At 39.5% G+C, this 72089-nt stretch overlaps 1 long non-coding RNA gene and 1 other non-coding gene across 2 annotated transcripts; both read left to right on the top strand.

Moving 5' to 3' along the window:
- The first annotated feature begins 15409 nt into the window (after positions 1 to 15409).
- Positions 15410 to 47360, top strand: LOC134535800 (uncharacterized). The gene is made up of 2 exons (XR_010075709.1): positions 15410 to 15445; positions 47030 to 47360. It is a non-coding gene; the product is annotated as an uncharacterized LOC134535800 (long non-coding RNA).
- A 20066-nt stretch (positions 47361 to 67426) lies between these two features.
- Positions 67427 to 67498, top strand: Trnah-gug (transfer RNA histidin (anticodon GUG)). The gene has a single exon. It is a non-coding gene; the product is annotated as a tRNA-His (tRNA).
- Positions 67499 to 72089: the final 4591 nt, after the last annotated feature.

Raw genomic sequence — 72089 nt, 5'->3', positions numbered from 1 at the left:
GTTAACGCAAACTATTCATAGTTTTAGAGATACTGATTTTTTTTAAGGATTAAAATAAAACACCCCATTTTCATCAGGAACTTCGTAATACAAAATAGCCAGTGTTTTACTGCAGTATATGCATGTGCTTATGCTGTTCCATATACCAACCATCTTAATCAGTTTAGTAGTATTTATGTGATCAGTTACAAACATCCAAAAATGAAAACATCCAATCTTTCACAGTTGTAGTTTAGTAAACTAACACTTGTGAATACATACACAATCTATCTTAAATTATTAATATTTCATACTTAAAATAAAATTCACATCACTTTATTAATTCTAAATTAGTACTTATATCTATGTGAATGAGATTGTTACGTTAAATATTTTTTCACGTCATGATGTGGTTTTCATACGATAAATCCAACATGGAAAATTCACCATTTTGTGTGTGTTTTAAAACATAAATAAAGTAAAACGAGTGTATAAAAAGTCATCAATTTTTATACAATACCTTGCAATGTGATGATCATTCCTACAAAGGAACTCTAAATCGAGCACCGGAATCAATTTTGTTCTGGTATGGTGTAGATATAGAATCGTATTATTTTTTTCAAGCTGCAAATTTCTCGTTACAGCCCTGCTCCACACTTTAAATGAGGTGTGTACTCGTTTTACGTATTTTCAATACAACACCTATCATAAGCGACCACACTCCACATCGCATTATAGAAGGCCTGGCTGAGATGTGTCAGGGAAAAATGAAGTTCATTGAAGACTGCATCGATAACGGGTGTTTCTCGACTTCAAACCCCGAAACCTCAAGACAAACAGAGCGCTATATGATTACACACTCAAAACAATTTGATTTGTTCCATCTCCGGATTGAGATGAAATTTGAAATATTATTACTTACTTGTTTTGTTAATGTTTACAAGTGAAATCAGATTACATATTTTTGATTACTATTGTAATCGCTGTTCAAATTCTTTACAGAAAATACTTAATATACATTTAAAAATTTTCCCTCATCGGTAATGCCAAAAAATTAAAATAATATCATAAGTGTCTTGGGGCCATAAGGTAGTTAAACCAATGAACATTTGTATTCTTTCATAAAGAACATCTGTCAAGTTATAGAGTTTCCCATGCAAGTTTTCTCTGTACTGTCATGAAACCTATAGGGAATATATATATATATATATATATATATATATATATATATATAAATATATGTATATATAAAAAAAATATTTTTGAAAATTTACAAAACTTTCTTCATTTAAAATTTAGAAAATTTTTACTGTGTTCTACAGGACACAACTTTGTCGTGCTACAGGAAGACTCTACTGTTTGGAGGTGGTGATACAAGGCGGTGCTTAATTGTATTGTGAGTAGGTAGAAGGAAATCCATTCATGGCATAAAACATTCTGTGGTGTTAAAGGTTTTGTTTACAGAAACTGTTTGAGTTCCACAATGACTAGCATTAAAGAATAAGTATCATTCTAAGCACTACAGCGTTTCAATAACTATACTGTTTTACCACAACCCACCAATGTGAAACTTCTTAAAAATGACAGTATTCGAATGTCTTTTGGCCAAGCAAGCTGCATCAAATGTATTCGTGTTACGATTCACACTCTTTCTATCACAATATTATATTTACGCCTTGGCGCTATCATCAATTTATTTCACACCATTGCTCTTACCTCTATACTTGATTTGTGTCTCCTTTTCACAAATGCGTAAAGGCTTTTGCTTTTCCTTTACAAACGACAACCTCAGTGACTGAAATATTTATTCTTCTAACGCTACATGGACCAGCATTATTATCATTATTGCCTCACACAATATTAGAATAGCTCATATCGATATGAGCCACTTGTTCAAGAGCATGGTAGTCCAATCACCAACCTGGAGCAAATATATATGTGCTTCACCTATACACTTCCATTTTATTGCTAAATAGAACACAAATAAGCATGTAAAATTACAGATATTTGCACATTTGATCATTTACATGAAAACAACTGTAATGACTATCACTACAAATTAAGTTTCACTGTAAGATTGAGTAGTATGTGAATGGCGGTCCGAGCGTAGGGTTCAGGGTGTGGTGCCTGTGGTGCCGACCGCCATCTGGGATTGTGACGTCACAGCGGCCATCTTGGACTCAAAAATTCCTCAAAATTCCTCCAAAATGACTCAAAATGACTCAAAAATTCCCGTTTCGAGGAAACCTTTCTCGTTTTCTTCCTCAAAAATTAAAAATATTAGGATTTCGAAAAACCTCTAAAGTCATTTTGCCTTAGAAAGAACACAATGTCCATATAGAGGGTTAAGCATCCATGTCTACAGCCTCCGATAAGCCTCTGTAGTCACCATGGATTATGTCATTATGGCATATGACATCACCGTTGCAATTTCAGTTATGGCCGCCGTCTTGAAATTTTTTATTTATTATCAGATTTTAAATAAAAAAAATTAAAATATATAAAAAAATTCAATTAATAAAATATTTAAAAAAAATTGGACTTCGGAGTCCTTGGTTCGAACCCAGTGAGGGTAAAAAAAATAAAAATGGCGACCGATCCTTCCTTCATGGTGGCTGGTGGCAGACTGGCCCCCCACCACTTATGTCAAGCTATATATCGTCATCTAGTATGACATCATGTCCGCTATCTTGAAAATCCGTAATTTTAATACTAGAGATTCGGGAAAAAATCCAAAATTCATTAAATAAATTTGTAATCAATGTAGGCCTACTAATTGATTAGATCGATTCCTGTCCTTGGTTCGAAACCGAAAACAACAAAAAATAAAAATCATCAGATCCCTCCTCCACCAGTACCAAGGTACCTATATATCGTCAGCTGGTATGATGTCATGTCCGCCATCTTGTCTTCGTCCGCTGTAGACCACCATCTTGTTTTCGTCTGCTAGAGTGTGCTGGTGCCATGTTAGTTTAATTTTTGGTTCACCATACTTTTGACCTCGACTGTTGACATTGAACTTTGACCTTGACCTTTGACCTTGACCTTGAAATTTGATCTTGACCTTGAAATTTGACCTTGAACTTGAAATTTGACCTTGACCTTGAAATTTGACTTTGACCTTGAAATTTGACTTTGACCTTGAAGACCATCATGGATCCGTCATTTTGTGTTCAGTACATGATACCAGGAGCTACCACCTGCTAGAGGACATTGCCGCCATCTTGTTTTCGTCTGCTGGAGGACACCATCTTGTGTGTGTACTCGTCTTATAGAGTGCATTACCATCATGCATGCTCGCAGCTCACACCGAGTGGACCGCCTCGGGACTGACTGCTCCTCCTGGTTAGTTACTGGTTCAGGATCACGGTCACGTGGATATGTCCGGCAACTTCGGGTCTTTTGCCTTGGCGTGTCACGTCCGCTTAGGCCCTGCCACACTGTCAAATATTTGCCTCCAATGTATCTGGCAATAGAGTTGGAGGGGTTTGTAGTGTCGTCGCGGTTGACAGACTCAGTCCCTGTAGTTCCGACACTCCGGTACGCCGACCACTGCACCGGTCACGTGGCTGGTTGTACTCTTCGGCACGGCACTTGGGCTGGAACCTACTCTGCACACAAAGCTGCGTCCCTCGACTCGGGGGGTCGAACCAGCGCTCTCATAATCACCAAGCCATGGTTCGAGGGTGTATCGGCGGGAGGGAGAGAGGGAAGGGGGCGCTGTTTGCTCGGCGTGACGTCACCCCGACCACCCCCGCTCTGCCGGTACGATCGTGTTTGGTCATTTTAAATCTGGTGATGTTTGCCAGACCTCCCCCTCTACTCCCGCCCGCCCCATCCCCTAAGGCCAATCCATCCCCACGCCCTCATTGCTGGTTCTAGATTGCCCTGGCCTTTATTGGGGCGGCTGGGGGTGGATAATAAACCTGCCGGGATGCAACTCAACCCCCTCGGCCGCGAGCACAAGGGGTGGCGGAGAGCAGGCCTACAAACACTGCGACACGAATGTCCCTCGCGGCGCTGACGTCAGCTAGCAAGAACCTATTGGCATTTGTCTTTCAATTTCAAGTGTTTTGCCACAATTTTGGCTCTTTCTGGGCTTGTTACGTTCTCGCAGTAGCGTAGCAAAGAATTTGCTTCAGGAAGGGTACAACCAATGCGAACCATAACAAAGGTAACACGACGTTTGTACATATTATCGATTCTCTAATGAGCTCTTGGAAGAAGATATATATTTATTCGTGAATATTGTTCATACATTAAACAATTATTAACCATGACGAATATTTCCTGTGTCTTTTCGGCCAAGTGCATTTTGGTCTACTGCCCTTCGGTTAAATGACTTTCACCCTATTGCCTTTCGGCTTAGTGATTTTCGGCCACCCTGGAACAAATTCAGTCAAGAGTTATATAACTTAGCGAATGTGTTTGCATAATGTTTTTTTTTCGTGTGTTATAAATACACCGAAAATACAATGATATTGGTTTTACTTTTAAAACAAACATCATTAATCTCGTCTATTGAATAAATGCACTTTCAGGTAGCATTATGTTTTCCGTGGAAAACTTAATGATGGGAGGTATCAAGGTACTATTTAACATTAATTTTTGTAACTTACATGGTGACACTCTCACATACGTTGTGTGTAGTGGTGATGACTTCATCCAAGATGGCCACTATTGCATTATAAAGAGTCTGCCTTATCTTGGTCGCTATCCAAACAATTTTTAATGTTGATACCTGGTTGGAAAGATATTTTTAAGAGCCAATAGAAATGTCCAAAGCATGTATTGCGAGAAACCAATCCTTTGGTTCATACCAGGAATTAGGCTAGAAAGTAATTCGTTTAGCCCGATTTTTAATTATTATTATTTTTGCATTTGGACAAATTGCGGTGTCATGTTGCAATATTTCGGAATCGTAATTAATGGTGAAAGTAATATTTTTGCTATTTATCATTGTGTGTATAATTTAGTTAATATAATAACTTCTTTTTCAACATGAAATATGTCGTTGAAAAATATCAGTAATAATGGGAATTGTTCTACAAGTTCGGAAGCCACCATCATAAAAGAACGAAACAATGCTGTCTCTGTGTGCCATATCAAAGGGAAAAAAAGGAAACTGATTCACTTGTCAAGGAATAAAAATCCTCCGAAAACATTTCTATTAGCCATCGCCAAACTATGTAAGTTCAGAGACATGTTGTGAATATAAGAACAGACTTCATTTGGTTATAGTTTGTTTAATGTTATCTTTGGTATTTTCTATGTGGTGCTTCGCTAGTGTTTTGTCTCGTATGTTTTACATTAGTCGTTCGCGTGAGTGTGCACAGTAAATGTTGTAGTGAAATAGTTTTGTTTTTCGATCCTACAAATCACAACATGTTATGGACCCAGGGACAAAATGATTATGAAGGGACCGTGATTTCAAGGTATGCTGTTGAAGGTTTAAGTGATTTCGTATTGATGACGTTAGTGATGTAGAAGTAATTAACAGGCTTACATAACATAAAGGAGGCCCAAAATGGCAACAAGACAAGCACACGGCACATTACCAAAGATTAAGAAGCTGATTGGCCGAGAAAATTACAACACATGGCAGTTTGCCATCAGTACCTACTCACCTCGAACTTGGAGAACTATGGCAGTGTATTTCTGGCGAAGAAGAGAATGCCAAGAAGGTTACATGTACTCGGGCAGAGAAAATTTTACCTATTTGTCCGGTGAACTATCTGCATGCCCAAGACAGTACTACAGCAAAGGAGACAGGGTACAAGTTAAAGAGTGTTTTTCAGGATTCAGGATTGAAGATATTAAGGAAGAATATTTTCTTATAAATATTTATAAAAATTATATTTTGATTTTACTGACACGAAGAATGGAATTACTAATAACACAGATAACAACAAAATTGTAAACCTGCACTTCTGTTGACGAGTATGTCAATGCTTTTTTAAGCACAACACACAAACTTCATGGCATCAATTTTGTGGTATCTGAGGAATGAAATGGAACATTAAAGCTAGCCGGATTGCTAGACGAATATAAATGATTATAGGCCTGGAAAGTTCAGGAATGTATATTATGGGTGATAAATATTAAAACAAAACTGCTTCAAGTCGTTCAGGTTACCACAAACAATCGTTTGATGCCTGACCAGATGTTGGACCTCTATAGCACTAGAGAAAAAAAAGGTTTTAAGAAGGGTCCCAGATACTATGATTGCAATAAGTTTATCCAAATAGCGCAAAATTGCCCATAACAAGATGAACGAGTAATAAACTTAGAAATGTAGGAGACAGATCAAAGAAAAAAGGGCACAGTGCATTTCTGAATGTTCTTTCAACGGGAAATGCTGATACTGAGGAATGGTATATAGATTATGTGGCAACGGAACACTTCACTAAAAAACTCAATTGGCTATTGGACGATCACGAAAATGATCAAGTTGTAATGGCCGATAACAACCGATTGTCAGATAGCTGCAAGGAAGATGTATTTCTAAAATTATTCGTAACTGGAAAGACTGACACCATTAATGCAAATAAAGTATTATATGTGCCTAATCGTTCCACCAATCTGCTCTCAGTTAGTATAATTGTCAAGAATGGCCACACTGATTTTAAATGCAAAGGGTGTAGCCTATACAACACTACCAGGTAACTGGTAGCAACTGCCTCCTTAGTTAACAACATGTAAAGGTTGGATCGTCCTGAAGAGAAGGCCAATTGTGCTTTGATGTCTGATATTTCTAGTGGTGCGTTGTGGCACAGAAGACTTGGCCACTTGAATCAATGGGGCATAAGGCAATTAAGGAATGGCTCAGCAACTGGTCTAAAATTTTCCATGTTTGAAAGGTACGCAGCACAGACTTCCATTCTATCATCTGGGGTCTAGGGCACATGAACCACTTCACTTAGTGTACTCGGATATTTTTGGCCCATGGAGGAACAATCGATTGGATGATCACGCTACATCTTCACGCTCATCGATGATTACCTACTCTAGGAAGGTATTTATTTACTTTTTCAAATTTAAGAATGATGCAAATAAAACATTTGAGGTTTTTTGGTTGCTTGTTGAGAGACAAACAAGGTGGCGTTTCAAGACATTGTGTACCGACATTGGTGGTTAATACGTGAACACTATCTTGCTGGCAACCTTTAGGGATCTGGTCATTCAGCACCAGATCACTTGCCCCTACACACCTGAAAAGAATTGAGTAGCCGAGAGACTAAATCGCACCCCTGTGAAGAAGGCACCATGCCTTCTCATTGAGGGTGGGTTTGATTATACATGCTGGGCTCAAGCAGTAAATACAGCAGCTTACTTACACAATCGCTCACCATCCAGGGTACTGAATGGACAAACATCAGAGGAAGCTTGGAGTGGTCGAAAACCAGTCTTGAGACATCTGCGAGTTTTTGGGTGTAAGGGTTTTTGCACACATTCCAAAGCAAAGCGTAGATGGTTTATCGAAAAAGCGTAGAATGCATTTTGTAGGAAACTGTGAAAATTCCAAAGTATATCGGTTAATCAAGCAAGAGACTACGACAGATATCCATAATCGCGATGTAGTATTAATTGAAGATGAAATATCTCAGAATAGATCTATGAGAAATGAGTGTGAAATCCCTAAATCATCCACATCTTTACAATTGATGGAGGATGTTTTCACCCAAGTTGCAACAGAGATGACAATGTTGACCATGAAACACAAAGCTGAGGTTGACTCTCCTGATCCTCAAACCCTGGAGGAAGCAATGCAATGCTCAGAAAGCTAACATTGGAAACTTACTATGCAAGAGGAGCTTAATTCGCTAAGATAGATTAATGTATGGGAGCTAACAAGTTTGCCAGCCGATGGAAAGCATATTGACTGCAAATGGGTGTTCAAAACTAATAGAAATGCAGAAGGAGGAATTGAACACTACAAAGCAAAAGGTTGTGCCCAAAAAGGGGAAACTGACTATGCAGAGACATTTGCCCTAGTAAGACATGGGTCAATAAAATTGGTTTTAGCTTTGGCTGCGAAGTATGATTTGGATATTGATTACACGGATGTAGTAATGGCCTTTCTATATGGTGACTTATTGGGACATATTTATGACTCAACCAAAACGCTACGAATAAACATGAAATAAAAATAAGGTTTGTAAACTTTCAAAGGAAATATATGGCCGCAAACAAGGAAGTAGAGCATGGAAACAGAAGTTAAATCGAGCGACCTGGAAGAAATCGACCTATCTCGTTCACAGACGGACAAATGTTTGTACTTCAGAATAGAAAATGAAAATGTTATCATTGTAGCAGTTTATATCGATAATCTACTCATTGATTACAAGAGTCAGATGAAGGATTACATTAAAATTAAATTAATGAATCGCTTTAAGATGAAGAACTTAGGAGATATGAAGTCTATTCTTGGAATGAGAGTTACAAGGGATTGAGCAGCAGGCAATACATCCAGATACTCTTTTTGGGAGAAAGTCCTTAGGACAGCGTAAAATTATACATTTCTGTCCATTACATAGTATATATATATATATATATATATATATATATATATATATATATATATGAGAATTCTGTTTATTTTCTTGAACGCAGACAGTTTTATATGTAGTTTCTGGTTCTTTAAGCTCATTTTTTTCTATTTTTTTTACATAAAAGACTAAACATAAACAATAAAAGCTTACTTATAGAATTGTGATTCTGTTTTATTAAGTGTGCCAACTTTTATATGTCACACAATATTCTTTATGAAACTAAGTTTTACACTGTGAAACTTTAACTTCTAACTAATAACACGTAGCTTGTATGTAGGCGTATAGTTTTATGAAATATGGCCCAAGGCGTGTCGAGTATTCCGTTATACTATGATTAGAGTCCTTCAAGTTTAAAAAACATATGCAGTCTAGACTGTCACCAAATAGTAACGATAATTTGGCAGTTATATACCAATGAGCACTCACTCTAAAGAGGCTGTATTGCATTCAGGCCAGTTGAGTCCTACCTGAAGAGAGATGAATCATCCGTTAGAAAAATCGACCTCAAATTAACGAAGAACGCTAGTTACAAATTATACAATGATCTTCGTCAATTTACGGTTATCTTCGGTAAATTAACGGGTACTGATTTCACCATCCTAGAACAAGAATCCACGAAAAAAAAAAAAATCAAATATCAGGAAGTCAACAGCAAGACCGCATTTCTTATTCACACTTGCCTGTTTGCCCTGATAACAAAGGAATACAGAACTTGGAAGTCAGAATTCAGAGTAGTGTTTTTTTTCTTTACGAAGATTCGGTTATCTGGAATGAAGAGAAAAAAAAGGTAAATCCTTCGTTGAAAGGGCCGCAAATAGACTGTATCTTCTGTGAACGCGGTTGATAGGCGAAGCAAGGCACCGGACGGCGGGAGAGCCGAAATCCGCGCAATTACCCGGGTCCCCTGGTTAAGGGGGGGGGGGATGGGGGAGTGTTAGTGGGTTAAGGGGGAGGGTCGGTGGTCAATATTTGCTTGCACTCCATGAGACTGGCTGGACACGCGAGGCGCCGGCCTGGAGAGTCGCCGCCGCAGCACGGTGCCCCAAAGCTGGGCGCCAACGAACACATGGGGTGTGGCCGCTAGAAAACCCGCGTAGTTAACAAATGCCAACATCAAAACTTAAGTTTTAAACATAAAGAAAACATAAATTCCTAATTGCAAAACAGTGTTACGAAAAGGGGGGGGGGAAACTTCTCTTTTTAGGATAGCCCAAATCTATAACAGTTTTATTTGCTACTAATATTTACATTACAATAAAAATCTCCACACTTAAAATTTCAGTTCACAGTCGCTAAGTATCTGTCAAGTACACAGTTTACATTTCTCACTGGAGCTAGGCTCAACAGTGGTTCCTTCCCTTACCACGGACCTGTCCACACACTCGCAGTTCACTCAAACTCGTCTGTTCGAATTCCCGCGGAAGCCGGCGTCTCCGCTTTTTTTATACGCCGTTGGCCTTATTTCTGGAACAGGCTGGAGAGGTTGGACCGCGTTCTCGTCATCCTGCGCCGACCCGACGCTCGAAGCATCCAGAACAACGGCGCGCCATTCACGCCACTCCACGCGGCGGCCTCGGTAAGGCGTGTGGGAGATGGTGGACTGTGCGCGGGGAGCCGGGGGGGGGGGGTAGTGGGGCCCATGTAATCCGGCAAGGCACGCATGGCACGCACTACATGAGCCGGCCGTGCGTCACCACAACACACCTGGGGGCCACTGGCCCAGATGATTCACCAGCAGGAACCTGGCTCGCACCGCGGGCCTGGACCCAGCACGCTTTGTAACAATGTTATATTTTGGAAGAATATGTGACAGAGTTGAATTATTTTGGTAGCAATGAAATAAGCATAGCTGCCATGTACACATGTGCAGACGTGTGCACGTATGTATTTTTTGTAGCTGAAAGTGAAGTTATGATTTTCAACACTCATGCTTTGAGACTTTGCAGTGAAACAAAATATAAAACACTTTAACGTTGTGTTTTGGTTTTTCCGTATTGGAAAATAGATAATCTGAAAGATTTATGGGAAAAAAATCAAAGCAGCCAACATTTTCTTTCGAAAACGTAAATACTTTTAGTTTGTTATGTTGACGATAAATACCGCAGAGTTTGCTGTAAGAGGTACGTATCTAAAACATTGTGTGCTGTATGATCGCTACGACACGGTTCATCATCACTTCCGTTGCAGTTTTACGCCATTAGTTTCCTATGAGATCAAATTCTGCAGTTGTTCCATTTTATAAGCTTTTCATACATTTTTTTATAGTTGAAACATTCGTCACGAAATAAATTTTCCCGCGATCTCAGGAAACTGATCATATTTAAAAAATTTTGCTTAATTAATTTCAACCACAAAGATTACTTGCTAGAATGTTTATCTTTTAGGTTTACACAGCTGATTACAAATTATCCTGGGATCTTCGAAAATTTACTGTTATCTTTGTAAATTTATGGGCACTAATTTCATTTTCCTTGAAAAAGAAGGTACAAGTACAGCAAAAAAAAAAAAAAAAAAAAAACTTGTTAAGTCAACAGCAAGACAAACTTTCTTACTTGAACTTACCTGCTTGCTTTGTTTACAACAGAACACATAACAGGGAAGTCCGAATCCTGAGAAGTTTTTACGAAGATTCAGTTATCTGGAATTAAGAATAAATCTTAGTTTATTTAAGGTAAATTCTTCGTTGGAAAGTCCTTAAATTTACTGTATTTTCTTACAGTGTTGCGTGATCCTGTAATATTGGGAGACACTTGCGAAATTCTCTTTATTATTCGGGTACAAACTGTAGTAAGGAACTGGAAAAATTCGAGCATTCAGGTCACAGTCCTCTGTATACTCGGGCAAGTACCACAAATTCGTTGGTCGCTGACTTGTTTGCAGTCTCAACTGGGTTGTCTGCAATTGTATAATTCTTTCGTTGAATGTTGCTTATTGGCCCAGAGCCCTCAATTTAAACAGTGGGCCAATAACCTTAAGTAGCTTAAAGGTATGTGTGCATTGGAATTTTAGCCTATCGCGAAATAATTCCGCGCATTTTTCCGGTCTCTAATGATTGGTCTTTTTACGAGTTACATGTTTATCCTTTTTCCCCCTTTTTTTATTACTGGCTTAGGGCGTATTAAGAGCACTTTATACCAACAATCAACGTGTGCTTCACGTCTGCTACCCCATAAATACGTTAGAATATTGAGTCGCGAAATCCGACTCATCACGAATTTACAAAGCTGTCAAGCTGACATGCACCACGTGACTTTAATCTTGCGATTTCTTTCCTATGTTTCAAATAATTCTTCCTGCGTTTTAATCTAACACATAATCTTATTTTAGAGAATTTTCAATCTAACTCCTATTAATTCTGCTGCAATGCATTTAAGTGTAATATCTTGTCAATTTCATAACCCGACGATGAATATCCTAAATAGCTTCTGTGTACTAAGAGATAAAAGTTAAAGATTGCTACGCTATGACGTCAGTAAATACTCACATATTCACTGTACAAAAACAAAAAATACCAAGATTTTACAGTGTTATAAATTGAATTTAATATGCCAAATGCTTTAGTGATAAAATAATATATTCAAAAATACCTTTCTTAGAAAATATTTTTATATTAAAATAATTAAACAATATTATACGAATGGCTCATTATCAAAATTAAAAAAGTGAATAAAATCACGTACGTTTTTAATATTTTAAATGTTTCAAAACATTCTAAGGAAACTTTTCTAGTTCATTATTTTATTGAGCTAACCATTTTTTTTACTTTTGAGATTAACTACTTATGCATACCAATTTATGTTGAAGATCTTTTCTTTTGGCAGAAATATTAATTTTTTTAGTGCCCTGAATATTTTTTTATGTAGAAGTAGTTTACTGAATAAACCAGTCTAACACGTGTATAATAAAGAAACATTTAAGTTCTAAAGAATTTAACCAAAAATTCAAACCATTTAATGATAAATATTTTCAAAAAGTATGTGTTAAATAAAAAAGTTACATTTTATCATTTAGGTTTATTTTTTCTGACAATAACGGTACCTAGGCTACTTATTTGTGTAATGAAGGAAGTTCATTGTGTTGTTAGATGGATGATTTCAGTGATTTATCAGCCAGTTTATTAGCCAGTGTTACTTTTGAACTAGAAGTTACTGACACAGGTAATATCTTCAGATTTTAAAACTAACAATACAGTTCTCATATTTTACCTCCAGAGGATTATTAAAACATTTTTATCGTGTAGCGCCTCATTTAAATATCTTGGAAAACTGTTTGTATTCACTGCAGGCTAGACTAAATTGTCATATACATACCAGAGTCAATTCTGTGTATTGGTTGGACGATAACAAGATAAGAGGTTTCTGGTCTTTGATGTGATTGGGTGTCCATTTACTTTTCTTGTTTACTGCTAGAGACCGGAGAAATTCGTGATTTCAATGACCTACATGTAGGATGGACTCCATGTCACTTTTAAAACTGCAAGGCAGAACTTTGTACATTGTCTAATTTTACAAACTCTCTCTGCGTTGTAGGTTTACAAGTAAATCGTAGGTAACTGAAATTTCAGGTATTTTCCTTGTGAAAGTATAACATTTCTATTACAGTGTATGCATTAGAGAAAATTACATCTGCTCATTGGCTACTGACTCGTGACACCTGCTAGCTGGGATGCTGTTGATTCGGTACTCCTTGGTTGAAGGTTTTTCATTGGCTCAGAGTCCTTCAGATAAACTGTGGGCCAATCAGTGATGCGGTAAAAAGGCAAACGTATTTGGAATTCAGCCCATCGTCAAATAAATCTGCGAATACTTTAGGTATATATTTATATTTGTTACTGGCTGAGTCTTTCACCGCGAGTCAAGCGAACTGCGGTACAATCATTGAAGTAAAGCAGATGTGTATGTAGAGTTTATTCAACTTCGCTGACGGACGAGATCACAATACTTCGTGGCTCTGTCCATTAGGGTTGATCTCTGGTTTATGCGCGCACCGATCTCGGGGCAAAGAAGTTATTGAGGTCGTGAAGGAAACCAGGAGAATCCCTTCAGAAGCGACTGAGGTCCCAACTCGCAGAGGGGAGGTTCGTCGGCGGCGGGGAAGGGGCGAAGCAATCAGGTGTGGCAACTTACCTGCCCGAAACTTGCGCGCCGTGAAGGAGGCCGTGGGGTCTAATGTGCTGGGCAAATGTTGACTTCCTGCGGGCGCCCTCTCGCGCCTTCTTCCCGCGGGTCTGTTTGTTTCTGGTCGCCCGCCGAGGACCGCTCTCCCTGCAGCGAGGCCCGTCGGAGGGCGCGTGAGAAAACTCCCCGATCACCCCTGCTGGTCCTCCCGTCTGCCTCACCTCCGGCGCAGGCCATGCCTTCCTCAACTCAGCGGACATGCCGCTTCTATTCTGGGCTCAGCTTACTTCTAGCGGCATGCATTCTCCACGAAATTCTCTGATACCTCATTAGTAGGAGCAGGCATTTTTCGCGAAAAGATCTGAACGTCTACTAGACTTCAACAAGGTATACCCGCACCAGCGGTTTCTTCCTTGTGATTGGCGGCTGCCTGCGAAAGAATTCGTTGCCTTATTTGACCGAGCCACTCAGGACGCGTTTACTTCCGCACTGAGTCACTGTGATTGGTGTTGTTACACTCAATATGTACCTGGGAGAAACTCGCCCAATCACGAAACACAGACGATGCCATAGTGTTTTAACTTTCATCTAGTCTCGAAATCTTTTCGCGAAATCTGTATGGCCCTACTCATTAGTAGACGCATGCATATTTCGCGAAAATATTCCGAGACTAGTTGAAAGTTAAAAAACCGTAGCATCATCTGTGTTTCGTGATTGGGTAGTTCCTTTCCGATTTATTTATGTCGATCGTTTCATAACCAATCACAGTAATTCAGTGGGCAATCAAACGCGTCTTGTGTGGCTGGGTTAAATATGGCAACGACTTCTCTCGCAGACGGCCGCCAATCACAAGAAAGAAACCATTGGTGCGGGCATACCGTGTTCCAGACTAATAGGCGTTCAGATTTATTCGCGAAAAGCACATGGCCCTACTCATTAGTAAGGACTGGAAACAAATCGTGGTTTCACTTACCTCTAGGATATACTACACAAACCTCTATGTACCCGTGCAAATTACACCTGTTCATTGGCTACTAACTCGCGACACCTGTTAACTAGGATGCTTGTGATTCGATTCTTGTTTCGTTAGCGGGCTTTCCATTGGCCCAGAGTCCTTCGGATGATCTGTGGCCTAATCACTGAATCAGCGTGAAGGTAAATGAGATTGTATTCTAGCCTATCGCGTAATGAATCTGCTAATATTTCCGGTCTCTACTCATTAGTAAAGACCTGAAAAATTCGCGGGCTCTGGGCCAATGGAAGACTCTTGGGCAATGAGAAACCCTCGACCAAAGAAGTATCCAAAAACAGACAACCCAGTTGAGACTGCTCACAAGTCAGCAACCATACCAACTGGTTTTATTTGCACGAGGGTACAGAGGACTGTGTAGTCTACCCTGAAGGTCATTGAATCGGCGTCATTTTCCATTCCATACTAATCGGCACTACATGATTCACTTACTTCTCTAATTGTTGGACCTCGTTGGCACACGGTCTTTGAGGGGAGTTTACAAATAACTGCGTACAAAACGTGATTACAGGAGAGAGTATGAAGATTTCGCATTGCAGCTTGCGACCAACTGGATCGACCTAGAGTGGACCCAGAAACAGAAATGTTTTAAGGATCACCCGCGCTCACGTCTGCAGAGCGTGTTCCAAAGAGTCGCTCGTCACATGAAAGACACGGCGCCGTCGAGCCTACAGATGCCGCGCCAGGGACCTTATCAGCGCGGTCGATAAGACGCCTGCATTCCCGGCACGCCGACACGCTGGGTGGGGTCAGCTGCGCTCCGAACCGTGAGTATGCTACACACGCGCGAAGCATCACGAGGAGGCGTATAAGGGGACGCACCACAACGCCGAAATACCACAACGCCGAAATACCACAACGCCGAACGTACAATACCGCCGAAAACCATAACGGTGAATGCCAAATTGACTACAACGCCGACCGCTAGAAAACTGCTGCGTACCACAACGCCGAAAAATGTCATTGCAGGATTGCCAAAATGGTTAGGTTAGGTAAGGTAAGGTAAGGTTAGGTTAGGTTAGGCTAGGTTAGGCTAGTCTACATAGGTTAGGTTAGGTTGTGGTACATTTTTCGGCGTTACTGTATTTCGGCGTTGTGGTACACAGCAGTTTTCTAGCTGTCGGCGTTACGGTCAATTTGGCATTTGGCGTTATGGTATTCGGCGTTATTGTACGTTCGGCGTTGTGGTATTTCGGCGATGTGGTAACGACCCGGTGTATAAGGAAACTGGGTTGCCTTCATTTCGTATACATAGATAGAAACACGTAAATTACGCGGATTCATCTGTTGTTAGGCTGTAATTAACAGTCCTATGCATACTCTCTACCATTATATGTAGGAGCAGGCATTTTTTCGCGAATAAACCTGAACGCTTATTAGACTGCAACAAGTTGTACTCACACCAGCGGTTTATTACTTGTGATTGACGGACGCCTGCGAGAGAAGTCGTTGCCTTATTTGACCGAGCCACTCAGGATGTGTTTGCTTCCACACTGACTCACTGTGACTGGTGTTGTAACAATCGATATTGACCTGAAAGAAACTCCACCCAATCGCGAGACACAGACGATACTACAGTGTTTTAACTTTCAGCTAGTCTCGGAATCTTTTCTCGCGAAATATGCATTATCCTACTTAAATGCTTCTGTATTGGTTGATTTCTTGCTATAATACCTCCTCTTTTTTTGAGCGGTCCACATGATTTGGGCGCTGTACTGATTTTTGGTAGCTCACTGATATGCAGTCACAGAGGGGAGTGCATAAATTATCATTACTAGAAATACATAAACTTCGTGCATTCATTTTGGTTGCATAATAAAACGCAAATCGTAATACTGTTTCACTGTTTCTCATGATTGCTTCGCAGTTATTTGTACACTCCCCCTCTACGACTGTGAGCCAACGAATCCCACCTTGGATAGAAGTAAGCGATTCAGGTGGAATAACGATTAACAATAACTAGAGACCTGCAAAATTCGCGGATTCATTGACCTCTAGGATAGACTCCACACTCCTTTAAATACTCGCGGAAATGACACCTGTTCATTGACTACTGACGCGTGAGACGTCTCAACTAGGTTGTCCGTAATTCGGCAATTTCTTGGTTTAGTGTTACCCATTGGCTCACAGTTCCCAGGATAAAATGTGGTCCAATCGCAGAAGCGGTACGAAGGTATAGTTGTTTTGATGCTACCCCATCGCGAAATGAATCCGCGAATTTTGCATGTCTCTAATCAATAAGCAATAACATAAAGGTTCTCAATTATAAATCAGCCAATGGATAAGCTAACGCTGGAAGAGCAAACATAAGGCTTTGAATTTCAGCCTGACGCGAATTGAATTCACGTAATTTTTGGCTTTCTAATCATGACTAAATAGTCAAAGAAATGCAAAGGAATAAATATTTGCAATCTCCCTTGTGACTAAAATAATCCGCTAAATTTCCGGGTCTCTACATAAAGGTTTTTATTATTATTTATATTAGTGTTTTGATAAGACGACATAAAATATAAATACCAAACTGTAAAATAATCCAGCAATCATCAGATATTATTTTACTATTGCTAGTAAAAATAAATTTATTTAGTAGTAGGCTACGTAGAAAATATCACGGGAAAGTTTGAACGTAGAAAATATCACGGGAAAGTTGGACCTTTTATTAAGTTTCGATAAGCTTTGTTCATACTTGAAAAAATCCTTCATTTATAGGTGAACATCTGCAAAATTTACGTTTTTATTTGTAGACAGGCTAGACTGTATACTTACCATTTATTAATGGGTTGTGGGCATTTGACACGCACCCATAAAAACAAGAAGATAACATGGTAAAATGTCGTAGCAACCAATTAACAATATCAATGTGTGCATTTACTTGTTTTTGTACAAGAGTTTGGAGTTTAGCAAGGCATAAGAGAATAACGTCAATTTTACAGTTATCCATACTTACTGGCACTGATCGATGCAGGAACACGCATTTGGCCAACAAACGTTGGAATTTTGAATTAAAATTTGTTCAGTGATTAGTGCTCAATAAATGCTTATAGATATGTGTTGTTCTGAACATAATTCGTGGTATATCATATAAAAATTTATATAATTCTAGTAGTTCTGTGAACAGTAGAACTTGGGTCAAAAAAAAATCTAGCATCTTCTCTTCATCGCCGTCTTTGAAGGTTTTAGTAGTGTTGTCATTCATTATGACGTCAACATAGTTATCTGTAACACCGACGTAAGTAGTCTCTTGAGAAGGTATATAAATTATTGGTCCCCACACAAACACGAATCTATAATTACAATTTTAATTCAATTAATATACAAAATTGCACATCCATACTGTAAACTAATATTACTGAATCTATTTACAAAACAAATAGGTACAATAAATAAATTATAATTAATTTAAAATCACTTTAACTGCACCTACATTTTAAAGAAAAGTTCCGTGTACTTATGTTTGCGCGTTGGAAGTTATAATTACTGGCCGTGATGAAATACGAACTTTAATTTAACATGTAAATAATTAATAGAAATAAAATAATAAAAGGACGGAGTGATATTATAAATTCGGTTGGTAAAGTATAAATTCAATAAAACAAATAAATATAATACAAATACTAAGTATTCAATATTAATATAAATACGTGTATAAATTTAAGTAATTTAGTAAAATGATAAAGATGAATGTTAATTAATAGTGAAAATCAATAAATATGCTCTGTATGTATGTCATGATTAATTAATTAATTTATTTATTAAATAATAATTTATTTAATTTATAATGCAAATATGTTATACATAAGAGGACATAACATGACTTATTAAATACACTTTAAAAATATAAACACATAGGCCTACTATATTACTAATAATAACAATAAATAATTCAATTTTATGGACCAATAATCAATATCAATCACTCAAGTGTAAGATTAAAAAACCCATATATAATATTTATTTGGATGTAGCTTTTTTTGTGCGTAGCCTTTTTTCAAACTGTAAAAATGCTGCATTTTTCACGCGCATCGTAAAAATTCGCTCTCATCATTTTTTTAAATAACGCGCCTAAAGAAGTATAACGTCAGCTTTATGACTAGTGAAAGAGTCAAGTAGGCATAACCAAGAATTAACCTCAAACAAACGCAAAGTTCCTCGTAATTTCAGATAACTATGGATCTTCGTAGAAACTACGCCGTATTTCGACTTACCGATTTGCATGTTTCGTTCCAAAAAAAGACTAACAATTTCTGTCAGTGTACGTAGATTTACGAATATAGCCGTAATTTTACGAAGATCCTTGGATAATTTCTTATCAGTGTTCTTCGTAAATTGAAGATAAAATTTTTTAGCAGTGTGCTGTGACTTGATGTAAGCTTTTGGACATACGCCATTGCTAAGCACATGAATGTGTGTAGAAGAAAACAACAAAAAACCCAAAAGACAAAAACACAATTTATTTCGAGTTAAATATTTTTGTGCTGTCATCATTCTTTTTTTTTCTTTTTTCGTTTTCTTAGTCCATTTTTCTTTGTTTTTCTTTGTTTGTTGACCATATTCCTGTTATGGAATATTATGTGGTGTTGGCAACAGCAATTTTTTGCTTAATTTGTGTTTTTGTCTTTTGGGTTTTTTGTAGTTTTCTTCTACAGACATACCTACATGTGCTTAGCAATGGCGTAAGTCCAAAAGCTTACATCAAGTCATGCACTCCCATTGCACAAATATTTCAAAGATAATGGTGTGCTCTGCGGTTAAATTGAACACAGATTACAAGCGGTCTGTCATTGTTATAAATAGGAACCGGGAAAATTCGCAGTTTCAATTACCTCTAGGACAGACTCCACAGCACACTGCATATTGTTCATTGACTGCAGACTGGTGAGATGTCTCAACTGAAGCCTGTGGTTCGGCGCTGTTTTGGTTGAGGGTGTCTCACTGGCCAAGAGTTTTCTCTGTCATCTGTGTGCCAATAACGGAGGTGTACGTATTGGAATTTTATCTTACCGCAAAAGGATTACGCATATTTTTTCCGGTCCCTAGTCATAGACAGTGTCTGCCGAGTTACCGACAGCGCCGTTTGTAAAGTAGTTTTTGTTTCACCCGCAGATTTAGTTTTTAACTTTACTCTTCTACCAATACAGCGAATAGGCTCTTTTCGAGGTCACGTGTCTCCTTTTATGCCGTGGCTGCTTCATGACTGTAGTCATCAGCAGGTATTCCAGCTTCGTTGCAATATTTCCAGCTCACTTAAGTTGTAAGTCGTAACTCAGTTATTCTTTTCTCTTACTCTCTTACTCTCGGCATGTCAGCAACACACTTCTTTAACATAATGTAAATATGTATAACATTTACCCTTCCTTCGCTGGTGAATTGTTAGAGTTACGTTAAGAAAATTGTGAGCGCGTCTTTCAGTGATGTGTGAACCTCCAACCTCGGAAACGAGAAAATTCGTGTGTACTCATAAAGTTATAATACGGAACTCAGACACAAAATTTAACGTAGAATTCTTTAAAATAATGCCATGCATGATTAAAATATACGAAAAGTATTCATTTTATATTTAAAGGCAGGAGGATTCCGAGATTCCACTCGGGAGCAAAGCAGAATTGAATTAAAATTGATTTTCACTTTGATGATTGAACTGTAGTTCACTTTACAAGCCCTGAATGACCCTGAGCCAATAATGATCAGGGATGAGTAGTGTTGTTCCAGTCGTGTGTAACCAGTTACAAATGACTGAAAGTCATGTGTTGTGGACCAAAAAGCACACGAAAGAGGTTTTTGTGTGTTTAGGAAAAACGATTCTAGCATACAGCGTGAGAAACAACAATATAATCGATATTCAAACCGTATTTATCAAGGCTTTAAAATGTAACTTAATCAATTTTTTTTTAAAGTAGTTTTTGACGCATAAAGAAGCCATAAACTTTAGGCTTGCTGGAATCTGTTTGCGTTATGAGCCCGACGCTAACTTCCAGAAAGCGAAAGTGAAGTTGGAGCAGAAAACCGAACAAAAGTGAGCCGACGTCTCCCCCCCTCGGAGCTTGTTAAGCCACATCCCGCCACCAAAGTTTCTCATCTTTTCCCCGCGGGCGGAAAGAGCGATGACAACTTTTACGTCCTTTTTAATGTTCTGGCGCTCCTCTCTGTTCTCCTTGGGAGCGGCAGGGGGGGGGGGGGGGTGGGGGGCGCGGGACACGAGAGAAAAGAAGATGGTTTCTGGCTCTACCGTGGGGGAGGGGCGGGGGGCTTCCTGGACCGGTGAAGAGAGGGGAGAGGCGGCGCAGAGATAACGCCGTTCTGGGAACTTTTTAAAGTGTCGTAACCCCGTTTGCCGGCGGCTGCGGGCTACAACGGCACAACCACCTGTGGGGCGGACCAGAGCACATTCCTCGTCTTCCACTGGCGTGGAGAAACCCACTGCCCACCCTGAGAACATCCGCCGTCTACTCTTGCATCCTCACAGGCTTTATTATACACCTGGATAGACCTGCGTTTTCTTTTGTTTGGCCGCAAACTGTTATTACTAGAGACCTGTATAATTCGCGGATTCCTTCGGTAATAGGCTAGAATTCAAACACATATACCTCTTAGATAATTATGCTATTGGCTTACTGTTCATCTGGACGAATCTCAACCAGTTATAAACCCTCAACCAAAGAAGGATCGATTCACAGACAAACCAGCTGAGACGACTTACAAGTCGGCAGCCAATGAACTTGCGTTATTTGCTGGAGTGTACAGGGGTATGTGCAGTCCATCCTGAAGGAAATAGAAACAGCGAATTTTGCAGGTCTCTAGTTATTACATGTTGCGAGCAGTCTCAACTGGGTTGTCTGTAACTGGATACTTCTATGGTTGAGGGTTTCTTATTGGCCCAGAGCCCTCCGGCTGAACAGTGAGCCAGTTGAGACTGCTCACAAGTCAGCAACCAATAACGAACTGGCGTTACTTGCCCGAGTGTACAGAGGAGTGTGAAGGTGAACTGCAATGTGTAGAGACCTGTGAATTTCGCGGATTTATTTCGTGTTATGCTAAAATTCAAATAATTATACCTTAGTGCTGCTTCTGTCATTGGTTCACTGTTAATCTGGAGGACTGAGGGCCAATTAGAGCCCCTCAATCATAGAAATGTCGAATCACAGGCCACCCAGTCGAGACGATTCACAAGTAAACAGCCAATGAACAGTTGGCATTTGCCCGAGTGTGTAGAAGATATTGGAGTCTATCCTGGAGATAATTAAAACCGCGAAATTCGCGGGTCTCTAACAATGTGCAATTGAATTTTAGCCTATCGCGAAATATATACGGGAATTTTTCCAATCTCTAGTCATGGGTAAAAAAACATGAAACAGTGAAAGACATATGACAAAGGAAACGGGATCCTCACATAACTTAGAAACACACTACTTTGATCAGTCATAACTTAGAACTCTTTAAAAATCTACGTTACTTAGTACTGACATAAGTTAGAACTATCACAACTTAGAAACTTCGGCACTTAGAAGATACTCCTGTTTCTTCCTTGGTTCATTCGTCGACTCTTGTTACTGCTGGTTTATATATTGATAGATCACTGTCATTAATATCGATATTTATTTAATTAATTACTATAGCCTATTTATATCTGGTACCTATTTGTGATAATTTTGAATATTATGAACTATCATAACATAGAACCGCACAACTGAGAACTGTCGTAACTTGGAAACACACAACGTGTAATCGTCGAAGCCTAGCAACACAGTGTTGATAACGCGCGCTGCTTATGGGATTGTGTCCCGTGTGTGTCTGGGCGACGACGGCGACCCCCAGCAGGCGAGGGTGCCCTCCCCCAGCGAGGGTCGGTGGCTGGCGGTGAAGAGGCCTCCGCGTCACCCGCGCGGCCCGACAGTCGCGCGCCAGCTGGGCAGCCGGAGTCAGCACGCGTGGAGTGCTCTGCTCTGCTCTGCTCTGCGCCCCGGGAGACAATCGATACTGCCTTCCCAAGGCTTGTTTCCTGCCGAGGCCCTCCATGGTACAGTCTGCGCCACGCCGTGGTGGTCTCACACCATTCATTATCAATAGGGCCATGCATATTTCGCGCAAAGATTCCGAGACTAGTTATAATTAGAGACCGGAAAAATTCGCGAGATCATTTCGCGATAGGCTAAAATACATATAGTTATACCTCAGTGCTGCCTCTGTTGTTGGCTTACAACTTACCTGGATGTCTCTGGGCCAATGGGAAACACCCGACCGAAGCTTTATCGAATCACAGGCTGCTACGTTGGGACGTTTCACAAGACAGCAGCCAATGAGTGGGTGGCATTTGACCGAGTGTACGTAGAACTATAGAGTTCATCCTGGAGGTCATTGAACCCGCGAATTTTTTCCGGTCTCTAGTTATAAGTAGGGGCAGGCATTTTTCGCGAAAAGATCTGAACACTTATTAGACTGCAACAAGGTATACCCGCACCTGTGGTTTCTTTCCTTGTGATTGGCGGCCGTCTGCGAGAGAAGTCGTTGCCTTGTTTGCACGAGCCACTAAGGACGAGTTTGCTTCCACACTGAATTAGTGTGATTGGTTGTTGTAACAATCGACATGCACCTCAAAGTAACTCACACAATCACGAAACACAGACGATGCTATAGTGTTTTAACTTCCATCTAGTCTCGAAATCTTTTCGCGAAATCTGCATGCCCCTAGTTATAAGTTAAAACACTGTAGCACCGTCTGTGTTTCGTGATTGGGTGAATTACTTTCAGGCACATGTCGATTGATACAAAACCAATCAGAGTAATTCAGTGCGAAAGCAAAACGCGTCCTGAGTGGCTCAGTCAAAAAAGGCAACTTCTCTCACTATACGGTCGCCAATCAGAAAGAAGAAACCGCTGGTGCGGGTATACATTGTTGCAGTCTAATGGGTGTTCAGAGTTATTCGCGAAAAATGCCTGCCCCTAATTATCAAACATAACACATTAGATCAACTTAATTTGAGACGAATTAAAAAAAATTAATGTACCCTGATATAAAACGAAAAAAATTAGTTTTTGAAAATTATAACTTTTTTACGTAAAAAGTGAAAATAAAATATAAAAAACTCAATTAATAATAAATATAAAATTCAAATAAAAAATCATTGCATGATTAGTCCGTTCAAATTTACTGAATTTTCTTCCAACTAATGTAGTAGGTTGTACTTTCCAGTACATTTACTTTGTTATGGCTAGGGGCAGGTATTTTTCGCGAAAAGATCTGAACACTTATTAGACTGCAACAAGGTATACCCGCACCTGTGGTTTCTTCCTTGTGATTGGTGAATGTTTGCGTAAGAAGTCGTTGCCTTGTTTGACCGAGCCACTCAGGACGAATTTACTTCCGCACTGAATCACTGTGATTGTATTGTTACAATCGATATGTACCTGGGAGAAACTCACCCAATCACGAAACACAGACTATGCTACAGTGTTTTAACTTTCATCTAGTTTTGAAATCTTTTCGCGAAAGCTGTATGCCCCTAGTTCTAACTTATCTCAATAAATTGAAAGTGACGGGCGTTATGTACCTACTCATTCTAGCGCTATGGGCAGTTCGTAAACAACTTCATAAACCAACATGTGATTCTTTAAAGCGTGATAGTTGGGTTAGGGGTACCGTTTGTAGATACTATTGTTCGAGAACTGTAAGTTTTAAGACAATTCACGTGACACGGACTGTAGCTGATAAGGGTCCTCGTCGGCTTGTCGCGGGTTCGATACCAACTGCTCGGCGTGAGTCAAATTAGCGAAAACCGAGTCGGGGATCAAAGTTACCGGAGGCCACACGCAGTAAATCTCGCTCCAATTCACCGAAATTCACTATTTGTATTTTTGCTGAATGAAAATTTTTTTATGAAGCAATATTTGAAAATTGTGACTACGAAGTTAATTTTTATGCAAAAGCTACCCAGCTGTGGATCCCCAGAAAATAATATGGTTAGCGACCATTCTGAGTCAAACAAAAAAAAATATTTAAGGTACAGACTAGAGACCTGTAAAATTCACTATTTTAAATCCCTAAAGGAAAGACTCCATGATCCTCTATGCACTCGTGCAAATTAATCTGCTGATTGATTACCGACTCGTAACACCTGTTGACTAGAATGATCGTGATTCGCTAATTCTTCTGTTAAAGATTTTTCATTGGCCCAGAGTCCTTCAGATAAACTGTGGCCCAATCACTGAAGCAAAATAATGTCAAAAGTATTTGGACTCTATTCTATCGCGAAATGAATCCGCGAATTTTACAGGTCTCTAGTACAGACCAATTATCGGATAAAGTGCATTGCAGTCTTCCGCCGCAATTGCTTGATAAACGTTCTTGGCTATCGAGGCAATGCCACGTTGCAGGGGTTGTGTGAACTCATGTTTCGCCCCTAATTGCTGGAAGCATCTTCAGCGTCGAGCCACGTCGCACTGGTGTACGTTGCACCGGCGTCGATGCTCTCCACTCGTCGATGCGACTCAACTCCGATAACAAATGTAGCTTGAACTATCACAACGTAATCTACGTTGCTTATCTGGCGATTCCTACAGCCGTGACAATTCCTTTATCAAATAATAATGACATAATAAGAACCATCTCAAGTGTATGTTATGTGCAACTGGAGACCGGAAAAAAAAATTGCCGATTCATAGAGACATGCAAAATTCGCGGATTCATTTCGCGATAGGCTAGCATAAAAACAACTATACCTTCGTACCGCTTCTGCGATTGGCCCACATTTTATCCGGGGAACTGTGAGCCAATGGGAAACACTAAACCAAGAAAGTGCCGAATTACGGACAGCCTAGTTGAGACGTCTCACGCGTCAGTAGCCAATGAACAAGTGTCATTTCCGCGAGTATTTAAAGGACTGTGGAATCTATCCTAGAGGTCAATGAATCCGCGAATATTGCAGGTCTCTACGGCGATTCATTACCCGATAGGCTAAAATTCAAATACATTACTTTTGAGCTTCTTTCGCTATTGGTTCACTGCTTACCTGGAGGGCTCTTAGCCAATGAGAAACCCTCAACCAAAGAAGTAGCCTATCCAATTGCAGACAACCCAGTTGAGACTGCTCACATGTCAGCAACCAACGAACTGGCGTTATTTGTCCGAGCGTACAGAGGACTGTGTAATATATCCTGAAGGTCAGTGAATCAGCGAATTATTCCACTCCCTATGCACAAGCGTATTTTGGTCAAACCCTATAAATACAAACATATTCCTTCCTGACAGCAGGTCACAGAACAAAACTCTAGTAGAAGCGAAAGGGCCTGGTGGAACACTGTGTCGTATCCGTGGCTTTCTCGGCGGCTTATTGGATCCGTGGCTTTACAGCGGTCTTGCGTCTGATTGGCCACTTCGCACTCCCCGGCCAGTTCGCTTTCGTGCCGTCATGTTGCCATCTTCGCAGTGCGTGCGAGCAAGGTCCGCTCCTGAACGTCTGTGTATTCTGTATCACACCTGCGTAGTTACATTATCTGTTTCCTCCTGCTCGCCATATTGATAGGGACCGGAAAAATTCGCGGATTCAATGACCTCTAGGATAGCCTCCATTATCCTCTGCATTTCTCAAGTAAACACGCGTGTTCATTGGGTACTAAATTGTGAGGCGTCTTCACTGGGTAGCTTGTGATTCGACACTTCTTTGGTCGATAGTCTCTCATTGGCCCAGAGAGCTCCAGTTAAACTGGGAGCCAATAGCATAACCAGCAGAATTGTACACATGTTTGAATTTCAGCCTATCACGAAATGAATCCCAAAATTTTTCCGGTCTCTACATATTGAATAAGACATGAGCCTATATAAGAGCAAGGATGTTGTTTTCCACGCTGGTGAGACTTGATATTTTATGTTCGGGGTTTAGAGAAATATATTCTGACAATGAACACGTATATGAAATGAAATAGGCTAATGTGTTTTTTTCTAAGCAGTTTTGATTGAATCCACAGAACATTCAAAAGTGGCCCGACAGGGATTTCTAATTGAATAAAGAAACAACTTCAAGTTAAGTTCTATGCTACTGAGTGAAACATCACAATCAATGCGTCAATGTTACGTACCACAAAATAGGCAGCTAGCGAACAATTTCTTGTATTAGGCAATTCACTTAAGCTTAAATAGTTGAGTATGCCGTATGTTTTTCTGTAGGTTGCCCACATAAGAAAAATGAAAGTTATTTTTAATTTCGGTTTGTAAAGCAACTACTTATATCGTTTCGTCACATGTTGAAGCTGATTGGTCAAACGAATAGGTCACGTGTTGGTAAGGTACTATAGACGTTTCCCACAAAAAAAATTAATAAAAAAATTGCAATTTCACTGCGTAACTGACTGTCTGCATCTATTTCAACCTTAATTTTTCTTCTATGAGCATAAAATTAAGCCCTCATCTTATTGGTTGACACTGCATCCAATATAAAGAGTCTTATCGTTACTGCTTCCTGTAAGTATCAAGACCCACTGGCAAGCATGCATAGATACCAACCCCCTCCCAGCTCTCAGGAAAGCAACAAAACAAAGGAGAATAAAAACTTAATAAATAATATATAAATAAAAATAAATATTATCAAACACAGATATAAAAATAACAATAAATATCTAGATCAATATAAAAATAAAAAGTAAATAAATAAAAACTTAGTGTTAATTTGGTGGCTACACTAACATACCACATATAATGGGTGGAATGTTGGTGGAAAAAACAATTTAGGTTTAAAAACAACACAACAAGGCTGTACAGCCGTATCAAAATCTAGCAGGTAGTTATTTTATCGTCATCTTACATACCCTAGGCAGGAGGCAAAAGTCCAGTGGACCAGGTACTGCATATCTAGAGACCTGAAAAATTCGCGGGTTCATTTCGTGATAGGCTGAAATTCAAACATGTGTATAATTCTGCTGGTTCTGCTATTGGCTCGCGGTTTAAGTGAAGCTCTCTGGGCCAATGAGAGACTATCGACCAAAGAAGCGTCAAATCACAAGCTACCCAGTGGAAACGACGCAAAATTCAGTACCCAATGAACACGCGTGTTTACTTGAGAATTGCAGAGGATAATGGAAGCTATCCTAGAGGTCATTGATTCCGCGAATTTTTCCGGTCCCTATGCATATCTAACTGCAAGGATCTCTAGGCAGCACTCAATAGAGTGCATGCCCATGGACTAAGGCTAACGAGCTAAATTTAATCTGAAGCTATTGGTCTTTGCTTGAGGAAACAAACTGTAGATACTTATTAGTAGAATGCCGAACACTCCACTCCACACCTGATCAGTGGCGGATCCAGAGGTTCACCTTGGAGGGGGCACTCTAGGATTTCAGAATAGCCATAGAAAAAATGTCTTAAAATTACTAAATTTGTATTTAATCTACTCACACTCATAACACCTAACCCCCAGATTTAATGATTCCACAAGAAATTCATTAGGGGAAAGTCCTCTAGCCCCGGACAGTTAACATTTTTCGTTTATAGTAATTTAATTAACAGGTGTTTAAATTAAGTATTATATGCCAGATATCTTCGAACAAATATTTAATAATATTACTCATTCAATAAACAAAAACTCTAATGCAATTAGTGAAAACACTGAGTTAAAATTATTGAGTTATTTTCTTATTTATCGAGATTTGCGGGTAGTGTCGGACAGTTAAAAAACTAGTCAAAAATTTGTGTACATAATTTAAGTACTTTATATATACAGGTTCATAATACATTGAATGTGTTCCGAAATCTCGGGGACACATATAAATATTATGCTAGAGCTTTTTATGCAGTATAAAGTTATAAAAACTTAGCTGTTTTAATGTAAAACCGTTTTCAAAACTGCACGACGTCATTAAAATTTAGAATAAGAGTGTATAAATAGAAGAAAATGGTGTAATAAGTCAATAATATATTTCTTGATTTAACAGAATATTCAGCGTAAAAATATACCCCCAAAAGAAAATTAGACGATGTTCTTAAGTTTATCACATCTGTCACATTTATAAAATAATGGTGCTCCTTCAACACTTGCACAGTTTTCATGGGCCCATTCCTTACACACACAGCATTGGATCCAATCTTCTTCAAAACTTTCCCCACATAATATGCAGATGGTTTCCTGTACACTTGACTGTGATGATGTTGCAAAGGCATCGAATTTGAATGATTTCTTGTACTTCAGACGCTTTCTTGTTTCCTTCTCAACTGTCTCATTGCGCTTAGCCTGCAGGGCTTCTTTAAATGGAGTTGATGTAAGAATTTCACTTCTCTGCGTCTTCCTTTTCCTACTTTGAATCCTGCGTTTGCTGGCATCTGGGAGAGGTGAGAGTTTTTCAAAAATAGTCAAAGGTTTGACTAATCCACTTGAACCTGGAGTTGGTTCCACGTTGGATGGTGCTGAACTGGACTGTGTGGCATACATTCCATTTACTTGGCTGGTCGACGGATTTTTCATTTCTGTCATTTTGGAAGGTAGAAAATCCAAATCTGAAAATACACCCGAGTTGAATGGATGGATGCCTGTACACGACAATCCTTTCAGAGCAATCTCCAGACGACTGACCTTGGTGTAGGCAGAACTTGCCAACTCTGCAATGTCGTATTCATTAATACGCAGTCTCGGGTTCTTTCTCATCCATGCGGAACATGCTTCTGCGTACGCCCCTTTAAAAGGTTTCATGAATGACCTGTCGAGAGGTTGCAGCCTATGAGTGTGTGGGGAGGTGTTGATAGCATGTGGATATGCTGCGATCTAGCATACACAATGACGTCCAGCTCCTTATGACTGCAGTGGCCGTCGAGGACGAGAAGTGTGGGACTTTGCTCCGTTGGATGTGCGTGCTTAGCAAAGTGTTTTAACCATGCTAAAAAATGTTCTGCATTCATCCAGCCATTTGGCTGAGCGACTCCGAAGCTCTTACCAGGAGCACCAATCATAAGCCTTTGATTCATTTTTTGTCGAGGAAAGATAAACATAGGTGGAATGAAGTGCCCCGTAGCACTCATGCAGAACACTAATGTTACGTTTCTACCTCTCTCCCCAGAAGTTAGTTTCCCAACTTGTCTTTTTCCTTTCACTGAAATCACTTTGCTGTTTTCATGGACAGAAGATATTCCCGTCTCATCCGCATTATAAATACGGGAAGGTGGGAAAGAATATTTATCGAACAATTGACCTAGTTTGTCATAAAATATAGTAACTTGAGGCTTATTAAAACCCACTGCTCGCATTATGCTGGTAGATTCTGCAGTTCTCAATGACAATTCTGGATGACTCTTCATGAAATCGTAGTCGAAGTTTTTCCCTGCAAGTTTTTTCTCTCTATTGAACCTATGGGGCAGATTCAAAGCAGCAGCCAAATCATACGCTAGCTTCAGGAACTCTTTTCTGGTGAGAGGCATAAGCATATCATCTAACTGTTTGATGTGAGAGATTAGTTGTTCCTCGTAACTATCTGAAAATGTCTTCTCAAACCGGCCTAATTTTGGTGAGATCTGAATTTCCCCTCCACTTTTAATTCGCATTAATCTGTCCTGTAAAGTGCTCTTTGGAACACTAAAAGTTATTGCAGCTTCTCGTACACTTAAACTATTAGCCAACACATTGTTTACAGCCAGCTTCATATCGTCTTCGGACCATTTGCCTCTTCTTTTCGCATCATTTTTGTCTTTCGACATGATTGAAATTAATATAATCTGCAAACAGAAAACATATTTCATGTCTGAACACATTAAAGGCCCGTGTAAAATTAGCATGTGGTTTCTCTTACTAGCTACAGTAAAAATAAATGCTATAATTTCTAATTATTAGTAACGTCTTCAACACGCATTTTAAATTATAATACATTCATAATTAGATTGTACCACTCCTTTAAGTAACAATTATAAACTCAATAACAAAAATATGTAACGAAAACTACTTTTCAAAACAATTAGAGACACTCTCGTAACCAACATTTGTAAATCATGCAAATTGTTGCTAATGCATACTAAACACAAATCTCATTATTGCAAAAATAATCAGGAATTTATAAACGAGCCTTAAACAAGTTACATATGTGTCTGAAAACAAAACACTTATATTTGTGTGTCTTAATACAGAAAATAGAGTACCTATGTATGTGTCCGGTACTACAGGACAAAGGGCCTGTTGGCTAATTGTGTGTCCGATACTAGAGGACATTAAGTGTCCGGTGCTACCGGATCCGCATGCGACCAAATTAATTCTCGCCATTACATAACCACTTTTAGATTTCCACTAAAAATCAATGAATATGTTATTCAGACTATAATAATTACCTGAACACAGTTTAGACACAATCCATTCAACTAATTCCGTGTAGTTCACTTTCAAATCTTAACTTGGGTAGAAACATAAACAATGATATTCACATAAACGCTCACAGTGTGGTCACAGCTCGACGAACTAACACACTCTGCCGGAACATTTGTGTACTGGAAGGAACCTTTAAGACGCACCCTGCATTATGCTGATACCTAGCGGGATTTTCGTGAACTCATGTGTCCGATGCTAGAGGCCGTCCGGTTCTAGAGGACTTTCCCCTAATTATATTAAAATATTTTATAGTTTTCAGAAACAATCATTTTTGTCGGCAATATTAATGTAGCAGACAACTGGTTTTTGGGTGGGTGGAGGGGGGGGGGGCACTTGCCCCTGGTGCTCCCCCCCCTCCTTCTGGATCCGCCACTGCACCTGATGTTTAAGATTCGCACCTACGCGCATTTCTTTCTAAACTGAGATGCGCAGGTGCTGTCTTGGGTCGCGGAACCGACGCGTGTGCGGCATGGACGACAGTATCGTCCATACAAGGACGCCAAACACGTGCTTGTGATCGTGACGAGTCACCGTCCAGCACTTGGGTGACGAGGCAGTTTTCCCTGCCGTGCGCTTGAAACACGCTTCTTCGCCAGTCGGCGAGTTGTCGCTTGATGGTTCCTCACTCAGTCGCTCAGATACTCCACAGCTGAACAAGTTAAGACTCACTTAAAAATGTTCAACTGTAATTCACAAAGGACACAGTTTTCAAATCATCTGGAGATCTACGTAAACCTTCGGATACTGAGTTTACTGAAGTAGCTTGGCTTCTGGGCTGTAGCCGTGTCCTTGGCGAATAATTCACCGACTTTTCGGTCGACATTGCCGTCGCCATCATCAGGGAGCAGTTAACTACTGACCGGACCTAGGTAACTTCTCCCTGATGATGGCGACTACAATGTTGACCGAAACGTCGGTGAATTATTCGCCAAGGACACGGCTACGACCCAGAAGTCAAGCTACTTCAGACAATGGCCTGGAAAGCCTGTGGAAATTACTTTAAACACGAACTCTTAATGCTTTATTAGCAAAACATTGACAAAAACTTATTAATTACACGTTTAATTCGTTAACCTATAAAAAACATACTTTTGTTTTCTAGAGAACACATAACTTAACAGTGAAAAAAATTTTTGTCGTACTTTTCTACAAGGTAAATCCTTGGAAACTCAGTTGAAAACGATACCATTTTCAAAACTGCAAGGTAGAGCTTTGTAAAATTGCAAATGTTACAAAGCTCTCTCTCTCTGCCTTGCAGTTTTACAAGTGATGTCGTGGTAAACTAAGTTTCCAAGGATTATCATAGTAAAAGTACAACGACTTTGCAGTGTATATTATTTTGATGTGCATTCTTTGTTGTAAAGTCCGTAATTTTTTTTTTAAATAATTTCTAACAGTAGATGCTGGAAGTGTTCCGCAGTCTTCCCTTGGCAAAGTAGACTGCAAGCTGATAGAGGTATATTTCACGTGCGTTAGCTGGTGTGCCTACCCTCTCTCGATACGTCATCATCTCCACTGTGTCAGGGATAACTGTCGTGTCGAGGGTTGCGGGTTCGATCCCACAACAGTGCAATGCCTCTCGTTTACAGGCGCCGAGTCAATACCCAGGTGGTTTGAATGTTTATTTTATTTGTTTTCCTAAGAGGGCTTGTTAACGCTCTCGATTTTTATGTGTGTAAGATAAAATGGCGTCGTTTTTACGAGATAAATTAGTAGAGACTGGAAAAATTCGCGAATTCATTTCGCGTTAGGCTAAAATACAAATAGTTATACCTCAGTGCTGCCTCTGCTATTGGCTCACAACTCACCTGGGTGACTCTGGACCAATGAGAAACGCCCGACCAAAGCTTTATCGAATCACAGGCTGCTACGTTGGGACGTCTCACAACACAGCAGCCAATGAGTGGGTGACATTTTACCGAGTGTACGTAGAACTATGGAGTTCATCCGGCAGGTCATTGAACCCGCGAATTTTTCCGGTCCCTATAAATAAGAGGAACTTAATATAGCATGGTGACACTTTGCACGTGGGCGACATGAACACAGGGAAATATGAAATTGAAGTGAGCTATACGACGAACCTCCTGGGTGCTAACTCGACCGCTGTGATCGAACCTGCGACCTTCGCCACAAGAGCGTGGTGACAGCTCCGAGGACTGGGAACTAGAAGTGTAGTGAACATGCTCACCAACACAGGAACAACGTGCTCACCAACACAGGAACAAACTGTTTTGTGGCCATTGCAAAGTACTTTGTATAGTAGGTAAGTAGGCTTCACAAAATACTACGTGATATGAGTAGATTTTACAAATATTTTGTAACATGAGTAAACTTACAAACTATTCTGTGGTACGAGTAGATTTACAAAATAATTTTAATATCAGTAGACTTCACGAAATATGTTCTAATATAAGTAGATTCAACAAAATATTTGATAATATCAGTAGAATTTATAAATTATTTTCTAATTTGAGTTGACTTCACAAAATATGTTGTAGGCCAATATGAGTATACATTACTAAATATATTGTGATATGAGTGGACTTTAAAAAATAATTTGTAATGTGAGTAGACTTCAGGAAATATTTTGTGGTGAAAGAAATTTTATTTTGTAGTTTCAAGAAATCCATTGATATAACAAAAATGTTATTTTATTACTATAGACCTGTAAAATTCGCGGATTCATTTCGCGATAGGATAGAGTCCAAATACTTTTGACATTATTTTGCTTCAGTGATTGGGCCACAGTTTATCTCAAGGACTCTGGGCCAATGAAAAATCTTTAACAGAAGAATTAGCGAAACACGATCATTCCAGTCAACAGGTGTTACGAGTCGGTAACCAATCAGCAGATGTAATTTGCACGAGTGCATAGAGGATAATGGAGTCTATCCTTTAGGGATTTGAAACCGCGAATTTCACAGGTCTCTATTAATTACTTATAACTATAAGTTACTTCGTAGACATTCAACATTTGTTTAGTTACTACCGCAAATAAAATGTAGCTTCCTGCAATGCAGATCGAAACGTCGGTGAACATTACCTATCAATTCTTGATAACTGTTCTTCGTATACTTAAGGCGATTTTTTTTAACAGTGTATTGGCCTAATGAATTCCCAGCATTTGTCTCCGAGTGTTCACTTTCAATTCTTTCTGGGAGTGCAACGAATATGTGGATTGCTGGCATAAACACTTACAATACACAAAAAACATGATTTAAAAAAGCACTTTCCGTGTAGCCCACTCAATTAGTAGAGACCTGTAAAATTCGCGATTTCAAACCACTAAAGGATAGACTCCATGATCCTCTATGCACTCGTTCAAATTACATCTGCTGATTGGTTACCGACTCGTAACACCTGTTGACTGGAATGATCGTGTTTCGCTAATTCTTCTGTTAAAGATTTTTCATTGGCCCAGAGTCCTTCAGATAAACTGTGGCCCAATCACTGAAGAAAAATAATGTCAAAAGTATTTGGACTCTATCCTATAGCGAAATGAATCCGCGAATTTTACAGGTCTCTATTAATTAGTATTCAGTGGTACTTCTTTCCTTACGGCGTTCTTTCAGGCTGGATTATGAAGGTCCCTCATAACCACTCCTTTAACCCGCCATGTGCCGCTAGGGGCCAAAGTTCCGGGCGATAACCCATGCACTGTAATGCCCTGCAAACGAAACGGAACGAGTCGCGCTTCGCGTAGCGCGCACGAGCGGACAGTGTTTGTAGAGTATTGCCCGCAGGAGAAGGGAACGCGTTCTGCAATTTCCATTCCGGACGCGGGGCGAACTGTAAACAGAGATCTACCACCCCTCCCTATCTCCCTCTATCTTTGTTTATCGCCGGCTATTTAGTTGTGTATAGCTGTCCGACGGGAGAGAGAGAGCGCGCGCGTGGGCATTTTGTTTACGCGCGGCTGGCAGGCCTGATCGCGCGCTGGCGCAAACAGCGACCTTGCGGGGCGGTGATCCACTTGTTCGTCCCCTGTTACTGCGGATTAGCCGCGCAAACAGCGCGACGCCAGCCGCCGTGGACTGTCCCACCGCCGGCAATGCGCCTCACGCGCTCTGCAAACAAAACCAGCAAGTGCCATGTGAACTACAATTCATCTTCGCTCTTTATTTACTTTACCTCTTTTTAACATTAATAGATCGGAAAAAAAAAATCCCGGACTCATTTCCCGATGGGCTAAAACTAGAGACCGGAAAAATTCGCGGTTTCAATAACCTCCAGGATAGACTCCAATATACTCTACACACTCGGGCAAATGCCACCTGTTCATTGGCTGCTGCTTGTGAGTCGTCACGACTGGGTGGCCTGTGATTCGACACTTCTATGAGTGAGGGACTCTAATTGGTCCTCAGTCCTCCAGATTAATAGTGAACCAATGACAGAAACAGCACTAAGGTATAATTATTTGAATTTTAGCATAACACGAAATGAACCCCCGAATTTTTCAGGCCTCTAGCTAAAACGCAACATACCTTTGAGCTGCTTTCGCTACTGGCTCATTGTTTACCTGGAGGTGTCTGGGCCAATGAAAAACCCTCGACCGAAGTAGTAACCAATTACAGATAGACCCAGTTGAGACTGCTCGCAAGTCGGCAACCAGCCTCGAAGAACCGCAAACCAGTATAAACGTCACAAAATTAAAATGACCAATTCACATACTTTCCGGCTGGAAGGTATGACGTGATACCAGTCAACGGACAACACACACCGCTATTACTTGCGTACAGATGTGTGAGAGGTATCTTATAGTAATCATATTCACTTTGATTATCGACTTTTTTTCTGAAACGGTGCATTGCTAGAAACCTGCAATATTCGCGGATTCATTCGGTGATAGGCTAGAATTCAAACACATATACCTCTTAGATAATTTTGCTATTGGCTTACTGTTCTGCGTGTTATCTATCACACTAGGTATGGAGATTACTGTAAATCAATGGAATTTGACTGAAACAGACAGAACGGCGAAGTTTGGCTCTTTTAGGGATAGTTTAGTAATATATAACATATGCCCCGAACGCAGGGTTTCTCGTGAGGTGTTCACTGAAAGAAATAATTGTATATTTTTACAAGGAAAATCCTTGGAAAGCCTGTTGCCAAGGATATTACTTGTAAAACTACAAGGCAGAGCTTTGTACCATGAGCGATTTTGCAAGGCTCTGCCTTGTAGTTTTGCAAGAAATATCCTTGGCAACGGGGTTTCCAAGAATTTCCCTTGCAAAAGTACAAATTTTTTTTTTCGTGTACATTGGGTTGAGGTGCCGTCCACCATCTTGGGTTGTGAAATCACCGTGGCCATCTTAGATGATGTCACGATTGCACTTTTAGTTACTGTCATCACTTGACATTTGACCTTGATATTGAACTTTCACCTTTACTTTTGTTATTGATCTTATTGATATTTGGCCTTGATCTTTGATTTTGACCTTGGCCTTAGCTGATCTCTTGAATCCAGCCAACATGAATTCGAGCGCCCCATTCCCAAAACATTGCACTTTTCGTTACGGTAGAACTTTTAACCTTATTGAATTCTGACTCAACAGCCGGCATTACTGTGAATTAAATATGGCAGGCTATACAAAAAAAATAACAAACATATTCGAACTTATAATTTTTTTTATTTTCAAGAAATATTATAATTACCTGTTTGAGGCCAAGCCACCATCTTTTTTTCAATACTCTCTACGAGGAGCGCCAGTGTCACGTAGTAGACACGTCGTCTGATATTGAGCACAGCCGACATCTTTTTTTCAATACTCAATACCAGGAGCGCTAGTATTATGCAGTACACACATCATCTTCTAGAGGGCGTTGCCTCCATCTTGGTTTAAATTTACCCTCTAGAGTGCCAATCACTAGTCCATCATTGCGTCTGCTATCTAATTAAAATTCTTGAAAATGTGTAATTATTAATATTGGAAATTTGGGAAAAATTCACAAAATCATCAAAAAAAGTCATTAATTTACTGATTGATAGAGACCTGAAAAATTCGCGATTCCAAATCCCTAAAGGATAGACTCCATGATCCTCTATGCACTCGTGCAAATTACATCTGCTGATTGGTTACCGACTCGTAACACCTGTTGACTGGAATGATCGTGATTCGCTAATTCTTCTGTTAAAGATTTTTCATTGACCCAGAGTCCTTCAGATAAACTGTGGCCCAATCACTGAAGCAAAATAATGTCAAAAGTATTTGGACTCTATCCTATCGCAAAATGAATCCGCCAATCTTACAGGTCTCTACTGATTGATTGGAACGATTTAATTACTTGGTTAGATCATTGGTCAATGATAATGAAGTAATTGAAGCTTAAATTTTTTTATTTAATTAATTATTCTTACTACGAAGAAAGACTATACAACAGTCCAACTGAATAAATATGTAACTCTCTATCACTATGCCTAACAAAGAGTAATAATTTTTCGATACTTGGAATACCTTTCAATAACGAAATGTTCAATGTAAGGCCTATAGATCAGACTTCTCCGATCCACGAGACCAGGTCATTTGCAATGTCTGGTGTACAGACCAAGCATCTCCCAACCATGAGACATTATTCGTCGAAACTTGTTATAGGCTATATTTCAAACAATTATGTCCTAATTCAAGCAGAGAAAGCAAGAGTATGCGAACTGTCGGATCGTTACATAGACAGATGTTTGATAAAGTGGTACATACTGCAGACTTAACCACGCACATTTAATGAACAGAACATACCTACATTTGCACGAACATTCAACTCAATAGGATACGATCCCATCAGTAGGATGGGATCGGCCCCATGATACAATGCAGCCAATTGTCTTGGGTCCAACTACTCCAACTTTCTTTGGCTCCAACTAGTTCAAATGTCTTTGTTTACATCTGCTCAAACGATATTTTGGCTAAAACTCCTCAAACAATATTTCCGCTACAAGTGCTCTAAAGAAATTTTGACTCCAAATGCTCAAATTGCATTTTGGCTACATCTGGCTACAACGAAATTTGGCTATAAGGTTACATGGCTACAAGACTATCTATGACGCTACGAAACTACAAGACTACAAGGCTACAAAACTTCGAGACTACGAGGCTACGGGGTCCAAGGCTACGAGGCAACATTGCTCCAAATGGCTACAATTGTGTGGGGTAATGAAAGTATTTTAGTATATTGCCAGAAATACGTTTGTACAAGGAAGAAACCACAGGTGCGGGTATACCGTGTTGCAGTCTAATAGGTGTTCAGCTCTTTTCGCGGAAAATGCCTGCCCCTACTGATAAGTAGAGACCTGCAAAATTCGCGGATTCATTAGGTGATAGGCTAGAATTCAAACACATATACCTCATAGATAATTTTGCTATTGGCTTACTGTTCATCTGGACGAATATCAACCAGTTATAAACCCTCAACCAAGGAAGGATCGAATCACAGACAAACCAGCTGAGACGACTTACAAGTCGGCAGCCAATGAACTTGCGTTACTTGCCCGAGTGTACAGGGGTATGTGCAGTCTATCCTGAAGGCCATCGAAACCGTGAATTTTGCAGGTCTCTACTGATAAGTACTTGATACTACACAACAATACACTATAACTAGAGACCTGCAAAATTTGCGGATTCATTCGGTGATAGGATAGAATTCAAACACATATAGGCTACCTCTTACATCATTTTGCTATTGGTTTACTGTTCATCTGGACGAATCTCAACCAGTTATAAACCCTCAACCAATTAAGGATCGAATCACAGACAAACCAGCTGAGACGACTTACAAGTCGGCAGCCAATGAACTTACGTTATTTTCCCGAGTGTACAGGGGTATCTGTAGTCTATCCTGAAGGCCATCGAAACCGCGAATTTTGCAGGTATCTAACTATAACTCCCAGTGTGGATTATTGAAATTTTAACTAACATAAAATGAGGACATCAAAACATACATCATATCTGACCTTAACTACACAACTACATACATATAACAATGGTACGTAAGTAATAATAATATAGGCCTACTTACGGTACATGACAGAAACGGGTTTATTAAAAAAATAAAGTTACAATGTTATTACGTTTTTGAAAATTATTGTACAATACTTAACTGTATTTTCACGTACACATACGTTGACGTAATGCTTAATGGTACCAATCACGGAAATTATGTAGGGCACAATGGTATTTACGCAAAAGTTCTTATTACGCTGGAAGTGTTGTTCATAATACTTGTTTAGATTCATCGTTGGTTCAGTTTGTCCGACATCAGTTGATTCATTCTTGTTTTCTGTGAATTTTTTATCTTCATAATTTTTTCTCGGTATTTTTCCATGACAACAATGTCGTATGTCCAAAAAACTGCATTAAATTTGTAGTTGTTTCACTCCTAAGTAGGATATCGTGAGATGTCTGCCTCAAAATAAATAACCCACACTCAGGTCGCTAAAGTAGATAGTTATACATCAAGTGATGTCTATCTAGCCACACAAAAATTCTGGATACAGCAGTAGTATAGTTCCTTCTGTCTCAACGTATTTCTTATAGGAATACGGTTCGTTGGCCTGATGGCTCGTTACCTATGACAACGAGGTTGGCGGCCATTTTAGATGACTCCGCACCCCCCATCTTGGAATCCACTATTGTGAATACTCTCAACGAAATAAGTATCGAATCACATCATCCCAGTTAACAAACAAGTGTCACGAGTCATTAGCCAATACGCCGGTGTAAGTTTCCCGAATACATAGAGGATCTTGGAGTCTATCCTAGAGGTCATTGACCGCATGAATTTCTTCAGTCCCTTGAAGATGGTTGCAGCATGACAATCCGCACCATTGGGCACAACATCATCTCATAGGACGTGATCTCAACCAAAAAGCCAAGAACTAGGGTCTGGAAAAACCTATAAAACCTAACCTTCAGGGTAGACTGCACAGTACATAGGGACATTTGGTGACAGTGATGATGATGAGTCGTTTTACCTATCACTGGGTGTCGTGAACACAGGCAACGCCACTGTGTTGACAGCCGTAGCGTCCCTACGATTGCTGAGGCAGGATGATTCTGCGATGGTATACCCCTGACTTCCGCGGGATGAAGGGTGGGAAAACATCACGAACACCCTATCGTTAGAGACCTGAACAATTCGCGCATTCATTTCACAATAGTCTAGAATTCAAAAAGTTTGCAGTTTTGCTACTTCGGTGATTGGGCCACAGTATGGAAAAATTCGCGGGTTCAATGACCTCCAGGATGAACTCCACAGTTCTACGTACACTCGGTCAAATGCCACCCACTCATTGGCTGCTGTCTTGTGAGACGTCCCTACGTAGCAGCCTGCGATTCGATAAAGCTTTGGTTGGGTATTTCTCATTGGCCCAGAGTCATCCAGGTGAGTTGTGAACCAATAGCAGAGGCAGCACTGAGGTATAACTAGAGACCGGAAAAAATCGCGGATTCATTTCGTGATAGGCTGAAATTCAAACATGTGTACAATTCTGCTGGTTCTGCTATTGGCTCGCAGTTCAACTGGAGCTCTCTGGGCCAATGAGAGACTATCGACCAAAGACGCGTCGAATCACAAGCTACCCAATGGAGACGCCTCACAATTTAGTACCCAATGAACACGTGTGTTTACTTGAGAAATAAATAGTAGCCTATAATGGAGGCTATCCTAGAGGTCATTGAATACGCGGATTTTTCCTGTCCCTAGGTATAACTATTTGTATTTTAGCCTATCGCGAAATGAATTCGCGAATTTTTCCTGTCTCTACAATTAGGTATTATCGTGTCACGGCTTGATAGACATGCCCTGAATGACTCGACGCTTGTAATAAACACCTAGAAAAACATCTTACCAAATGATTGCGATCCGGAAAAAAAAGTTGAACTATGGATGCAGCCAATAGACACATGGCATCGATTTCGTCATGTATACGTTTGTGAAGTCTAAACTGGTTCAGAAAATGCTATCAATTATAAAGGAACCTATATACATACAACTAAAACTGCTGGAGTCTTAAATAATAGTCTATATATAATTAACATTAGTTCAATGTCCTCTAGTGTGTGTGTCATTCTAACAATGGTCAAACCACACAAGGAGTAGAAACGCTAAGATGTTTGTGATGCAGTGTGTTTTGTTTAGTATTGGCCCATATATACCTACCTATATGTTGGGGCATGTATTTTTCTTGAAAATATCTGATCGCTAGAGACCGGGAAAATTCGCGAATTCTTTCGGCGATGGGCTAGAATTCAAATACATATAACTTTTAAATGATTTTTCTATTGGCTTACTGTTCATCTGGACGAATCTCAACCAGTTATAAACCCTCAACCAAAGAAGGATCGAAACACGGGAAAGCCAGCTGAGACGAATTACAAGTCGACAGCCAATGAACTTGCGTTACTTGCCCGGGTGCACAGGGGAATGTGCAGTCTATCCTGAAGGCCATCGAAACCGCGAATTTTTCTGGTCCCTACTGATCGCTCATTGGCCCGCAATAACGTATCCCGCACAAGCGATTGTTCCCTTGTAATTGGCGACTGTTTGCAAGAGACGTAATTTCCCTATTCAGCCGGGCCATTCAGAACGCGTTTGCTTCCGCACTGGATGGCCATTATTGGTGTGCTGACTATGGACGTATGCCTGAAATAAGCCCAGCTAACCATGTAACACAGACAATGCTATAAAAGTTAACACGCAGCTGTTCTGAAAATGTTAACGCGAAAAAAGATATGAACCCTAACAATAGGCAGAGACCGGAAAAATTCGTGGATTAATTTCTCGATATGTCAAAATAAAAATAGATATAGGTACTTTTGAGCTGCTTTCGTTGTTGCCTCACTGTTTACAGGAGGGCTCTGGGCCAAAGAGAAACCCTCGACCAAAGAAGTATCCAAATACAGACAACCCAGTTGAGACTGCTCACATGTCAGCAACCAACGAACTGGCGTTACTTGCACGAGTATATGGAGGACTGCGTAGTCTACCCTGAAGGTCATTGAATGAGTTATTTTTTTCCAGTCCCTACTTTAAGATAGCCTAATTATAGCATCTCTTTAGATCTGGGAATTTTGCGGGTTCAATGACATGACTAGGCTTAATGGCTATCCCCCCCCCCTTCCCCCCCCCGAGGACTTAAATAACTTGTTGATTGACTGCTGTCGCCGAGAGAATACGTTCCGCCGAGAGAATACGTTCAGTTCCGAATGACGCGTAGCCTATGTCATTCGGCCGTTAGGTTGTCGTTGGCTTGCGATTGGCAAAGACCTGCAAAATTTGCGGTTTCTATGGCCTTCAGGATAGACTGCACATACCCCTGTACACTCGGGCAAATAACGCAAGTTCATTGGCTGCCGACTTATAAGTCGTCTCAGCTGGTTTGTCTGTGATTCGATCCTTCTTTGGTTGAGGGTTTATAACTGGTTGAGATTCGTCCAGATGAACAGTAAGCCAATAGCAAAATGATGTAAGAGGTAGCCTATATGTGTTTGAATTCTAGCTTATCACCGTATGAATCCGCGAATTTTGCAGGTCTCTAGCGATTGTTGTAAACCACCTTAGGGCGTGTCAAAAGAATTGCGTCCCGATTGGAAATCGTACAAGTTTTCGAAATTTATTATTTTTTTCCGGGACTCCAAGAAACTCTTTCTGGGTAGTAGTCACGGGAAGAGTTTATCAAAAAGGAGTTTAGATAAGTTTTGAATGTAAAGCGAGGTGGAAAATGTAAGAAAACGCCGCACTCGGCGAACCCTCCGCAGCAGTAGTTCCCGCGCGCGCCACTGAGGGCTGGCATGGCGGCGCTCGCATGATCGCCGCGGCGTGCCGCCCCGCCATTGGCCGCTGCCTGCGCGCGAGGCCCCGCCCCCCGGGACTGCCGCCTGGAGGAGGGGGAGCTCCCTGAGCGCAACACAGGCACAAGTGCTGCAGCGGTGCTTCCAACCACTCCGCGTCAGTTGGGCTCCACTCAAACAACTGAATTAACAAAAAAAAAAAGTGCGTCTACTTACAAACGCACGTCAGAAATTACACTTCTTTTTGATTTAAGACACTGAAATATTTTGAAATTCATTGTAAAAAATTAATCGAATACTCAGTATTCAAAACAAATATAATCATGTGTATAAAATTAATTATTTAATTTCGTAAAATAATCGAGATGAATCAATGAAAACACCATTAATAAAAATTATTAATGTTTATTTTTATTTATTAATTGTAAATATTTTAATAATAATGTAATAGGCTTATGTAATTTATAATTTATAATACAAATAAATTAAATTTACGGGATCATAACATAACTTGTATAAATAAACTTGAAAATACACTTGAAAAAGTTTATAAATACTACATATATCGCTTATATTCACAATATTTAAATGATTTTAGTTATAGGGTCCAGTATAAAATATAAATGATTAAAGTATAAAATTTGAAAGCACATATAAAAATTTTATTTTGTAACTTTTTTTATCCTGTGAAAATTTCGTTGCGTGGTGCGCACGCATCGTAAAAATTTACTCTCTTTTTTTTTTCCGTAACGTGCCTAATGAAGTAGAACTTAAAAAAATTACCAGTTTTTATATCTTGTACAATCAGATTTTTAAACATGGTAACTAGGGACTGGAATCATTCGCTGATTCAGTGACCTTCAGGGTAGACTTCCCAGGCCTCTGTAGGCCTACACTCGGACAAGTAACGCCAGTTCGTTGGTTGCTGACTTGTGAGCAGTTTCAACAAGGTTGTCTGTAACTGGAAACTTCTTTTGTGGAGGGTTTTTCATTGACCCAGAGCCCTCCAGGTAAACAGTGAGTCAATAGCTAAAGCAACTCAATGTAGGTGTATTTACCTAAATTTTAGCCTATCGCGAAATGATTCGGTGGATTTTTTTTTTTTCGGTTTTAAATGATAGTGAGCTTGTAATCCAACGTTCAATAGTAAAATTAAAGCTTAATTAGGGTTTTTTTGAATTTATTAAAGATATTTTGTTTGCTTTGTATTTACATTCGAAAATTAGTTTACGAAATGGTCTTGGGACGCGAATTTAATAACAAATTCTGTGACATATTTCTGTGATTTTCGTTTTAGTTTCGTCAATTTGTAAGCTCTTTAATTACAAAATACCGATTAAAAAATCACATGGTTTGTAACATCGTGCTCATGAAGACTGGCTACAAAAATAAAATAAGTCACGAGAAAGGTTTTGAAACCATTAACATATTTATAAAGAAATTATGATATTATGTTTTAAATATAGGCCTATGTGTTAAGTTTGTCATCATATAATTTTTCAAATTTCCGTTAATATTATTTTTAGCCCTTAAGTCTTTTTTGTTTTGAGATAATGACAAAAAAAGGCATTTTTAATATTCTTATAACGTTCTTATTTTTTTTATTAATGGGTCATATTATTTATAGCCTATTAATATAATGGCAGAAATCATGAGAGATACACGAAAAAAAAAGAGCGAAATGTCTGATTTGGAATCTTACGTAATCCAAAAAGCAAAAGTGAATTACAAAGAGCAGACTAGTGAAAAAAAATTTGAAAAAAATATACTATCAAATAAACCTATGCCTAGATCTAACCAGCCTTAAGAAGCTATTTACATTTCTTGTGTACTTATATAAAGAAGATTTGAAATAATTTCCTCACAGAACGCTTAGCTGCTATCCTATGTCAATGTATGAAAGAAAACAAGCGGAAAATTAATTGAAATTTTACTCCTAATAGCGAAATACTTGTTTTCTTTTTACTTCAGAACTATATTTTTATGAATAGCGCTGTATAGCTTACATGCCAATTTGCACTGATTTCCATGCCATTAAGGCTTTTTTTTCAGCGAGTGACATTTAGTTAGGCAATTTTGTTAAATAGACAAAAAACACATTAATTTTATGAATATATTCACTCAGCCAAAACATTTGTGGTGAAAAAAAAAAGTTTGTTCATAGACCACACGAAAATAATGTAATCGTTACATCATCTTATTATGTCCAAAAAATAAATCTGTGCTCATTACAAATTTATTTCCAGAAGCTCCAACTTATTGGGCATTGGTACCTAAGTATTATATTTGACTCTTCCAACACAGTTTTGTTCTTCAGAGACACTTCAGTTTTAAGAACAGTTAGGACCTATGTTTTTTCACCTTTAGGCAGTAGATATTAACTTTTATTTGTGGGTCTTCCTTTTATAAAAAAAAATGTTTTTCAAATATAAATTGGCCTATTGAAAATATGGGTTTTATGTAATTAACTATTTCTTTATTAAATAGTTTTTCTATGTTCTTTTAGTTTTTAAACATAAATATTTGTACTACTAGGGCAAGCATAGACTATCTACATTTCTACCTCGTCAAAAAGACTAAACAAAATATCGGCTTGGATAAGTGAGACTGTCATTTTTCAATAGTTTACTAAATTATCAAGTAGTTCAAAATAGTTTGAAATTTTAAGATTTTATCATTATTTTTCTTATTGTAAGTAGGTAGCCTACGAGAGTTTCTGCGGCATTTTATTTTTAGAAAGTAAACGGCGGTTTTTTAAAGTATATTTGTACCGAGTAACCAGTTTCCAAAAATAAATATTACCGTTTAAATTTTGCAAATGTATTTGGTACAAAACGATTGTAGCAGTAGTAGAAAATTAGTCGAAACAGCGTGTTCAACGAACGTAAATACTAGCATGTTGACTTTCCTCACCATCAATAAATAAATATATTCATATAATTTCGTTTATTTATGTTATCGATAAGCTCTTGTATTTATTCAGTCTTTACTGGCTATATAAAAAAAACCTACAAGAAAATTTTTACTCAATCAGAGAACAGGTTTAAGTAAAACGTCTACATTCATGCGATTATCATAAGCCTATTATAAACGTCACTTTATTGTTTGCAGCTGCTTGAAATTTTAACGCTTTCTAGATAAAACTTTATGTACAGATTGGATGATAAGCAGTTTACGTTATCACATAGGCCTATATTTATTGCAAAAAAAAAACACAGTAAATCAGTCCTTCTCATAAAATTTAAGTGTCAATGATACACATGAATATGTAGGCTAAAGTAGATCTTTGCGATGTATGTGATGCACTTATGAAGTAATAACGACATGCATTACACAATTAAAATTTTATACTTTAACAGATTCTGAAAAATAGTTAAGGAATATTTTGTAAGGTAGTGATAATTAATTGTACAGAATAGAAAATACTGTGGCCCTAATGAATATAGGTACCTACTTAGTTATTTATGATATAGTGTAAGTATAACTATGCCTAGTAAGATAGGCTAAATATGGAGTTAAAAATACACACAACCTTTGTGTATTCCACTGCAATGTGTAGGTATAAAATTTTCACAATGTTTAATTATTTTAGTGATGGTTTTTAAAATAATTTGCCTGCTACAATACTTTATAACATTTTTTAATACCCACCAACAGATAAAAAAGTGCAATGATTAAATCTTACATCTATCTATTCACAGCAGTACCGTAAGTGACTAGGTAAACTTGGAAGAAAGTTTTATGTGTGTTGAAACAAGTTTCACGCACGATATTAATTCATTTTTGGGTACATGAGGAATATTTTTAAAATTCACCATAAAACGTCAAATAATCTCCTCATAGCTGCAAATCACCAAAACTGCAGTGTGACTTTAAAGTCCGTAGGAGTTTTGAAAAAAAAATAGTTTGAAACTAATTCAGCTAGCCAAAAACCGTCTTCGGTAGATGGAAGTAAAATATGCATGTGGTTTTTAAATAAAACTTCTTTGCTGAGGGGGTAAAAATTTTCGAGCGTTACGAAAATTCCGACAGAATGAGGGGAAATAGCTATGTTATGTGGTGGTGGAACCGGGAGAGGAGGGGAATAGTTCGATACGTGGTGGAGGAACCGATATAGGAGACAGCAGGGAAAAGTAGAAATGACGTAGCATACTTGCGCTCTTGCGAACTTGCTATCATGCACTCTTGCTCTCTTGTGCTCTTGTATTCTTGCGCTCTCACTCACTTACGCCCTTGTGCACAGTTGTTCCTTGTGGGTGGACGTCGTGCTATCCCCACTCCGAGGCCGTTGGTGCGGGCGGTGATCGCTGGAGCAGCCTTGAGCGGGCTCCACGTGGCGGCGTGCGGCTCAGGTTGAACTCCGCCATGTTGCAGGGATAGGCGGGTCGCCTGCGCCTGACGCCACCCGACTTTAGGGAGTATTTGGGAAGACGGCAACATGACGGGATTTGGGCTCATTGTTGTGCACCGTGTCACGGGCCATATTGGAAAGAAAATATTGATATTTCATATATGTATTATTAATTTAATTACTTGTGTAAATCAGTAGGTATTATTAAACAGTATTATGTGAGTATCGTTTTAGCTGTGTAACTAAATATGTCTGCTGGTATAGATAATGCTTTTCACGCTTTAGTTTGACAAGGGTATCTAATTATTTGTCATGAATTATTAGATTTACTAAATCACACAAGGTAGGTATTATAGTCACGAGCCCACGAGTGTGTAAATATGTTAAGTTCAACTAAGAGGCGTGAATATATCTCGATCGGAGTTCAGCTGTGGGTGAATGTGGCATTGAGCTAGGTCCTATTCGTATGCCATGTCATCACTTCCACATGCCAGGTACCTCAGGCTACACACGTCCATATGGCCAATTCGTTAAGCTGCATAATCTACCTAATTATCGGTCAGTTTTAAGTTTATGAATTATTTAAAATCAAAGTTTGTTTTGAATTTATTTGTTCGTGTGGAAAAAGAGTTATTTAATTTAAGGTCATACCCGCGGCCTTACTATTATCAATTTTTATCTCTTATTCTATTAGAAAAATAATTAGTAATTTGTCTATATCTGTAGCTAATAAGTAGAGACCGGAAAAATTCGCGGATTCATTTCGTGATAGGCTGAAATTCAAACATGTGTACAATTCTGCTGGTTCTGCTATTGGCTCGCAGTTTAACTGGAGCTCTCTGGGCCAGGGAGAGACTATATCAACCAAAGAAGTTTCGAATCACAAGCTACCCAGTGGAGACGCCTCACAATTTAGTACCCAATGAACACGCGTGTTCACTTGAGAAATGCAGAGGATAATGGAGGCTATCCTAGAGTTCATTGAATCCGCGAATTTTTCCGGTCCCTACTAATAAGCAAGATGTTTCACTTCTGTCGCGCGTGGACTCGGCGCACACATTTTTTCTACCTGCTTTAGTACCTATACCTTTATGCGAGGTCCTTGGTATAGTCTGTCTCACTCTTGGATTGCAGTGACGAGTATTTGGCGAACACTGTGGCCAGATTGATACTGCCCGTGTTGTTAAAATTAAAACTCTTATTTTGTATACCTACCATTGTCAATCATAAAAAAAATTTATTTATTTTTATTATTATATTTCTTAATATTTCTAAGACCATAAAATGGTGTCTACTGGCGTTAATATTATTACAGTTGTAGCCATGTTGGCAGAAAAAAAAGTTAAATGTTAAATACCAATTATTAGTTTACAGGAGAAACTATTTGTTAACAGTCAATCACTATTAATAACAAGACATTCCATGAAAGGATGTGCAATGCTGAAAAGAGCCAAACCTCTTAAAATTAAATGATGTAAACATAATGTTAGCAAAAAAACTGTCGAAGACAAGATGGCGTTTCAATTATATCTCCTTAGAAATAAAAATATAATGGAATCATCAGATGATGCGGTATTGAAATACACCAGAAGTATGTACTACTTCTACAATTCTTGTTCGAAATTTTACCATAAAAAAATACAAATTTCCCGATACATTAAAAAGTATTTTCATTACATAACAAAGTTGTGTCTGAAACTTTTGCGCTCTATGGCGTACATCTGGCAACAGTGCTCGCCGTAACAAAGACGGAGCTAATGGCAGGAATCATGCATTGGAAATATAAAGTAAATGCCCATTGAAATGCACACTGCCATCTAAGCTTGAGATGCGCTATAGCACGGAGAACGTCCAGAAGGAATTTTAGCTGTTGCCATGTTCTGCAAAGCGTGTCTGCTGGGACATTGAAAACCACATTCCTGATACGGGTCTCCCCAGGCATCAAGTCCAGTAATTGGTACCTACTTGGAAAACATCGCCAGTCTCTTGATTCATAGATACCTATAATGCGACAAGAAACAAAAGAACCTTCTCCGACGTCCCTGTGCGCATCAATAACCTTCCCCTACTACGGCGGGAAAGGAGGGGTGGCAAACCTAACAGTCGAGCGTGAGTCCATCTGACACGATCAGCAACGGCGTAACTCATGCTTTTCATTTCATCATTTGACCTCACCCTTGGCACTTCATCATGTTCCAAAATTTACAAACTTTTTTAATTTTTTTTTTTTTAGATAGGATGGAGTCATCGGATCAGTCTGTCGTCCTCATGGCATAGTGTTCTCTTATTTAATTTTTTTTTGTTTAATATTATGATGATGTTTTAATTGAAAATTTACGTATTTATTCGTTGTTTAAAACAAAATTATTTTAAAATTTTATTATGTATCTAAATTTAAAGGCTCATTCATATGCATGGCTGAAGAAACTTAGATACACAGAGTCTAATTTACGGCATAGATAGATAAAAAAAATTATATTTACGCCGAGATTATACTGAAGTGGTTTAGAATCCATTAAACATGAATGTCCCGCTTCAGAACATAGAAACAGACATAGAAAATTACCACAGTGCGAAAACAAGGGGGGGGGGGGGGGAAACTAGAAAATTATTAAAATACTCGCCTATTCCGAAACACAAAGAATGCTTTCCCCACTGTCTGTATGGCTTGCAGTGTCCCTGTCACTTGAACGTCCGACATTTATTACCTATTATTTTATCAATTTCAATGTAAATTCTCCCGTTACTTTTCACTCTCTTTCCATTTGTCCAAAGAATAGCTGCTGAACAACAACTCGCACATCTTTCTTTCACCATCTAGCGATGAAGAGATTTCTTCCCGGATTATGTTTATCATTTCTGCCCATACCAACTCAATCGGTTTCAAGTTAGCATGGTATCGAGGCAGGCGGATGACAGCATGGCCACATGCTGTGATTGACGCATATTATTTTAATTATTTTGTTACTGGCGCACATTTTACTAAAAGCAAAACACTCGCCTTCGTCATTGTTGAAGAGGATGAAATAATGTATGTCAGCCAGTTTTGGATGTCTTGTTTTAGAAATGATTCTGTAGGTTTCTTGTTCAGCTGTAGGTACATTATGATAACTGACATTGTCCAGTACTACAACACATTTTTCAGGTAAATTTGGGAGTAACTTACTTTTTAGACACATTGAAAAGTTTTCAAATTTCGTATTTTTGTGGTAGTTTCCAGATTTTTGTTTTGACTTACTAACATGTAAAGCATTCGAAAAACAAAGCCTTCTTCTCCACCTGCACGCACAATAATTAATCGTGGACCTTTCCAAATGGGTCCTGTGACGCCTATTTCCGTATCTGACTGCCAACAAGAACTTTAGCTGTGCGTGGCATGACCATAAGTTTCGTCAACATAAACTACGGTTCTGCCAGCCTTGCGAAATTCACGTATTTGTTCAAGACAGCATAGGCGTACCCAGGATTTTTTTTCGGGGGGGGGGGGGGGGGGTTATTCCAGATATTTCTGGGGGGGGGGGGGTTTTGGGGAAGGGGGCTTCTGATTTTTTTAAGAAAAACTCCATAAACACCAAAAAATAATTTTTTATAATAAACTTTTTTAAGCCTCCAAACTTTTTACAGAATTCTTCTTCTTCTATTATTATTATTATTATTATTTATTAATTTTTTTTTTTTTGGCAAATTCAGTAACCACATTTTCCGGGTCGATGTGTATGTAGTAGTGGACATTCAGTAAGGCCAATCCATTCAGTCTGTCCTGAGATATGGTGTTCCGCAGATAGGATTTTAATCTTCTTAAGCAAGAAAATGTCCTCTCCAGAGTTGCCGTTGAGACGGGAATGGTCGCCAAGACTTTTCGGGGGGGGGGGGGGTTCAACCCCCCAACCCCCCCCCCCCCCCGGGTACGCCTATGCAAGACAGTGTCCTCTCCAAACAGATATTTCTGGCTTTTAAATCAAAATCTTTATTTTGATTGACACTTTTTCCAGCGGAATTCTAACTCATTCAACAAGTTTGGCAAGTGTTCCCTGCTACACTTTAAAACTCAAGTCTTATTCAACTTGAGTAATGTGGGAACCGATTTTCTTGCACTGTAAATCTCGCGAATTGTTCACCGCATAGCACCACATATAAAATCGTCTATTTTGATTATTTTCTTGGGCTCTTTTTTTTTAACTCACCGGTGTCAAAAAAGTCAAACTGGCTTTACTCTTTGCCTTACCCTCTGCTAGAATTGATATTGAGACACCTGTTTGCAGCAATTGTTGTTTCAGGGATATTGTACGTCAATTCAAACGAGTTTTTTTTTGTTCACTGAAATATGTTGGACATTGTAGACCATCTTCCGAGCTTGTCGTAGTCACGTGCCAGATTTAATACGCGAATTAAATCCCGACGTAGAAGCCGCAGCGTAGATCGGTTCGTGTAATCAGGCCTGCCAGACAGCCGAGCGCGATAGGTGTTATCAGCCAGGAAGCGGCTGGGCTACTGATCCCCTCCCCTTCTCCAGCTCTCGTCACGTGATCACCCAGAGACCTCGGGATCTTCGCAGGATCTTGTGCTTCTTGTCGCACCACACCAGGAGGTTACATGTTCAGCTGTTTGCAGTCACCACGTAGAGTCTGGGTGACTAGTTTCGTTTCAAAGAGCCACGCCACACATCGCGCACTCTCTTTAGTAGAAGCAATTCCATAATTTGGTAAGAAATATAAATACTGCAACATATGCCATCTGGTAATGCAAAACAAAAAATTCATTACAGAGTTTTACTTCAATTTGCATCGAACGGCATGTAGCTAACTCAATTAGTTATCACATAATAAAGTTTCAACACCTAGTGGGTTTTACAAACACACTATATTATATTACATATGCATTAGATACATATGGTGTTGAAAATTTTATTTCTGGGTTCAAAAATATTTTTCGCTCTATGTTTACCTTGTCTTCATATCAATTTGTGTATTCCACTTACAATGACGATTACGAGGCCTGCCCAGATAGTTATTTCGCAAGCTGTAAAGTTAAAAACCACAACGTCATTTTATTTTAGTTATATGTGTCCCTTTATTTAGAAAAAAAAAACCTTAAGTATAAATTGTTTTGAATATAAACAAAGAAAAAATTATGAGTTATTTTATTTTACGTATGAAATTAATAAAAACTACTAATTTTTCAAAATAAATCGTATTCCTAATTTCAAAAGTAGCAATATTTTATTGAAGTTAAGTTTATTTTGCATTAGTTTGCATAAAATCTCGTGTCTCCAGGTAGACCTAAAGTACATAGTTCTACCTATTTACTGTAGAATAACTCGGAAATCTTCCTTTTGATTGATTAGTATAAGTATTATTTTGTAAAATTATTCCTCTGATATTGAAAACGTATAAAATATCATATTAGTAAAATTCCTCGTATTCACTTGGATTAGTCTATACCGACTTGCTTCCTGGTATTCACTCAAGAATATACAGACTTACTTCAGGTATTAACTCTGGAATGTAGGGTTTACAGGTTTAATTCCTAGTATATCTCCAGATTGTACACGCTTGCTTCCTGCTATTCACACTGGATTTTTCAGGCTTTCCTCCTGGTATTTACTTGTGTGGTACAGTATTTCTTTCTAGTCTACACTCAGATTGTAAAGGCTGGCTCTCTGTTTTCCTTCCAGATCACTCAAACTTTCTTCAAGGAATTCACTCCGGAATGCAGTGTTTACAGGCTTGCTTCCTGGTATTCATCCAGAATTGTTTCCTGGTATTCACTCCGTATTGTACAGATTTTCGTACTGGTATCGACTCTGAATTGTGCAGGCTTCCTCCATGTGTACGGTGATTTATCACGCGAAAATATGTCTGGGCGTAAGTATTCAGTCTGCTTTATTAGTGCCTGCAACATTCATACCTACTTGCTGCCTCTGTCTGGTGAATAAAGCTTGTCAGGCCCTTGAAAAATAAATAAAAACATAGCAGTTGCTTTGGAGAAGTTATGTAATTCGTTAAAAAATAATAATAATTACATAAAAATGGTTTCATTCAACCAAATTATTACGAAAAATTTACAGTGTTTGTATAGGCTGTTGTTACAATCAGTATCTCTTGTATCTCTTAACCATCCATTCAAACCTTCAATCAATCATTAAACTATCATGGCTTAAAATAAGTTCAATTAATATTACTTTTCCGGTCACTAAACACTTGGACAAAATGTTCTGTTACATTTTAGAATGTTTGTCTTATTAACTCTGAGCAAGTTTTTTTAAAATACGGAATGTCTGAAAGAAATCACAAAGATAGTCCGTGAAAGAGTCTAACTAAAATCATTATATTTCATTAAACTACAGTGTCTGGAAAATTTTGAATTGTTTCTAAGAATTTTCTTTTCCGTCAAGAAGGTGTTTCAACGTAAACCTGCTTGTTTTAATAAGTAGTCAGTTGCGGACGCGCGACATCAGGGGATTGCAATGTCCACCTCTGTGAGGTTGTTGACGGAATGTAACTGGACCGCCTCCCTGAAGGGACACCGGTGTCACCTCGTGGAAAATGGCGCCGGAGTCCACGCAGCGAGAGAGAGTTATGGAACGTGAAGGTCCGACGGCCGACGCAGGGATGCGCACGGGGCAGTTCGGAGACGGGGGGGGGGGGGGGTTGGCCATTACCTAATTAAAAGGAGCCTCCCTCGTCGTTAATTAAGCACAGTGGCAATCTACACGGGCCGGAAAAGCTGCGACGGCATTGTCATCGCGATGGCGCGGTTGGGTGGGTGCACACGAGGGAGAAGGGGGGGGGGACTGGGTGGCTGTGCGTTTGAGAGGGAGGGGTGGTTAAGGGAGGGGGGAAAAAGGGGGGATGAGGTCTGAAACCACCCGAGGCTGCGGACAGATCGCTCCTTGCAGCGCCAAACTTTGCTCTACAATATTCGGGCGAGCCGTTTTACGCGCTTCGCCGAGCGGAACCCTGGCTCTCGGAGTTTGATGAAGTTCCCTTTCCCCCCACCGCACTTACCGTCTCTCTCCCCCTCCCTCTTCCCTTCCCACCAGGACCCCGCCTACCACCCCCCCCCCCCCCCCAGGCGTCGCAGAACCTCTCCTATCCCTCTACTCACCTCCGACATGCGGCAGACACTTATCGCTGCGGCGCCAACTTGTAAACTCCGCGCCCCGCGCAGGTATAACTTTCCTCAGCCTCTTCCGCAGGGCTCGTTTGTCAAGGGGTGGTGGAGGGGGAGATACTGGAAAGCAAATAACCTTTTATTTTATTCCTACTGCACAGCTCCTCCCCTAATATGAGACGAGGTAGCCGGAAAAATAAGTTTTTAACCTAACTCTGGAAGTAAAAAATAACATATATTTCTCGAACTTCATACATGTGAAATTTAGGTTTCGTATTATTTGAAAGAAATTTTATGACAACCTGAAAAAAAAACCACGCAGTAAATATTGACGTTAGAAAACCAATTTTCGTTGAAAACAATAAATAATAAAATGGTTTTAAGTACAAAAGTGTAGCTATTTCTGTTGAATCTACTTTTCTCTTCCTTCGTTACTTCCTGCGTGCAGTTTAATCTTTAACAAGCCTAAATGGAAGACGTATGGAAAAGTTTGCTAAAGTGTGTGAAGATACGTTCTTGAAACAAATATTCGTCAAAAAAAATTAAAAAGAAGTAGTATTTAAATAGGGCTCTGGGCGCTGGGTTTCCAATGAGGAGCTGAGGAGCCGACCGCCATCTTGGATAGTGACGCCACCTTGAATGACCTTGACGATTGACCTTTTACCTTTACCTCTGACCTTAACCTTGAACTTGACCTTTGACCTTGACTTTGAACATGGTGGCCATCTTAGATCAGCCGTATTGGATTTTGCTATTAGAATTTCACTTTCGCTTTTTAAAAAAAAAAAAAACTTTCCGCTATTTTGAATAAATATGTCACTGTTGCAATTTTCGTTTCGGCCGCGATCTTGAAAAACCGTAATTTTTATCATAAATTTTTTTTGGATTTCTTTAATTTATAAAAAGTTATTAAACAAATTTTATAAAATTTTAATTTAAAAATGCACTTACACCATGGAGTCCTCGGTTCGAACCCAGTGAAGGCAAAAAAAATGGCGACCGATCGTTACTCCACAAAAGCCACCGAAAGACTGGCCTCCAACCACTAACGCCAAGGTAGGTATATATATATATATATATATATATATATATATATATATATATATATATATATATGTATCGCCAGCTAGTAGTATAACGTCATGTCCATCATGTTTTTTTTTATCTGTTGGAGGCCGCCATGTTAGTTTGATTTTTAACTGCTAGTGTGCAGTAATATTTTATTATTGTGGCGCCCGCCAACTTGATTGTTGGGCGCCATCTTGTAAATTCGTAATAATTTAGCTAGAAATCCTTGAAAAATTCCCAAATTAACCAACAAATATACAATGAATATACTGATTCATTCGATTGATTCACATCCTTTGTTCGATACTTGATTGATGGGAAAAATTTATTTATATGTAAAAAATATTAATTTAAATAAATATATGGTGGAAAGTCCTAAAAGAGGCTGAAATTCCTCTACTACCAGCCTCCAGTAAGCCATTAATGACATATATTGACTGTAAACTTAAAAATTTGCAATTCATAAGCTAGAAATAGAGGAAAAAATTCCAAAAGTTGTCAAAAATCACTTATTGATTTACTGATTAAATCAATGGATTTCTGTCATTGCTTTGATCCATGGTCAGTAAAAACCAAGTAATTTAATTAACACCTCAAGTTTACAAACAAACAAAATAATTACATAAATTCTACACTACTACAAGTCCAAAAAAATCACTAAGTTTCTCGATTTCTGCATAGGCTACCGACGAATTAAAGAGAGGTGGGAGACCCTACCACTTAACGGAGGTTCAACTATGTCTTCGTTTGAGAAACTTCTCCACCAAGTACATAGGCTGAATCTCTTCAGCATAGAAGCCGCCGCGAATAGGCTTGTGTGCCAGTCTTCGAGGCTCCGATTCACGAACTTGTGTCAAATGTAAAAGTTTCGGGTCTCCAATTGGCAGTGAAACCATTCTCGGAGACACACAATGTCACCAACGTTAGCTTTATGCTTTCATGGATATATCTTCTTTGTGTTGGAAAACACTGTTCGAAACAAAGTGATCATCCGTCACGTGTTTAGGATTAATTTTCGTGGTTTAATGCACGGTGGAATTGTACTCGCTTATTAGTTTCGGCAAGAAATCATGCACCTTGTAATTTCCGTTAGCCGTAAATTGTCGCTACATCTTGGTGCGTAAAGTTCTGTTAAAACTTTCGAGAATGGAGGCTTTGACATTACTAAATGTAGAGTAGTGTTTAACACCAAACGTATTAATCAGAACCTTCAAGGTCGCATTGTAGAATTCTTTGCCGAGATCCATTCGCAGGTGCGACGGTACACGTCCATCATACAAAATGTCTCTCACAGCCTTGGTTACGTCGATTGCATTCTTAGATTTCACAGGTTTGGCCCAATCGCTGTAAAATTCCATACCCAAGATGATTTATTTCTGCAGAATCCACGCAGCATCACTTATGTCACCGGACCCGAGCAGAAGAAATGGCTGAGCAGGTTGTGTGAGGCACCAGCTGAAATTGTCCATCTGCAGGCTGACAATGGCTGTCTTTCCCTGTGCAATCTCGGCGCAATGTATGACATGCAGCCACACGACAAATTTGAACGAGTGTGTGCCTGTGCAAACTCGCAGATAATGCAGAAATGGCACTCGCAGTGCGAGTGGGAGCCTGCATATATAAAAGGCGTGCAACCGTTCGTGCCTTCAGTTGATGTCTGCCCTGCAAGAAGATTTTTTCACTTCAGTCTGACATTGTGTACGTGAGCGTAAGACCTAGCTTCAGCAGAGTCAAGTACAGCTACTGGGATGCAGGATATTTGCACACATATAATTATGGAAACTGTGATGAAGGTGCTCAGCACTGACAGTTTTTACTCTTTCCTGTGTCCTACGAATCGACTCAGCAGCTGCTAGATTGCTGCCAACCTGTAAACCGTGCCGTCCATCACATGAGACCGTACATGACCTTTCCAGCCAGCACCGAAGATGTAGTCACTTCGTCTGCACGAGTAACACCAAAGTTGGACTTGTTGAAACCTGTTGTTGCCTTCGATGCATCTACACAGACACCCAATCGACATACGTCTAATCGTTAGAGACCTGCAAAATTCGCTGTTTCGATGGCCTTCAGGATAGACTGCACATACCCCTGTACACTCGGGCAAATAACGCAAGTTCATTGGCTGCCGACTTGTAAGTCGTCTCAGCTGGTGTTGTCTGTGATTCGATCCTTCTTTGTTTGAGGGTTTATAACTGGTTGAGATTCGTCCAGATGAACAGTAAGCCAATAGCAAAATTATCTAAGAGGTATATGTGTTTGAATTCTAGCCTATCACCGAATGAATCCGCGAATTTCGCAGGTCTCTACTCATCGTAGTTCAGACAGTGATACTGTATCAACAAGCACCGAGGCAAAGCCCAGTCGCAGCCGTGGTCGCAGCCGTTGTCGCAGATGCCTTATGCAATCATGGCTACCCACATGGACAAAGCCATCCGTACCGTGCCAGAACACCAGGCCTTCAATTGTTAAACGCCTTTGGATATGGCTGCAACATGACATCGTGAAACGCTGCCCACAACATCATTTCTTTCGGAGTGGACATTTAGTAGTAAGTAACTGGACACGAAAGCCTAGTAGCTAAATCCAAACAACACACGCTGATTTAAAGGTTTGTTTGTCTCAGAATTATATTGTTTGTATATGGCGAAATAAATTTAATTTGGTGATCCGAAAATTATTTTGCAGTAGAAAGATTTCGTTGACCAAACAAAAAATTTTTTTCAAGTCAAATTTATTTTTTATTAGATGTAACAAATAGATTTTTTTACTCACCAAATTTGGTTAAGCTAACAAAACATTTTGTTACATCATGTAAATATTTATGACGACATATACAAACATATATTAGTTTGATTCAAACAAACCTTTTTGCTATCCTCTACTATATGCACTTTCCCAAGAGAAAGTTGTCGACTAGTTGAGATTCAATTCCTTGGTGGCCGAGAGAGATAAAACGAATGAGGTGTAGGTCATGAGTTCCACACCTCACCCCACAGCAATTTTGTTACGAGGTTGCTAAAGACGAGGGCTGGCCAGCCAGACCGGCAGGCAGGTAAGTGAATTCCTAGGGAAAATCCCGCCTTTTTCTGGAGCGGCCGGATACGTAATGCACCCGTCCCTCCCTTACAACTACAAGGACCTCTCATTACTGGGCCACTTTAGGACAGCCACACCCGTACCTCCATTACAACTACAAGGAGCTCTCATTAGTGGGCCATTTAATGAGAACCACACCCATTCATCCAAGTCCGGTTACACGGACTGTCTGGAGGGTTCTGTAGATTCCCAGAGCCCCGTCGCGTGAAGTGAATAACTAGGACGCCATCGTTCTCACAGCTTCAAGTGTTAAGTCGGAGAGATTAGATGATGCGACACTTCTGAGAGCTACGGGATCATTCCAGAGGCGGGACGGGAGAGATATGCCAATAGGCAGGGTCAACCTGCGATGGGGAATTAAAGCGAAGAGGGAGAGTGAGCAGTTTGGCGAGAGATATCATCCGTCGAGCGAAGGGCTTTGTGTGCGATGATTGCAGCGTGTTTGACGGCGGACGAGCGGGTAGAGAGAGCCACTGTAGTGCCGAGCTCCAGAAGTGGCAGAGTAAATAGTGGGCCTATTATACTGATATCAGATATATGTGGACAGTCATTTATATTATTATAATTGATTGAAAAGTGTATATAAACATTAATAAATAAACTATAGTTAATTAATTCTGGTTCACCTTTCCAGAGCTGTATTCCCACAATTAACATATGTTTTGTAATACATAATTACTACTGCCAACTATATTTTTTGGAAACTTACTGCCAAATAATAATTTGAAACATTTATATGTAAAAAAATTGCATTTAAAGTTTCCGATAAGTACATTTTATTTTAGCATAAACGTTAGTAACGTTTTGAACGAAAAAGTCAGAGCTGTTGTCTCCAAATGTTTTATAAATCCAGGATTACTATTTCTGAGAAGGTTTCTGGCACAAGTAAGTTAACATACACGCCGTAGTGTACAAGTGGGTACGTCTTGAGGTGAAAATTCATGGCGTGGGGAGTGCGTCACACCAGGAGCGACCTTGGGTCAGTAATCTGGCGACAGCCCCAGTGCAGTCCAGACGTCCAGGCCGTCGGAGTTGACCCCGCGGGTGTACACAGCGCGAGTCTGAAGGCGATCGACGATCTTTGGACGCAGGTCCACCACGAGAACAACACGACAACAACACGACAACAACACGACTCATGGTCTAAAGTGCTCCCCAAGATTGGTAGGGCTATACACCCTTGACTTGAATAAGGACGACTGGTTCTTTAGGTACTAACAATAGAGTGTAGCCAGCCCTTTTATTTAGAATGCCGGCGGTTACGTCCTTTGACCTGTTTTACTTTATGCTCCGGCTAGGTCAGGATAAAATCACAAGAATAATTGCGAGATCAGACAAATGAACCAACAATTGACCTTAAAATTGGCCGTTCGTTGGCTGCTAGAGGTTCTTAATGTGCCGAATGTAACATTAGTATTCACTCATTTACCATTAGTATTCTGTCGTAAATCACGGACGGACTGATTATTCACTAATGAAACTACCTCGCGCCCTCCGAAGGCCGATGCAGTTGCCCGGGGTCGGCCCAGAAGTGACTCAGATACCAGACGGCGCCGTGTGGCTTCGAGGCGGTGTTCCTGCTCCACACATTGTCCCTCGGGGAGTGCCCATGACTCTCCCGGTCCACCAATCAGCACTCGTCGCAGAACATAAGCCCCGCCCCCTCAGCCATTTCATGTTTGTGGGCAGAGTCTTGTTGATATATCTTTGACTTTTTATATTGGCTACATTGATTTATTGCATCAGAATGAATATTTGTATGATGTTTTATAAAATGGTCTAGATGTGATATTGAGCTAGCCCACTGGCCAGGAGCAAAGACAGCCGCTGGTGCCGCTAGCCGCGGCGTGGTCCTTGATAGCAGCAGGACCTCCCGTGACAAGAGATGACTCTTGAAGGGTTCCGTTCGGCCGAGAGGTGGGTAGTGCATAGTTTGAATTACTGATACATTACATGACATCTTTTATTAAAACGTATAATAAATTCATCGATACCCAAAGACATTTAAAATTTAAAAAAAAATAGATTAAATGGAACTCTTACAAGAGAAAATATAAAATATAAAAAAATTAGGAGTATGTTTATTTAAAAAAAAATTATATAATTATAGATACCGCAATACCCGTCAATACCCGTTACTGACGTTACGTGACTTAATTAGAATAATTAAAGGAAACTCGATTGTATGACGAGTAGTTACCTCCAATTATTTCAAAGAAATGATTTGAGGACATCGACAAGTTTTGTAGTGGCCGTGGAACGTTTTAAATGAAATATCTTACGGACGCTCAGTGATCCAGTTTAAATAGGCCCTACTTTATCTAAGCTTTATTATTTGCAATGAAAACGTTTTTAGCTATTACTTGAAAGCCGTGGCTAGACCAGCCTTGAAAAGCACTTCAGATCGCAATATGTAACTTATTATCAAATTATATTTCCGTGTTGAATCAGCAGCTAAAATTTGTCGTGTTCTGTCTCACCCGGTGGCAGAATATCGCCGACTGGCTGCGCTGTAGCGACGGTTTCTGGCGAGCATGTCGCCTGCTGGTGCCACACGGTGCCGTCACAAACTAACATCAGAGATAAGTACAAAAATGTGTTTCTTTTTCTTGTAAGTATCATTATAGTGAAACATGTTAAAAAAAATTAAATAATAATTATTCGGCTATTTTTGCTGTGAAATGCGCAGTAAGCAGAATTATAAGAAGTAACAACTTTCTTTTGAATAGGTAGTTGAGACTATTTGAAAACAACGAGTTTAATCAGAAATATGTTAAAATAACCACACTTTTGAATTATTAATTGATTTATACAGTTATTGACCGTGAGCGAGTTTTCTGAGTATCACTTGTTTTCACGGACTTGACAAATAATTTTAAACAAAGTGTTATCTGTCAATAACAACTCGTAAGTAGAATTATTAATCTCTATTTTTTTTAAATCAAATCATATATTCATATTTAGAGGCATTTTACAGGAAAAAAAACCTAGAACTAGCTGAAACTGCTCCTAATCAGTGTAAATTCCATGTACATTTTGTTAAAACCTTAACAAGTAAATTCCTGTGGTTTATTTCAGAGACCTAACATCACTGTTTTAGAAGACATACATATTTACAAATGTTCCAGTAAATTTGTCTGATACACTGTGAATTCCTGAAGCACTTACTTATATATGTATAGCCATAGCGAAGTTCACATATTTAACTCGTCGTTTACAACGTATTAACAGATTTCAATCAATGAATCAGATGGGGAGCGCACAGATGAAGTATTTCGGCAGCAAGTTCTCAAATAATTATTATTTTGTGGTGGGTGTAAATGGTGTTTGAACTGCGCGCGCTCGCAGGGATTGCAAGGAGGGTGTGTGTGTGTGTGTGTGTGTGTGTGTGTGAAGGGGAGGGGGTGGGGGAAGAGCTTACCTCATTCATCCTCGAAGCCAGCACCGCGGAGCAGAGTGAAGGAGGGAGGGAGGGGAGGTAAGCCCCTGTGACCCGCCTCGGGAGCGGTTATCTTATCAGCGCAAACAACGCAGCGCCGGCGAGGAGGTAGAAGAACCACGCGCTCAGCAGTCATGCCCGGCCTAATGGACCCCTTAGCTAAGGGACGCGCTGCGCTGTTAGGAAGTACAGCACATTCACGGACTACTCCACGAAGAACTCGCCTGGAATAAACCCAGAGTTCCTTCGTGATTTCAGATGACCGAATCTCCGTATAATCTACGCCGTATTTTCATTTCCGAGTTGTATGTTTTGTTATAAAAAAAGATAAAATAGCACGTGAAAAAAAAAGAATAGTGCTCTTTACAAGTTTTTGACGAAAGGTTCGTTAATATATCAAAAATATATATATATATTTTTGGATTAATGTTCAAACAAAGTGAACACACGTGTCCGTGAATTTACGAAGATCACTTTATAATATGTAGTGGACGCGACCATCTTTGATTTGCTTCCGAACTCTCAAAATGGATGCCGATGCACCTCTTCATGCGTCCAATGAGCTCGAGATTCCTACAGATGCGACACTCGCATCCACTGATGCGTCCCTACATCTATTAGCTTCGGAATCATGTTATATTTTGTTTGTATATAATATTACATTAAACTTTTGGCATAATACATTTTTTAAACGTCATAAGTATAAGTTACAACTCAAATAGAGACAAATAAAGATTCTAATGAAAATTGCCGAAATGCGAACTTAAACTTACAGGGGTATTTAATGCCCAACGTACCTAAGTATTTTAAATATTTTGAGACTCATAGAAAACTGTTATTTTGATCGCTGGCATTTATAACATCCAGGTACATTTATTTTTACATTTACGTTTGCTGAATATGCGTATGTATCACGGCACAAAATGGCTACGTAGGCCCTACGTATTAGTACGACCAATTCTAAACAGGTGGAGCTAACAGTAAAAGTATTCGGATACTATCCAGTCCTTAAAAATGCGTCCTCTACATTGTGGTTGCATTTTCGAAGGGATGTAGGGATGTGTGTACTATGGAGGCATCCCTATGGATTGGGATACAGTTAAGGCTTTACACAAGTTTCACGAATGCATGTGAAACTGTTTTTCCTGTGAGTTCACCCACTCGATGGTTCATCACAAATTTTGTCCTTAAATATTCACCAAGTCAGCTAATGGCGGTGAGATGTCACGTAAGATTTCATGATTATGACTACTCACGTGACATTTTACAGCTCAAAAATAAAGAGTAGTTAAAATAATGTGGCTTAATTCGCTGTAAAAAAAATCGTGGGTTCTAACGAAAAATTTGAGTAAATCACTGATAAATGTTTTTTTTTGGTCACTTAAATAAACAACTGTAATCAAGTAGAGTAGTTATCTGAAGCTTTCTATCAAATGAGACTAGATAATGTGAAACTGATCCAAAGGCACATTTTAAGTCTCAATTGTAGAAAGTATATTTACACAATATAGCTGTGTAATAAGGAAAACATTGCAATGATAAATTAGGGAAAACTCTGAATATATTTTTTAAAGTGCAAACTGGAATTACGTTCGTAGGAGATTTATGTGATTTAGCACAATGACGGAAAATTCCCTGTTCTTCTTTTTAAGTTATAATTATATGAATGCCCGGGGAAAATAAAGCAATGAATTTTTACAGACGCTGGCTTAAGCATACCTACCATATTATCATGTAATGTGCGATCAGTTTATTTTTTTTTCGAAAAATATTTTCCCATTGGATAAATAAAAAATATAACGAATGTGCAACGGGGTCTTGTAGTTAGATAAATGGAACATATTTTTAAAATAGCGGAAGTTTTGGGAATATGAAGTAAAATAAAAAGAGCAAAAAAAAACATTTTTAAAATGGTTGCCATGTGTGTTTATTTTTTACATCACAACGCACAAACTGCCAAAAATATGTGCGAAACCAAGCACAAGAGTAAATATTTCAAGAAGTCAAACTTTGAAAAATTTCCATCTCTATAGCTTTCAGCCTTCCCCAAAGACACACATATATGTGCGCATCTCTTTATCACCAAGTATTACACATAAATAGAATCACATCCTTAAGCAAATAAACATTTATGACTAATATTGTTGTATATGAATGATTCAAAGAACATTACTAAAAACTTACAGTGGGTTTGTATAATTTGAAAGATTGTTGAGGCCATCTTTGCAAACAGAAATGATGACTTTATGTCACCTGGGAACTGCATTGCTAGCTACCACGCTACGACCTGTTTCTCCTGTTAATTGCCTCGTGGGGTTTATAGCATTAGATAAGTAATAATAAGAAACCTTTTTTGAAGTTATAGGTCTACTTATTTAGACGCGTTATGGAAAAAAATAAGTGAATTTTTACGATGCACGCGCAATATGCAACGAAATTTTCATAGTGATGAAAAAAAGGGCAATATATATATAAAAAAAATCCCCATGCATTTTAAATATTATATACGTGCTTTAAAATTATATACTTTGGAATATATGTTGAATAGGTCTTCTTGTCTACACCATTTTGAACATTTATTTTATTGTGAATATTAATGATAGATATTGTGTCTATAAATTTTTCAAGTGTATTCATATTAGTGACATTATGTTCCCGTATGTATAATTAATATGCATAATTAATTATATAATTTTAAATTATCATTTGATAAAAATAATTAAAATCAAAAATCAGAATAATCTTTCATCATATTGATTGATTTGTATGACTAATTATAAATTATCATAATTTTCTACTTAATTAAGCAATTTTTTATATAAGTGTTTGTATTAATATTGAATACTGAATATTTATTTAAAAAAGTTAATTTCGTAGATTTTATACTTTACCGACTGCATAGGCTATATAATATCACTCCAATCCTTTTATTACTTAATTTCTATTAATTATTTTCATGCAATTTAAAGTTAGATTTTTATTATGCTAAGTAACCATAACTTCGAATGGGCGCCCATTAATTTTATTCATAGACCACATAGTCTATCATTGCGGTTCAAAGTACCTAATCCTCACCTTCTAATAGTTTTTGTTATTTATTATACTTTCACTCTCTCTCTCCACGTAAGTAGAACTGGGACTAAAGAACGGGTATTTACGAAGTTATTAAGGATGGCTTCGCCTGACGTACTCAATTTTTTGCTGGTTGCCGATATTTAATAGAAAAAAATTGACGATACCACAATATTGAATTCTTCTACATTACCCGGCTGTAGAAAAAAAAATATAACAAACTTAGAGTTACTGAAAATGACGAAATAACAAGAAAAAATATATGAGTGAGTCTTTCAATACTCGCCAGTGATGTGTAAACATCAAAATTCGTTAACGAGCAAATTCGTGTGTTTTCATGTTCTTCGTGTTGCAAATAAACATGTTTACGAAACTCGGACACGAAATAAAATTTAACTCGTAATCCTTTTAAACAATGCTGGGCTTGATAAATATATGTAGGCCCTAATGATAAATAAAATATTCGCTTTTGAAATACAAAAATTTCTGGATGAATATCACACACATGACATACTTTCTGTGCCCACCGTTAGAATTCGCTGCCTGAATAGCAAATGTCGATTGCCGCCATTAAACGCAGATATCAGCTAGGGATGAGCGAAATGGTTATTTTCTAATACCAGTTATGGCAGTTAGGCCTAATTATTATATGATTAATGTTATCAGTTATTGGGCATGAAGGACTGTTTTCAATCATTCACAATTCCAATTGCGAAGAGCAACTAAAAAATCATTGCAGTCATCAAAATTATGGCGTAATTTTAACAGTGGCATTATAATTTTATTTTTTTTTACGTGAAAACGTCTAATAAATCGATATACGCCGGCTGCACGCACGAAAAAGTGTCCCACTACGGATATCCCACTACGGATATGTCCTGTTTGCTCATTGTACGCATGCGTGACATCTCTCTTCCACTCGATTGGAACAACCATCGATTTGACTTTTCAATCATATTTTCGTCGTTTGAATTATTAATATTATGTAATTTAACGATCGTCCACCGATTTTCAGCACAATCGGTACGGTTATTTAAAAGTAATGTTAAATATTTAAATACGTTTTGAACCAACAATGGTGTTTTACAGTTACACATAATAATTCAAATTACACCCGGGATCTTTTGCACAATGTTTTAAAAAATATTGTATCACATTATAAATAAGTTTGGTGTATTTGGGATGCGTATTTGTTATAAAATCGTGTTATAAAAATGAAATAATATTAATCCCCTACCGTAAACAAAATTTTTATAAATTTCGATATAACATCTGCAACTATTTCCTTCAAAATATGGTCTCGTGGCTGTGCGGTCAGCATCGCTAACGGTTCGAATCCCGGCAGGTGCAAAATATTTTTTTACTTGTAAAAATAAATACGGCGCACGCAACATTTCAAAAGTAATAAATATATTTGAATTAATGAATGCAAATAAAAGTAAATTTATTAATTAAATTGTACATTTCATTTCACTCCTTTGTATCCATACAAAATAGTGATGATTCAATAAAAATGATTCAATTTTATTCATAAAGTCTGCAGAGGTAGATTTTATCATACAAAAGATAGAAAAATTAAAAAAAAATTTCTTCCTCAAAGAATATAATATTTTTAATGCCTAAATGGTTTGGTTGCAAAAACCTATTACGGCTCAGTCTCAGGCCGAATATGATATTTCCTTTTCTTCTGGATCAATCATTTCATCAATGTTTTGTTATGACGTTGTCACGTTAAACTATCGTCCGTAAACCGACTTTACAGACAACCAAATTTTTTTTCCCAAAAAAATATTTCATAACCTAACAAAAACGTCATTTTTCTGAAATCATACACAGTTTAAACTTCTGAGTTCAGTGGCCTTTATCTAGCAACAGAACACGCCGAAACGACAGCGACAACGGCAGAAATCGTGTAGTCTATTGGAAAGAGAGAGTGAATGTACATAGCACTACACACTGCAACCGGAAATTGTTCCTTTTGCGTATCCAGTTTAAATCAAAGTTTTATAAAGCATGTCTCCAAAAAAAAAAAATAATAAAAAATTAATTGGTAATTATGCGGTTTCAAATCACAAACACATTCAACGGCTTTCTTTATTTTAATTCTTTTTTACGTTGAATTACAACTGCATATGTTACCCAGAACAACTGCTCCCGGGAACGATGTTCCTAAATGCTTTATACATATTTTCAAAAATCCATAAATAATTTTTGGTAGTTCCACAGCTTTGCGTCGCAAGCACAACCAATTCTATTATTATTTGAATATATTTTAATTTTAAATTATAACTGGATACGCAATTAAAAAAACTATTTCCCTGTGACCTACGGCTATCCTGCAACTCTTGTATGGATGATACTCGCTGTGGGCTTAGCGGAGGCTAGGTCGAGCCGGGAGTTTTCCCAATACAGAAGCGCTGGAGCGAGGCTGTCACGCTCTGGTAACTCGGGAGAAGAAATACCAAACAATAGTGAAACGAAATAAGGCAGCCACGGTAGCCGTGATCGTATAGTGGTTAGTACATTGCGTTGTGGCCGCAATAACCCAGGTTCGAATCCTGGTCACGGCAAAGCGAGGTTACGTAATTTTTTTTATTCAAAATAAATAAACAATTTGCCACGGTTGCAGATGTAATTATATATAATTCGACCAAGCATATCATTTATTTCCAAAATTACGAGGAAAATTCTATTGAGTTAATGAATGACACATTTTATACTATCATTTAGCTCATATTTCGCTTAACGTTTACGTGCAGACGCTGTAGCCTATTATTTAAATACTGACCATTTTTTTAAAATTCAATAAACCGTTAATACAATAAAGTTTCCGCATAAGTTCTATAGGATCACTTAAATATTAAACTGAAACATTTTAAAACACATATTAAACACTAAATAGACCTGTAAGTATGCATATTTGTTTTTGCTTAAACGACTGAAATCAGCCTGTAATGCCTTCCTCCAAACAAACCTCAACATTATTGAGCTGATTCAGAATAATTTTAAAATATTAACACATTATAATTTCTTTTAAGTTTTAAAAAATATATCCAGTGACCAGATTCGAACCACGTCCCTTGAGGTTATCAAGTGCGCTTTACTGCTGTGCTATTAAAACAATGGGAATAGAAAGAATAATATGTATTCAAATCATTGTAATACCAGGTTTCCTAGGTATTTAAAAACTTTAGGTTACTTATTACTATGACTATTTTATTTTGCCAAATAATACATTCCAGGGTAGGTTCACTATCATAAAGTTTCATTTGGAGCACAAACACGTTTGGTATGCACCCTAATGTTTACGAAAGTGACTACATATGGGATTATGTTGCTTCACATGAGTCCGCCATTATTGTGTCACATTTACGTTCATCGACTTTAGTTACATATTCACGAAATTTCTCCTGCCAAATGCCGTACATCGAGAGCTAAGATGTTTACACACCAAGAATATTTTAGCAAAAATCACGCAATGACCTTTTTTTTAATTATCAGGTTTAATCTACATCAAGTAACTCGTCTTATATTTTACAGTATTCAAATGGAGTATGTACCAATTTTACCACGTTTTTTCTGTCGATAGCGTTCGTAAGCAATTGTGTGAATGCTTTGCAAGTGACAGATAATGAGCTGCTTTCAAGTACTGTCGAATTTGACACAATTTGAGTGACGCAGACACGCAGACAACATCTGTTCGGGAGATCTGTGGCAACAAAGTTTGTGACAACGCTGTTAAAAATATTCACCTTCCATTTACGAAGAACAATGGTTACAAATTATCCACAGATGTAAACCTACTGTTAATTTTCGTCAATATACGACGAGATCACTTCCTCTGAACCAGAATCCGAAAGAACATTCTTAGTGTATTAATAAACCTTTCAATATCTTGTTAAGAAATCTCTTATTTCGTCCACGTGCTAGTTTATCTTTGTATAGAACAAAATATACAACTAGAAAATAAAAATACGGCGTAGTTTATAAGAAGATTAAAGTTCTTTTAAATTACAAAAAAAAAAAAAAAATGGTTGTCTGTAAAGTCGGTTTACAGACGATAGTTTAACGTGACAACGTCATAACAAAACATTGATGAAATGATTGCATACTTTTATGAAAAAAATTGAATAATTTTTATTGAGTTATCACTATTTTGTATGGATACAAAGAAGGAGTGAAATGAAATCTACAATTTAATTGATAAATTTACTTTTATTTGCACTCATTAATTCAAATATGTTTATTACTTTACGAAGAGATTATTTTAACTATAACTTTTATACATGTTTGCTATTTAACTTCTTCCAATCTGTGTTATTCTGTTAAGGATAGGACGATGATAGGAAAAGTAGGAAACGAATGTGAGTGTTTCAAGTTTAATGTGCCTCGAAAAAGTAAAATCGATGGTTGTTCCAATCGAGTGGAAGAGAGATAGTTGCGGCGCAAACGTACAATGAGCGTAACGGGACACAGTGTAATGGGACAATGTGCGTTACGGGACACTTTTTCGTGCGTGCAGCCGGCGTTCATCGATTTATTAGACGTTGTCACGTCAAAAACATCTTCGTTTATTTGAGGTGAGTTCTTTGTTGAAAGGTCCGTAACGGGGAAGACGTACGTAGCGCGGAAGGCTTGTCTCCTACAGCAGTTGCGCAGAGATAGCCAGGTCTCGCCGGATTGGACGGCTGGGCAGGCGCTGCTGCTTCTGTGGCTCCTCCCTCCCGCCGGCAATCAGGCCGATGCTTCGAGCTGCGCGTAAAAAAAAAAAAAAGAAAAAAAGATCGCCCGGCTGGTAACTTTTAATACCATCAAGGGTCTTCGCCCGGGGCACCACCCCCCTCCTACAGGGGTTCTTCCAGTCCTTCGCCCACGCACGTTCGGCGGAATCGCTTTTATTACTTGTCAGAACTGTTTCATCACGTAATAAAACTTGCATAAGCCGCGGGCGCGCCGCCGGCTATCGATCGTGTAATCCCGAGCCGTGCAGGAGGGGGGGGGGGAAGGGGGGAGTAGATGGTGGGGCGGCTGCTCCCGGGTGATCCCCAGAGCAAACAACCGGGACTACCCCCCCGGCGAGGGGATGAAACATCCCCCTGCTGCGCTGCGACTGTCGCCAAGTCTTCCAGCCTGGCTCTTGCAGCGAGCGCTGTCGTGGCGCGACGTCAGGAACTGCCCGGAGATGGTATGCTGTCGTTGCGCGACGTCAGGAACTGCCCGGAGATGACATGCTGTCGTGGCGCGACGTCAGGAACTGCCCGGAGATGACATGCTGTCGTTGCGCGACGTCAGGAACTGCCCGGAGATGACATGCTGTCGTGGCGCGACGTCAGGAACTGCCCGGAGATGGCATGCTGTCGTGGCGCGACGGCAGGAACTGCCCGGAGATGGCATGCTGTCGTGGCGCGACGTCAGGAACTGCCCCGAGATGACATGCTGTCGTGGCGCGACGTCAGGAACTGCCCCGAGATGACATGCTGTCGTTGCGCGACGTCAGGAACTGCCCGGAGATGGCATGCTGTCGTGGCGCGACGGCAGGAACTGCCCGGAGATGACATGCTGTCGTGGCGCGACGGCAGGAACTGCCCGGAGATGACATGCTGTCGTGGCGCGACGTCAGGAACTGCCCCGAGATGACATGCTGTCGTTGCGCGACGTCAGGAACTGCCCGGAGATGACATGCTGTCGTGGCGCGACGGCAGGAACTGCCCGGAGATGGCATGCTGTCGTGGCGCGACGTCAGGAACTGCCCGGAGATGGCATGCTGTCGTGGCGCGACGGCAGGAAATGCCCGGAGATGGCATGCTGTCGTGGCGCGACGGCAGGAACTGCCCGGAGATTGAATGCTGTCGTGGCGCGACGTCAGGAACTGCCCGGAGATGACATGCTGTCGTGGCGCGACGTCAGGAACTGCCCCGAGATGACATGCTGTCGTTGCGCGACGTCAGGAACTGCCCGGAGATGACATGCTGTCGTGGCGCGACGGCAGGAACTGCCCGGAGATGGCATGCTGTCGTGGCGCGACGTCAGGAACTGCCCGGAGATGGCATGCTGTCGTGGCGCGACGGCAGGAACTGCCCGGAGATTGCATGCTATCGTGGCGCGACGGCAGGAACTGCCCGGAGATGAGATGCTGTCGTGGCGCGACGTCAGGAACTGCCCGGAGATGAGATGCTGTCGTGGCGCGACGTCAGGAACTGCCCGGAGATGAGATGCTGTCGTGGCGCGACGTCAGGAACTGCCCGGAGATGACATGCTGTCGTGGCGCGACGTCAGGAACTGCCCGGAGATGACATGCTGTCGTGGCGCGAAGTCAGGAACTGCCCGGAGATGACATGATGTCGTTGTGCGACGTCAGGAACTGCCCAGAGATGACATGCTGTCGTTGCGCGTCAGGAACTGCCCGGAGATGACATGCTGTCGTGGCGCGACGTCAGGAACTGCCCAGAGATGATATGCTGTCGTTGCGCGACGTCAAGAACTGCCCGGAGATGGCATGCTGTCGTGGCGCGACGTCAGGAACTGCCCGGAGATGACATGCTGTCGTGGCGCGACGTCAGGAACTGCCCAGAGATAATATGCTGTCGTTGCGCGACGTCAGGAACTGCCCGGAGATGGCATGCTGTCGTGGCGCGACGACAGGAACTGCCCGGAGATGACATGCTGTCGTGGCGCGACGTCAGGAACTGCCCAGAGATGATATGCTGTCGTTGCGCGACGTCAGGAACTGCCCGGAGATGGCATGCTGTCGTGGCGCGACGACAGGAACTGCCCGGAGATGACATGCTGTCGTTGCGCGTCAGGAACTGCCCGGAGATGACATGCTGTCGTGGCGCGACGTCAGGAACTGCCCAGAGATGATATGCTGTCGTTGCGCGACGTCAGGAACTGCCCGGAGATGGCATGCTGTCGTGGCGCGACGACAGGAACTGCCCGGAGATGGCATGCTGTCGTGGCGCGACGGCAGGAACTGCCCGGAGATGCTGTGATGTGGCTGAATTCTCTCTCCACCACGGTTTCCCAACTTTATTTTGCTTTATTGTAGACATTCTCAACCGATTTTACAGACACCAACTTACTGCCACTTGTCCACACAATCATTGAGGTCTAACTGTCTAGGATAACATTTTCCTCCGTATTCCTTACTATAGGTCACCTTAC

This window comes from Bacillus rossius, chromosome 10 (assembly GCF_032445375.1).
Source record: "Bacillus rossius redtenbacheri isolate Brsri chromosome 10, Brsri_v3, whole genome shotgun sequence".
Classification (NCBI taxonomy): domain Eukaryota; kingdom Metazoa; phylum Arthropoda; class Insecta; order Phasmatodea; family Bacillidae; genus Bacillus; species Bacillus rossius.
The sequence above is the reverse complement of the archived record's forward strand: the minus strand, read 5'-3'. Positions and strand labels throughout refer to the sequence as shown.